The sequence below is a fragment of the Molossus molossus genome, unplaced genomic scaffold (genome assembly GCF_014108415.1).
Source record: "Molossus molossus isolate mMolMol1 unplaced genomic scaffold, mMolMol1.p scaffold_m16_p_17, whole genome shotgun sequence".
In the NCBI taxonomy this organism is placed as follows: domain Eukaryota; kingdom Metazoa; phylum Chordata; class Mammalia; order Chiroptera; family Molossidae; genus Molossus; species Molossus molossus.
In genome coordinates, this window is record NW_023425352.1 from 54,647,137 (window position 1) to 54,708,084 (window position 60,948).

General features: G+C 45.9%; 4 protein-coding genes across 6 annotated transcripts; 2 read left to right on the forward strand and 2 right to left on the reverse strand.

Moving 5' to 3' along the window:
- Nucleotides 1–3,039: 3,039 nt before the first annotated feature.
- MYOZ1 (myozenin 1) lies at nucleotides 3,040–10,839 on the reverse strand. Its single transcript, XM_036265380.1, has 6 exons — nucleotides 10,491–10,839; nucleotides 9,218–9,308; nucleotides 8,196–8,374; nucleotides 5,501–5,744; nucleotides 4,963–5,128; nucleotides 3,040–3,550 (listed from the first exon to the last, which is right to left on the reverse strand). The coding sequence occupies exons 2-6, from the start codon at nucleotides 9,288–9,290 to the stop codon at nucleotides 3,319–3,321; spliced, it is 894 nt and encodes a 297-aa protein (XP_036121273.1). The 5' UTR covers nucleotides 9,291–9,308; nucleotides 10,491–10,839; the 3' UTR covers nucleotides 3,040–3,318.
- Nucleotides 10,840–12,756: 1,917 nt separating this feature from the next.
- SYNPO2L (synaptopodin 2 like) lies at nucleotides 12,757–22,259 on the reverse strand. 2 transcript variants are annotated; one of them, XM_036265927.1, is made up of 4 exons: nucleotides 22,048–22,259; nucleotides 20,735–20,886; nucleotides 19,772–20,286; nucleotides 12,757–16,427 (listed from the first exon to the last, which is right to left on the reverse strand). In XM_036265927.1, exons 1-4 carry the CDS (start codon nucleotides 22,150–22,152, stop codon nucleotides 14,266–14,268), a joined length of 2,934 nt encoding a protein of 977 aa, XP_036121820.1. In that variant the 5' UTR covers nucleotides 22,153–22,259; the 3' UTR covers nucleotides 12,757–14,265. The 2 variants fall into 2 exon arrangements, with proteins under 2 accessions (XP_036121820.1, XP_036121821.1); XM_036265928.1 differs by lacking the exons at nucleotides 19,772–20,286; nucleotides 20,735–20,886; nucleotides 22,048–22,259 and adding an exon at nucleotides 18,315–18,428.
- Nucleotides 22,260–25,991: 3,732 nt separating this feature from the next.
- Nucleotides 25,992–55,693, forward strand: SEC24C (SEC24 homolog C, COPII coat complex component). 2 transcript variants are annotated; one of them, XM_036264971.1, is made up of 24 exons: nucleotides 25,992–26,052; nucleotides 28,105–28,304; nucleotides 31,408–31,543; nucleotides 43,516–43,691; nucleotides 43,905–44,276; nucleotides 44,521–44,657; nucleotides 46,142–46,210; nucleotides 47,509–47,620; nucleotides 47,831–47,958; nucleotides 49,609–49,747; nucleotides 49,960–50,075; nucleotides 50,239–50,363; nucleotides 50,510–50,701; nucleotides 50,902–50,995; nucleotides 51,201–51,317; nucleotides 51,670–51,840; nucleotides 52,328–52,424; nucleotides 52,527–52,672; nucleotides 52,898–53,036; nucleotides 53,183–53,301; nucleotides 53,399–53,578; nucleotides 53,824–54,015; nucleotides 54,227–54,316; nucleotides 54,460–55,688. In XM_036264971.1, the coding sequence occupies exons 2-24, from the start codon at nucleotides 28,133–28,135 to the stop codon at nucleotides 54,598–54,600; spliced, it is 3,360 nt and encodes a 1,119-aa protein (XP_036120864.1). In that variant the 5' UTR covers nucleotides 25,992–26,052; nucleotides 28,105–28,132; the 3' UTR covers nucleotides 54,601–55,688. The 2 variants fall into 2 exon arrangements, with proteins under 2 accessions (XP_036120864.1, XP_036120865.1); XM_036264972.1 differs by lacking the exon at nucleotides 46,142–46,210 and having other exon boundaries at nucleotides 54,460–55,693.
- Nucleotides 55,694–55,703: 10 nt separating this feature from the next.
- On the forward strand, nucleotides 55,704–60,028 carry FUT11 (fucosyltransferase 11). The gene is made up of 3 exons (XM_036264973.1): nucleotides 55,704–56,617; nucleotides 56,732–57,357; nucleotides 59,327–60,028. Exons 1-3 carry the CDS (start codon nucleotides 55,910–55,912, stop codon nucleotides 59,472–59,474), a joined length of 1,482 nt encoding a protein of 493 aa, XP_036120866.1. The 5' UTR covers nucleotides 55,704–55,909; the 3' UTR covers nucleotides 59,475–60,028.
- Nucleotides 60,029–60,948: the final 920 nt, after the last annotated feature.

The window sequence follows — 60,948 nt, forward strand, 5'->3', positions numbered from 1 at the left end:
TTGTATCATGATTTTGTGGTTGATGTTGTTATATTTAAGATTTCAAACATTCTGAGCTTGGAAAAATTAAGTTTGTAGGTTTTCAGGGCTGTTTACTAGCAGACCCTGGCTTTTTTTTTTTATCCCAACCTTAAGAGTAGGCATTTATGGTGTGGCTCTGTTAGAGTGTCAGCCTGTGCACTGGAGGGTTGCGGGTTTGATTCCCAGTCAAGGGTATGTATCTGGGTTGCAGGTTCAATCCCTGGCCCTGATCGGGATACATGCAGAAGCAACCAATCGCTGTGTCTCTCTCACATCAATGTTTCTCTCTCTCTCTCTCTCTCTCTCTCTCTCTCTCCCTCTCTCCCTCTCTCTCTCTCCCCCCCTTCCCTTTCACTCTCTAAAAATCAATAGAAAAAACGTCCTTAGTTGAAGATTAACAACAACAAAAAAAAGAGTAGACATTTAATAATTATTTTATGGTTGATTGTGAAATCTCTTTGTCGCATGAGTTATTTGTCTTTGTACCTCTAATGTCTGACCTAGTACCTGATATATAGAGGCACTCAATAAACATTTGTCCTTACTTTTTGGGCAGGCTCATAGACTTTTAAACATGAGAATCTGATGAAAGCTATGAATGACCCTTGTCCTGTGTTACCCATATTCCCTCAGTCCACCTCAGTATTCACTACAGCTATGGTAAACACCTTTTGTACAAGCCCACCGCTTCCTACCTTAAATACCTTTGTCTGGAATTGCCAGTAGAGATAGCATTCCGTATAGCTATCTGCAACTAACAAGAGAAGGGATTTAGAGACTGAACACTAGTTTCCTACCCCCTCACAGTATTTTTCTGAGTTCCCAGTGGGGTTCAGTACTAACTGTCCAAAGCACTTTTTTTGGCTTTCTACTCACTTCCTTACACTTATTGGATTCTGGGGTCACCACCCAAATTAGCTTCTTGAATCCAAATTTTTGTCTCAGGATCTATTTGGAGGGAAATCCAAACTATGACAACACTCTCCTTAGGAAAATGCACATAGAAATAGAGGTTTGCAGAAAGTATGAATCCCCTTAGAAGTTATTTAAGTTGTAAAGAAAAGTGACCAGGGCAAACGTCATGTGACCCAACGTCCATGAAAATTCAGTCAGTCTATGCAGTCTAGCAACTTAACATAGTCTTTAATGGTCTGAGAAGTTGGCTGACTTCAACCAGCTCTTAGAATTTATTTTCCCAGAACCTAGTAAGTCATCTCTCCATTCTTCCTGGTTTGCATCACTCTTACTTTGTAGAACATACCAGTAAGTCTTGGGGGTCTAAAGATGCTCCATGCTTGCCCTGGCTGGTTTGGCTCAGAAGTTACAGAGTTGGCCTGTGGACCAAAGAGTGTCAGGTTCAATTCTAGTCAAGTACATCTACCTCAGGGTGGTTCTATCCCTGGCCCCAATTGGAGTCCTGCGGGAGGCAACCAATTGATGTGTCTCTCTCACACCGATGTTTCTCTCTCTCTCTCTCCCTCCCTCCCTCCCACTCTATCTGAACATCAATGGGAAAATATCCTCAGGTGAGGATATTTTTTAGTGGGATCCGAACCCGTGACTCTCTGGTCCACAGGCCGATGCTCTAACCGCTGAGCCAAACTGGCCAGGGCAGGTGAGGATATTTTTTAAATAATAAATAATAAAAAGAAGAAACCCCAGTCCTAGCCGGTTTGGCTCAGTCGTTAGAGCAGTGGTTCTCAACCTGTGGGTCGTGACCCCTTTGGGGGTCGAATGACCTTTTCACAGGGGTCACCTACCATCAGAAAACACATATTTCCGATGGCAATTCATAACAGTAGCAAAATTACAGTTATGAAGTAGCAACAAAAATAATTTTATGGTTGGGGGTCACCACAACATGAGGAACTGTATTAAAGGGTTGCAGCATTAGGAAGGTTGAGAACCACTGGGTTAGAGCGTCAGCCTGCAGAGCAGAGAGTCCTGGGTTCAGTTCCCACTAAGGGCAATTTGTTCCCAGCCCCATGGGGTTTTGTGAGTAGCAGCCAGTCGATGTGTCTCTCTCTCACATTGATGTTTCTCTCTCTCTTCCTCCCTCTCTCCTTCCCGCTCTATCTGAAGATAAATTCAAAAATGTCCTTGGGTGAGGATGAAAAAAAGAAGAAACCCTATGCTTGAAATCAATCAAAAGAGTAATGTTAATAGTCACAGGGATGTAAGGTACAGTATAGGGAATGTAGTCAATAATATTGTAATAACTATGTATGGTACCAGGTGAGTACTAGAAATATCAGGGGGAAGACTTTGTGAAGTATATGAGTGTCTAACCACTATGTTGTACACCTGGAATACAAAATAATGTTGAATGTAACCTGTAATTGAAAAGAAAAGAAAAAAAAAAGCCACATAAAACCTGTCTAAATATGCCAACAAATAAGAGTAATGTTACTCATACCTATTGACTCTCATTGTTTCTTCCCAATCATAGTGTTTCTGGACACCACAGCCATGTCCCTGTGACCCTTAGATCTTTTCTTGCTGTGTTCATACAGAGCCAGGCATTCTATAACTGTAGCTGTTTTCTCACTTCTGGATTCCAACATAGCTCCCTATTCTATCTCATCCTTTTGAGAATCTATAACCTTTGACACATTCCTAAGCCCATTCTGGTATCATCTGGAAACTTTATGGCATGTTCTAGTTCTGTAATAATTGAGTAATCCTGATTATCCAAATTCCTAATAAGCTACATAAAGAGAACTAACAGCAAGGTCACCAACCCCTATATCCTAACCACAGCACAGAAAAGCTTCTTAGCTATACCCACATAGAGGCTAGCACATGTGTTTGTGCATGATTATTTGCCTTATGTACCATTGAATAAGTATGTCTTCATACACACCTATAAATGTGGTTTCGTGGGTGTGGGTGTGTAAGTAACCAGGGCTCGGGTTTGGTCTTGACATTTGAATAACGACTGTTTAGTATTTGACTTTAATTAGTCTCTGTGCATTGTTAGCCTCAGTTTTCATCTGCCCTCAAATATCAGAGGAAAAATGAGTTTATTTTCTTGAAATTTATTTACTGTTACCAGTGGCAGAGCAAATTCCATAAAAGAGCAGGTTCCATACAGAGCAAGTGGAAGAGTAGCTCTGAGTTGGTGAGGAAGGATGCTTGGAGTGAGGACCCAGAGTGAAGGATGGAAAGGCAGATTTCTCCCTCCTTTTTCCCTCCACTCCCAAAAGGAATGGAGGTAGAGGTATCCTGCTCAGTATTCCCTCTTCAAAATTGAAACAAAAGAGGGGAAACTTGATGCAAAGTAGAGGAGGAAACACCTCACAGCTCCTCTGTTTCTCCATCCAAGGGGATGCCAATATCCACACTGTAGTCTACAGGCTCCCCAGAGCTCAGCCAGGGAATAGGGGTTCGATTGAAAGAAGGCCGGTTGGTGAGGCTCTGGTTGTAGAGAACCAAGGGTTCACTCAGCAGGGGCCCCAGGTCAAACTTGGGCATCTGGAAGGTCATGCGTTTGGATGCCTTCTCATATCCACCATAAGGCATTGCTGTCCTGAAAAGAGGATACATTATTTTATTAAAAACCAGAACAGAAGGAAGAGAGCTTTATCAGTGAGATATTACTGTGTTGAAGATGGGGAAGTCTAGTTTGAGATTACTTCTGCACTCCTATTCTTCTCCATTAGCATTTCATTCCCCCTTCCTGGTTTCCCAAAGATAATAATGAGAAAATTAGTCTAATTGGTACCTGATAGTCTCATAAGTACTTGTGACCCAGACCAGCATTTTAGAGAAAGTAACCCCAAACACTATAGACCCAAGGATCTGAGGCCACCTTAAATTTCAACATAGAACCCCTACTCTACCTGAAGCGGTGGATAGTACATGGTCTAGATGAGAGGAATGAACATTTCCTGAAAAATCCAGGCTCTTCCCTATCGTACTTTGACACAGATCTACTATCCACAGTCTATAGAAGCCCAATTTCAAAAGTACAGATACTTAAGCCTAAGTATAAAGGACTAGAATCATACTGCAGGAACAGTAATGGAATCCTAAGCTAGAATAAAGGAGTCTCAAGAGGACTTTAAATGTGTAATATAGCCCTGGCCGGTTTGGCTCAGCAATTGGAGCGTCGGCCTGCGGTACAGAGAGACCAGGGTTCGGTTCCTGCTAAGGGCACGTACCTCGGTTGCAGTTTGTCCCCGGCCCTGGTTGGTCGTGAGGGTGGCAGCCACTCGATGTGTCCCTTCACATCGATGTTTCTCTCTCTCTCTCTCTTCCTCTCTCTCCCTCCCACTCTATCTGAACAAAAAATGGAAAAATGTCCTCGGGTGAGGATAAAAATAAATAAATAAATAAATAAATAAATAAATAAATAAATAAATAAATGTGTAATATAGCATTTAGAGTCAAAACAACCAAGGCACAGAGTAGGGTGACTTTCCCATGCCCACACAGCTATTAACTATGTGGTCTATGAACTAAAATTCAAATCCTGTCCTGGCCGGTTTGGTTCAGCGGTTAGAGCATCGGCCCACGGACCAATGAGTTGTGGGTTCGATTCTGGTCAAGGGCACGTACCTCAGTTGTGGTTTGTCCCTGGCCCTGGTTGGGTCATGTGACATGGAGGCAACCAGTCAATGTGGCTCTGTCATATCAATATTTCTCTCTGTCTCTGTCTCTCTCCCTCCTTCCTACTGTATCTGATGATACATAAAAAAAAAAAAAAATCCTCGGGTGAGGAATAAAAAAAAACAAAAACAAGTCCTGCCTCCCAGCAAATTTTTCTTTCATCATATTTTGCTGTTTCTCTGAACTAGAGTGAAAAGAGCAAAGGCCTTCAGTCAGGGCCCCCATATTCCTCCCATGCCTCCTGAAACATTTGAACCCAAGTCTTCATCCCAACTAAGAACACATTACCACACACTGGGATGCATCTGGTTTCTTCCCCATCACCCCTACCTGTTGAAGGATTTATACTGGGGGAGTTCAGCTTTGGCCCCATAGGCCAACAGGTCGATGCCAATTTCCACTTTTTGCTGAGGGTCAACCCCCATGGCTCTCTCCCATGGGGAAATATAGGTCTTGAACACAGTGATATGTTTTCCTTCTCCACCTGCCTGGTCTCCTAGCAGCCATGGGAGAGAAAAGTCAAATATTAACAGTTAGTAGCCAAGGGAAGTTAGTCTCACACCCCTGCACAAGGGAAAATGCTGGGGCCAGGGACAAAAGGTATAACATCCTCCTGGTAACTGTATAGGGTTTGTGGAATAATGACAGCCTGGGGTCAAATCTGTGACTTAAACTGAAAAGCCAGAAAGGTGACTGAGAAACAAGGCTTCTGGGTGAAATAGACACATCTCTCTATTCTTCTGGACCCAGAAAACCCGTTAAGATATCTCAGGCCACCCCTTGCCCTTGACACCCAATCTAGGCCTCATTTCTAGGGATATCACTGCCCTAGGGACCAGACGCATTACTCTTGGGTGAGGATACTTGCCAGTCCCTGTATCGCCAACCCCTGCTGTTCCAGCAGCTCCTCCTCTGCCAGTCTGGGCCCCCAGACCACTTGTACCCCCAGATCCAGATCCAGGGCCCTGATGGTGCTGTTGGTCGGAGCCGTAGTGTCCAGCAGAGCTACTTCCCATTGCCTCGCTTCCACCGACACCCTTGCTGTAGGATAATCCCTGACCAGGTGTGCCCAGCTGTCCCCCCACCGTAGGAAGGAACTTCTGGAAGTGATCCTGAAAGAAAAGGACAGAGTAAAGGGAAGGTTAGCATTGGGTATGGAAAATATATAAAGACACAGTTATGTATAGCAAGGAGGATGTGATCAGAGACAATGGCCAACCAGAAGACACTGAATCCTCTAATATTTTTCTCCTCCAATAAATGCATAATAGATAGCCTGACTATGAGGAATTAAACTTTCCATAAGGGGTAGGAACCCCTTGGCTCAGTTCCTCCGATTATGCTTAGGATGGTGACAACTCATTCTCCACACTCCTCTTTCCCATCCTTATCAAGGCAAAGAGGACCAAGACTTCTGCTCAACTAAAATGTGAGACATAGCTTTGGCATGAAGAACCCAGACTTAGTTTGAAGAACTACAGAGATCTCTGTCCCCTCCCCATCCTCATCTTGTCTAGCAGACAGAACTCTTTTCTCTCTCTTTCTCTCTCTCTCCCTTTCTCCTCTTGGTGCTTGTTGGACCAGGACTTCCTGACAGTGAAACTATAGTGGCGACAGGGAAGGGTGACCAAAAGGGCAACACTGAATTCAGCCCCAAAGCCTAAAAATAACCCACCAACTCCTTCAGGAGGCTCTCCTGGCCACCCACCATGAAGATACCCTTGCTCCACCCAGTGTAACCAGACCCAGGAAGGAAGGAGGGCTTTTGGTCTCCTAAAGTTAGATATAACTGGCTCAGCATTTTTACTCTGCTTCTACATAAAGGCCACTCACAGACATCTCTGCTCCTGGCCCCATGTAAGCATCTATTTCCACTATCCCCTGGCTGCCCAGGGAAGGTAGAGGGGGAAAAAAAGAAATGGAGGAGATGCCCTCCTTCTCAGCTGTAACATCTTGTACCTGGCCTCTCTCCAATCCCTACTTCTCTTTCTTTGAAGGATCCTGAGTAGGGAACATAGGCTCTTCAAAGATAGTGTCAGTCCTCACAACTGGGATCTTTAGATGAAAGAATGACTCAAAAAGGAGATGGCTATAAAAATTCACTTAACTTGCCCTGGCTGGTGTGGCTCAGTAGTTAGAGTGTCAACCCTCCCAGTGAAGTGTTATAGGTTTGATCCTCAGCCCCAGTTGGGTCTCGTATAGGAGGCAACCTATTGAGATGTGTTTCTTTCACATTGATGTTTCTCTCTCTCTCTCTCTCTCTCTCTCTCACCCTCTCTCCCTTCCTCCTCCCTCTCTGCCACTCCCTCTAAAAATCAAATCAATGGAAAATATATCCTCAGGTGAGGATTAAAAAAAATTCATTTAACTCTTTCTAGGGTTACCAGATTTAGCAAATAAGATTATAGGACACCAGTTAAAGTTGAATCTCAGACACACAACAAATACTTTTTTAGTATAAATATGGCAGAAATATTGCATGGGACATATTTATATATGAGAGTATCCAATGTATATCTGAAATTCAAATTTAACTGGGTGACCTATATTTTACAATTTAATTTAATTTTTATGTCTCAAATATTTTTTGTGAGAGAAACACATCTCAATATTTTTGGGGACATACTTATACTAAAAAACTATTTATTGTGTATCTAAATGTTAATTTAAGTGTCTTGGGATTTTTAAAATTTTATTTTTAAGTCCAAAATATTGAATGGGACATACTTTAAAAAATTATTTGTGTGGCCCTGGCCAGTTTTGCTTAGCAGTTAGCAGTGGTTCTCAACCTTCCTAATGCCACGACCCTTTAATACAGTTTCTCAAGTTGTGGTGACCCCCATCCGTAAAATTATTTTCGTTGCTACTTCATAACTACTTTTGCTACTGTTATGTCTTAGGTGACCCCTGTGAAAGGGTCGTTCGACCCCCCCAAAGGGATTGTGACCCCCAGGTTGAGAACCGCTGATTAGAGCATCGGCCCACAGACCAATGAGTCGCAGGTTCGATTCTGGTCAAGGGCACCGACAGCAGTTTCAGTTTGTCCCCAGCCCTGGTCAGATCCTGCGGGAGGCAACCAGTTGATGTGTCTCTCTCACTTCGATGTTTTCTCTCCCTCTCTCCCTCTCCCCCTCTCCCTCTCTCTTCCTCCCTCCCACTCTATCTGATAAATGGGAAAATATCCTCAGGTGAGGATTTAAAAAAGAATGTTTGTGTGTATCTCAACTTGAAAACACAGAGCTGGGCTTCCTGTGTTTTTTGTTTTGTTTTTGCTTCCTGTGTTTTATCTGGTAATCCTATCTTTAACACTTACCCATTCTGGGAAGGTATTTTCTCCTTGAGGGCATGGTACTCCCCACCCCCTTCACTAGCTCTAAGATAATGACTGAGTTTCAGAGGTGGACTGTACCTCACCCTGGAGTTCTCTATATCTGGGTGTTTTAATGGGCTGTTAACTTTGCAGGAAGGGGGGGGGGGTTGGTGGTATTTGGGAGATTTGGGGCCTACCAAAAAGCTGTCAGAAAGGGCACTAGGCTTTGAGAGTAGTAAAGTTCCGAACTCACCATTGAGCTGTCAGAGAAGACATCAGGGTGGTTTTCATAGATAAATTTCTCCACCCGCATCTGCCGCAGTTTGAACATCTTAGAGCCCCGGTTAGTGAGCAGTGACAGCTCCTCCAACATCACATCCCTGGGGACACTGATCTTCTTGCCCAGGTTCAGGCCCGAGCTCTCCTGTCCACCTTTTAGGGAGGTGGGGAGGAAGAGGCAAGGGAAAGAGGAAAGTAGGGTTTTCTGGGCTCAGACTGCAGATGCCATCCATAACTATATTTCCCAGCAGAGATTGCTAAGGGAAGCAGATGCTGTCTGTGATGTCTGATTAAATTCTGTCTAGTTTGTGAGGGATTTTGATTTCCTGGTTTTGAAGTTGGAGAGACTGCATGAGAACTGAGGTACAGAGTGGAGATAGTGGAAATACTAGAGTAGAGAGAATGAATGGGGTCAAAGGGACATGGGCATGGGCAAAAGAAGTAAAGTACATTATAGAATTGGAAGCCACTGGGGAAGCTGTAGCCTGGGGAAATGCCCAAAGGCCAACACAGTGTGGAGTTGGTCACCTCTTAGTATAGACTCCTGCCTTAACTCCTTTCCCTACTCTTCCCCTCAGTGAATTCTGGCTGCAAATAGCCTGTGCAATTTTACATTTTAGATACCTACACAGGCTCCCTAGTTTTGACGAAAGAAGCAAGGAGATTAACCATTTATTGAGACCTAACTCTATGCCACTCTTCATCATATATTTTCTTCCTTAAACACATTTCACTGACCTGTGGGTCCCATTGTCCTGGACCTACGCTGGGTAATAGGTCTCAGATTACAAGGTGAAAAGGGTGGAAGGGTGAATAGTCAGTGGTTGAATACTTTCTCCTGCCCCACCGCCACCATCCCTTACCCCACCCTACCCCTGAATTACTCTTGTCTCTTTACCCTAAGACATATATAACCTTATGATATTTCTGGGATTTTTGGACCAGAGATACTCTTAATAAGAAGCCCCATACTAAGCAGGTGCAAACATGCCATACCTCCAGTGAGTTCCATGATCAGCTTGCTGGATTTCCTCTTTTTATTGGGGGCTGGGGTTCCTGAGAGCGGCATTGTGGAGGTGGATTCAACCTGGATAGGGTGGGAAGGGGGAGTTGAAAGATGAACAGGGATTGGGAAGGGTGACTGTCTACAGTAAGGCAGTACTGCTTAACCTAGAGTTAAGGGCTTCAGGGAGCAAAATTTCATAGATTTTTCAAAGAAATATATATTCCCTCAAATGGTGAAAACTCATTGCTTTAGGGCCTCTCTTTTCTTGAGAGGCAGGGCAGAAACTATAGATGCACCCTCTGTCCCTACCTTCTCCCAACCTCTTTTCAGCTGTTTTACAAAGTACTGGTGCATGCATTAGGAACACAGTGTGTGTTGTGGGGCAGGAGCTAAAACAAACAACACACAGGCAGGACAATGCACCCAGGTTTTATTGGCATGATTTGAAAATTTTATTTGCATGGGGATCTCAAATTGGGGCTGCCATCTCAAGCTCTGGTCTCTCCCCAGTCTTCCCCAGTCCTCACGGGGGAAGAAAAATGTTCTGCCAGGGTTGAGTAGAGCCAGCCAAAAACATTCTCCATAGGAAGGAGAGGTTGTTGCTCCACCATTGGGCCAGCTGGAATGTGGCCTGGGAGGTCACAGCAGTGCTCCCTGCTTCTTTTCAGTCACTCCTACCCCAGACCCCAGAACTGGAGTACAGTGGGGGTGGGGTTGTCAGGAGACATTTGAACCTTGATGCATGTCAACTCAGCTGTATCATAGCAGTGGGAAATTGAGGGAGGACAGGAACATAATAATAGCGTCTGGCAGTGAAGGAGGACAAGCTGGGAAAGATACAGACTTCAGCTCCTCAACAGATGTTGGCAATCAGCAAAAATGCTGTCTTCTGCTGAGTCCTGTCTCACAACACATCTGCAATTCTACTAACATAGTGGGATCTACTGAGGTCAGGGTCCAGGAACTGCTAAATGGACTTTCCGTGTACCTCTCAGGCTCAACGAGGTTCTTTTCTTTCCTCCAGCCTGTTAGAACCCCTTCTCATTCCTCCAGTGCCCTCCCCCAATATCTCTATTTTCCCCACCCTCCTGGGCCCCTCTCCTTCCAACTCTGTGTGGCTCCCCTGAACTGGACAACTAGGAGCTGAGCATAGACGAGTGAGGGGGACAACTACCCCAGGATCAAGGGTCACTATTGCACACACAGACACAATAGTCAATAGAATGGGCTCCAGCCTCTCTGGTCATAGAGTTGGAGACTTACCAGTTATTTAGGTGGTGGTCAGCTCTCCCTGGGGTCCAGCAGCTTTGGAGGACTGAGCTGCTGTGACCGGAGAACCCGAGCTGGGCAGGCGTGGGGGCAGCACTGGCAGTGGGGGAGGGAGGGTGGTTATTAATAGAGATGATGAGTACAAGCAGCTCAAATGGCACAGGGGGTACTGAGACCCTGGAACCAAGATCCCGCCCTCCTTGCCCAGAGGCTCAGGAATGAAGGAAGGGCCTTTGGGATTCTCCCACTAAGCTGTCTGAGCCAGAGATCAATCTGCCCAAGGACTCCCTTTTGCTTGACAGACATCTAAAGTCTGAGATTCAAAGAAGCATTCAGGGAGAAATTGAAAACTGAGAAGGAGAGAGGAGGCAGGAAGCAAGTGGTAGATAGGAATTCAGAGTGGGAGAACAAGAACCTGGAGAACATGTCCAGAGAGCCACATGGAGCCAATCTAGACCACAGCTGGAAGGACATGTGGATGCATTTTGGGGGTGGGAAGGCTTAAGGTGCTATTTTGGGGAAAGACAAGTCTCTTAACAATGGAACTAGTCTTTGAAAGTTCCTGGATGGGTTGATCTTTCCTCTGGGAGGGCCAGATCTTAGCAAATTAAGGGACTGAATTAACCAAACCCAGTGTTTCCTAAGCTATAAGGGAAGATGTGGAGAAGACTTGACCAATTTCTGTTTTTCACCTCTATTTGCTGTTGGGGTGCTCAGTTCAGCCTACTCTGCAGGATAGATGTTGATGTCTCCCAGAGAAGTGCATGAAGGCTTCTGATCTGCCAAGGCCTTACTCTCTGAGATTCCTACCTGGGCTTTCTTCAAAGGAACACACCCCACCACAGGATCTGGACTGTCCCATTTGCATTGTTCCAGAGGAACCTCTGGGCAGGGGCACTAGCTGGAAAGCCCCTCGTGAGAAGCCTGTCATTTGCCCAGCCCTTTCCTCAGTAGCTCCATGAACACTCTGGATCCTCCTCTATTTTCTTCTTAGGTTCTGGAACCACTGTATTGTGGCTGCTTTAAGAAGTGGTTTTTGTAGCTCCCAGAATACCCCCCTGTGCCTCTGTGAGCTCTCTACTCTTCCTGACCATGCCCTTTTCCCATCCTAAACTTTTCAGTTTCAAGCTAGGGGCTGAAAGGGCTTCCAGCCCCTTGTAGTTAGCTTCTTCCCAGACCAGTTTAGCCTCTAGATCCCTCATCTTTTGTCATTCTTTTCCATTTCCTCCCAACCCAAAGAAGCAATTAGGAAAAAAATAAAATAAAAGCATCAATAGCAAACAGTGATTTCATCATCACTACCATCCTCCCCTCAAAAACAAAAACAGCTCTAGCTGGTTTGGCTCAGCGGTTAGAGCATCGGCATGTGGTCCAGAGAGACCCAGATTCGGTTCCCGTTAAGGGCATGTGCCACTGTTGTGGTTTGTCCCTGACCCTGGTTGGGTTGTGTGGGTGGCAGCCACTCGGTGTATCTCTCTCATGTCGATGTTTCTCTCTCTCTCTCTCCCTCCTACTCTATCTGAACAAAAAATGGAAAAATGTCTTCAGGTGAGTATTAAAAAAAAAATCAAAATTTTGGGTTCCTGTGATTGAGTATCTGAAACTACCAGGCAGGTGAAAATACACTATTTTGCCTATGTTCACTGGGCCCTTTGGAATTCTGAGACTGTACTACTATGTAGCATCTGGGTTATTGGCACAAATATGCCCCCTGCTGGCAAAATTGGAGCAATGGTATTTTCCTTCTCAGAAGTCTTTAATTCTAGTTTGCCTCTTGTACCTTCTCTTTATTAGTCTCAATACACACAATCCACTTTCTCTGTTGTTCTTCCCTCTCCCACCCCACCTTCACCTCCAGCTACTGTTTTCCCATGGAAACATAGTTGCTTCATCCAGGGAGCTAGGAAATGTTGATGGCAAAAAGGCTCAGAAGGCCTTTCCAACTTCTCTTAGTTCTGTAAACTGAGTCCTAGCTTGGGAGGTATGGAGCAGAAGATTGAAAGAGGGAGAATCTGTGTGGATGAGGAATGGAGGAAAGGGAACCAAGGGGAGTGGTGGAAGTGGCTAAATAGAAATGGGACAGAATTGGTAGAGAAGAGCAAGAGACCAAGGGTAAAGGGCAAAAGAGTGAAAAATAGGAGGGCAGGAATGGAGAAAGAGATCAGGAATCAAGAGATTAGAACAGGGAAATGAGTTAGAGATGATTAAGGGGAGATCAGGATTTTGGTATAAACCTAGAAAAAATGACAGCAACAGAAGGTGTGGGGTATAAGTTTATTCTTGTGCACAAACAGAAGTACTGTGACTCACACCCAATATGCAAAGGAAATGATCAATTTCCAGATCAAGCAGCAAATGTGACCATTGGTAGTCATGGTGAGAGGGGAGTCTACACTCCTCTAGGATGAGAGATCAGGACCTGAAGCTGGAAAGGAAGCTGGAAAGGAACAGGAGCTTGGGATTGAGGGATGGGTAGGACTGAAAAGCATGTTTCCTTGCCCTTTCCCAGGTAGTCAGGACAAGATGCAGAAGACAGAGAGACAGACTCAAAGGAGGTAGCACAGATATCAACTGTTTTTTCCCTCAACACTCAGCATATATTCTCACATCCCCCCACCATCATCCACTTCACTCTAACAAATACATTCTTCTCCATCACATTTCCCTCAAACCTCCTCTTGCACACAGTTGGTTTCTTGTTACCTAACCTTACTCTCTGCCAACACTGCATTCTAACTCTCTCTCACCATGCTCCTCTGTGACTCAATCAATTTCATTCATTTCTGCTCTGCTCCTGGTTCTGCCTCACTTTCCATACCATGGCTCTTTTCTTTCTGTCTTAGGTTTATGAGGAAATAAAGCCAATACTTTGTTCATTCTTAGAGCAAAATTTTCTTTTTGTTCATTTCTTGGGTGCTTGTTGATCAGCATGGACCCCTCAAGTTTCTAAGTGTCTGAAATCCTGAGGAATAGAATTCTTAGTTTGATTTCTGATCTAGCTGGTATAACTCAGCCCATACAAACTGCCTTGGTCCTTCAAGTCTTCTCATATTCCATAAATTTCACAATATGCTGTATATAACTCTAGTGAATCTCTTTCTCCGCACTAGACTATCCATGTGGGGTTATCTCACCCTACTTTCATTAGCGCAAGGGTGAGACCCACATTGGGTCTTTATTTAGATCTCTCTTATTCTTGCCTCGGACAGAAGAGCACATCTGTGCACAAGCACACACACTGGCACACGCACACACACTGGCACACACATACAGACACGCACACGCCTAGGTATATGCCAGCCAAGTTTGGGAAAGGTGAGAAGTAGAGAGTAACTTAGTGCAAACAAGGATCAATTTAGTTCCTTTGCTGCCTTCTTGCTTGAGCTCTCAGTGGTAGCTTCTCTGTGTAGCTTCTCAGTGACTGTTATGAGACCCACAAAGAAAAGAACAAAGAGAAATAAAGACCAGTAGGGAAATATGGGAGGAGAGACCTAGAGATAGAGACAGAGATCCAGGCAAGAGACTACAGACAAAAAGAAGCACAAATACCAAAGCAGAGATACCAGGTTGGAAAGCAGCAGGGAGGTTGGGAGCTGGGGGTGGGGTGGGGAAGTGTGTGTGTGGGGAGGGTGATACCAACTCCAAAATTATTTCTGGCAGGAGGGAATTTAGCTTCCAGATACTTGAGAGAAGGGGCGGATTGGGTAGGAGAAGCAACTTTAGGAACTGGATGTTCCACCTCTCCTTGGTCCTGGGAGCTGTGCCCTTCTCAGTGGTGGCCTGTCCCAGGCCTCCACACATGAGCCTGCAATCCCGTTCTGGTTGCTGAAAACCGGGGCCTGGCTACCTGGAAGCCACAGGAGCTGGGGGAGGCTTCAAGACCCCTGGGAGATCCTGGAGGAGGGGCTGGGCTAAGGACAGGGCCCGAGGCCAGTTCCGCCCTCCAGATGGGCTCATCCAATGTAGTGGCTGCTCGGGGGGCAAGCACAGTGGGGGCCAGGGGCTCTGCGGTGGGCTGGGGTACTGGAGTGGAAAATCGACGGATCTCCTGGATTCGCGCAGTTTTGGGGGGCCCTGCGGGGGTGGGGCCAGGAGTCTGGGGAACCTCATCAAAACAGAACATGGCAGTTTTAAGTTGGTAAGGCTGGTGCCGCATGAAATCCAGAGCCTTGATGCCCTGCTTGGGGGTTGCCCGCGGCCCCTGGGATTGGGCCTTATTAGGGAGAGTTCGGGCAGCTTGGGGGAAAAAGGGTGAGAGCAGTGGGTTGTAAGCAATAGGAGGCGGAGCACGGATGTTGGGTGAATATTTCCAGGAAGGGGGCAGTGAGGGAGTAGGAGAAGGGCTTCGGGGCTGATGGACAACGCCAGGATTAGGTGTAGCTTCCACTACGTACCTATCTGCTCGGCTTTGCCGCTTGGCAAATAGTTCCCCACCCCTGCCTTGAAGCCTTGGTGGCTCAGGGATTCCAGCAGAAGGGGTTGCCCCATTCACTAGCCCATCAGGGAACCCTCGAGATGGGGGTTTAGGAGCCACTGGGGGTGGAGTCTTAGGAGTCATAGGGGGCGGGGTCTTGGGAGCCATTGGAGGCGGGGTTTTAGGTGTCACGTGAGGAGGGGTCTTGTAACTCCTGCCCCCTGGTGGCTGCATGAAGTTGCAGGCTTCAGCCCCGAGGCTCAGAGCATCCTCTTCTGGACCAGATTCAGCACCCCCGGACCGGGGTTTTTCATCCAGATTCTGCACCAGCGATAGCAGCTCGGGGTTGGGCGAGTTCTTCGTCTCCTCGTTCCCCGGCCGGAACATCTGCTTTCGGGTCCCCCGACGCCGGGCCTCCTGGAGGATGCCAGTGCGAGCAGCTGGCACAGAGATGCGCTGCTCCCGAGCGCTGGGGGCTTCGGGGGCCGCGGGGCCTGGGGCCGGCGCCTCTAAGCGCGCAGCGGGTCGCAGAGGCGCCGAGAGGAAGATAGAAGCGGTGGAGGTCATGGCAGCTGTGCTAGAGGGAGCGGGGGGCTCTGGGGCCCCGCCTGGCGTAACAGGACGATTGGGGGCTGGGATATACAGGGAGCTGGTGGCCGTCACGGGGCCTGAAGAGCGTGGGGTGCTGGGGGAACTGGAGGCTGACAGGTGACTGAGAACCCCTGAGGTGAAACTGGGCAAAGGGGTGGGCCCCTGAGGAGAGGACTGGAATGGTGGTGGGGCGGGGCTGAGGCCTCCCACGCTTTCATTCACCCTCTTGGGGGCCAGGGGCCGGAAAATAACCGAGGTGGTACCTGGCCGCTGCCCCTGTAAGCCCGGGGTAAAGGGCCTGGCTGACCGGTTAAAGATGCTTGGAGCTGGGGTAGGGGCCCCACCGCCTGGGAGGAAGGGTGTGCGGCTGGCTAAAGGGCCTGGCGACTGGGGGAGCACTGCCGTCTCCGGCGGAGCACTCTGGGCCCGAGGTGGTGACTGCAGGCCCCCCTCGATGGGCATGGCTGCTGGACCATCCTGGGCCAGCTTCTGGGTGCTGGAGGCTGCGCGCTGGCGCTGCTGTTCAAAGAGCTGGACCCCTCTCCCCGAGGCCTCACTCAGCTGCCCTCCCGACCTCGAGCCCTGGCCCTCTGCTGCGCCTGAGCCCGGTCTGGCCAGCTCCATGTCCAGATAGGGGCTGTCCCAGTCGGACTGGTTGGTGAGGCTGCGGGCGTCGGAGAAGACCTCTTCGTCCAGCTCTGATTCGCTCGTTGGAGGGACCCCGTCTTCCTCCTCAGCGCCTGTCCCAGCCGCAGACCCAAAGCTCACGAGGGTGTATTTCTTGGCTCTCTGCCGTCTTTTCTTAAACATAAGCACCCCCTTGGAGTGGGGGTTGGGGGCTGCAGTTAGCAGGGATGCAATCGTCCGGCATTTGGTCTTGGCCTCCTTCACACTCTTCTCTTGAAGGCTCTCTGCCCGTTGCAGTTCTGAGGAGGCCAGGAGGGGAAAAGCTCAGTAAGCCTATTTCCCAAGGCTTTCACCCCCACCCCAACCTGTTCCCTCAGCCCTCCCACCTCTTTTCACTAGCCTGAGGCACAACGTCTCCTGCCTGTGTCAAAGTCCTCTGACTTGGGGGCAGATTGGAGGGTGAAAGGTGAAATCAAGGACAGTTAAAAGGAAGGCAGCTTCTAGTTGGCTGTCCCGACACCACTCTGACCACAGCTCTCCTATCCTCTCCTTCCTCTGCTCTGCTCCTATCTTCCCAGAGATGTGCTCTTACCCACCCCACACACATTCCTCCACTGCCTCCCTCCATTCCTGGCTGACAATGCAGGGGTAAGGTTAAGAGGGGTCACTTCCCAGGCAGAAAGATAAGGCAGGGCCCAGGGAGAGAAAAGATGAGAAGGAAGACTTCTCTCACCACAGAGACTACATCAGGGCACTTCTCAGAAAGTTTGGGGCTTTCTGATAAGGACACAAAGGACCCTTAGCAACAAGGATCTTCATTCCTAATTCCATCCTCATTGTGCAGTCCACAGCACATACATTCATAGAAATGACCCCCACCACACATTTCAACAAGAATATGGGGCTAGTAAAAGCCTGTAGTGGGCATTTTTCTCAGGTACTTTTCTTATATATACCCTCGTTCACACATGTATTTACACAAAAATACATAGAGTCACTTGAATATATTCACACACGTGCACACTCTAGGTAGCCCTTCTTCCCAGAGTTGCCCCTGCAGAGGTCCTTTTCCTAACAGTTTGAACAGTTTTAGAGCTGATATTGGCCTTCCAACTGCCAGGGCATTCTGTGCCTCACACCCCTGCTACTCACAGCCACGGATAGCATCAGATCCAAGATGTGGGAAAAGCAAAGTGCTGCTTTCCAAGGCAATCCTCCAAATCTTTAGGATATCTCAAGGTCACTGGTTAAATATATTCACCTTTCCCCCCAGCTGAGTGTGGGAGTGGGTTGTCTTCTTTAGGGGTCAGTCTTCTAGGTAGAGAGCCCAGGGAACCACTACCAGGCAGGCAAGATAGGATTATGTACTAAGGGGAGGCAGGGCAGGGCTTCCCATGCCATGTGGGACCTGGGAGGTGGGGCCAGGAAATGGGAGAGGCTGCCCTGCTGAAGGGACCCTGCCTTGGACTCTGAGCCATGATCCCCAGTTCCTCCTGTAAAATTCTTGAAATTCCATCTACTTTTACTCAAGATACCAAGCTGCTTTCTAATTAGGGCTCTCACTGTACCCATTCCAATGTTTATACGACGGAATAGAACTATGAATGAGAGATAGACATTGGAGTCAGAGTTCATCTTAGGGTTTTGGTTTTGGGGAGAGTTACTTCACTTCATTGAAGTTCAGTTTCCTCATCTGTAAATGAGAATGATAATAGTTACCTCATAGGGTTGCTATGAGGATTAAGTGAGCTAATGTAGATAAATTTAGCATTTAACAGTAGCCATAAGTTCCACTGTGAGTAACTATTACTATCAAAGCTTTTTTTGACACTAGCTACATCTGTATAGAGATATTTTCTTGTCCACACATATTTTCTCCCACAGACTCCCACATACAGGCCTTAATATATTCATAGATTATTCACACGTCTCTCTCATACACACACTCTCCCCTTGAGTTTTCTATAGCTCATGTGGTCACAAACCCCTTTGACATGTGACCATAGCATTAGCCTACTATGAGAAAGGGGTTGCGAAACTTTCCTTAGAAAAGAAGAAATAGGAAGGCAAAAAGGAGGAATAGAGAAGGGAGTAAGACCTTTCCCAAAGACCTCCCTTCCTAAACTGTTGATGTATTCCCCTGCATTCTAGATCCCAGAACTCTCTTAGCTATGGAAGGGTAGTACCTGCATAGAATGGGTCCTGGAGCTCAGGAACTGTGCCTGGGGCTTTGTTGGAGCTGGCTTGGCTGAGGGGCTCTTGGCTGAGGGGCTCAACGGTCTCCATGCTGAGAAAGGCAGTGTTGGCTGGAGCAGGACCAGCTTGAGCCACCCCCCATGCCTTTTAAAGCCCCTTTGTCTTGTCCCTAGAGCTGGCAGCTGAATGAGCTCACTATGCTATTTTTGGAGCCTGTCCCCCTCCCTTCTCTGGCCTGCTCCACAAGCCCTGGTGTGATAGACGTGGGCACCTGCCTACCCTTCCCCCCACTCCACCCCTCTGGACAATGATGGCTGCTTCACTAAAAATATCCCTAAGCCACTAACTACAGTCTTACCCAGCAAGATGAGAAGGGAGAGGGTGCTAAAATGAGGATTAGGGATAAGCATGGGATCCTGGGCATGCATCTGGAATTTCTTTGTGGTATATTGGACATTCTCAGGGATGTCAGACTCTAAACTGTCATGTCCTTAGCCTCTAATCCTGACTTAGAGACACAAAATTCTATGGATCAGGAATCAGAATGGTGGAAGGGAGGACTGAGAGAGATGAGAACTAGAGGGGTAATCCTGAGATTTCCAAGGTGACAAGGAAGGGCTCTGGGAGAGGCATGGGAGGCATAGAACAAGGAGAAATTTCACTCTTAGAACTTATTCTGTAGCTCACATCAAAAATAGAAGAAAGCTTGCCCAGCCAGTGTGGCTCAGTGGATTGAGCATCATCCCATGGACTGAGAGGTCCTGGTTCAATTCCTGGTCAGGGCACATGCCCAGGTTGCGGGCTTGATCGATGTCTCTCTCTCACATCAATGATTTTATCTCTCTCACCCTTCCTCTCTCTCTAGAAAAATAAATAAAAACATATTTTAAAAAATAGAAGAAAGCTTGAGATAAGTGGAATTGTTTTTTTCTGCCCAGGCCTACATTCTTGCCTGAGATAAAGAGCTGAAGATCCCTTCCTTTACCACTTCCTAGGGACTCATGACCATCCCGTAGGCTTACAGTCCCCAGGAATCCTAACTGAACTTACAAATGTCAAAGGTAGCTCTGATTCTATGCCTGCAATTACTGAAGAGCCCCAGGAGCTATGCCCTGCTTTAAAATACTTCCCTGCCCTGTATCTGGCACCTAGAAAAATTATAGCAATGACAACAAGCAAACCCTTCATTAATTCATGTCCCTTTCCAACTTCCCTACTTACCCTGTTCCTGGGTTGGGTTGAACCACTTGTACCTTTTTGCCACACTAGTTCAAACAGCACAAATAATGGGGACCATGCAAATAATTATTTTCCTCTCATCCTCATCACTCTTCTCCACTTATTCCCAAGACTATATCCAAGGGAAGCATAAGGTAGGTTATAAAGGGGTAGATTTAGGGCTCAGATTAAAAGATCCTGGCTAGGGAAAAAAGGTTCAGGCACTCACTGGCTTGCTTGGCCTTCTGGGTATAGGTGGTAGTAAGATCTTCTGCCACTGGGTGGGAAACAGGCCCCACCATAGGGATGAGATGAGGGCCAGGCCGGAGGGGACCATGGGGCAACAGCAGAGCCTCGGCCAGGGGTGGCTTAAGGGTTGCCCCATTCTCCCAAGATGGGGAGCTCACACGGCTGTCACCCTGGTTGGAAGGACCAGGGACAGCAGGTGCCGGCTCTGCAGGGCTGTCAGATAGGTAGACCTCATCAGGTGGGGCTCCTGGAGGGGTGGGCCTTGTGGGGCCACGGCGGCGGGGTCGGCGGGGCTTCTCCTGGGTGGCAGGGCCATCAGCATCACTGTCTGTTTCTCCGTAGTAAGCCTCACTGTCAGGGGGTGAGAGGAGGCTTCCAGGCTGAAGAGGCTGGGGAACTGGAGCACCAGGGGGCTCAGGACTCAGCGGAGATAAGGGTGACAGCACCTGAAGATCACCAGGGGATGAAGATCGCAAAGGCCCTTCATCCTCTACCCTGGGAAAGATGAAAGAACTTGAAAAATAGGCTGGATGACTGACAGCTAGAGAGATCTGGAGGGGATGGGAGAAGGAGGTAAGGGGAGAAAGGAGATAAAGGTGGAATGCGCTGGGAAGAGTAGAGATCTGAAGACAAATTGGGAGGCAAATGTGCTCGGAGGACTGTGAGTGGAAATGGGCTTTCAGGGAGATGTGATGATGAGATAGGCAAAAGGTTGAAGAAGGCCCACACACTCAGATACCCACTTGACATCCCATCCCTTAATTACAGATGCATTCAAGCTCTTTGGGAGATCTACGCTAACATCTATACTCCAGTACTAACTCACACACAGAAATAGGCACTTGTTAGTTGCTGAAGCCAGGCCAGTAAGATAGAGCTGAGTCAGGCAGTGGGAACCCTGGACCAGGGGGACAGGGTGGGTTGGATTGGCAGTGGTCCATACCTCCGCACAGTGAGGACAAGTTGATTCCCTGAGGCATCGATGAGGCTCATGGCACTGGCATGAGAGAGACTGATGCAGGAGACCCCATTGATGGCCAACAGCTGGTCTCTCTCTCGGAGTCCTGCTCTGCCAGCTTGGCTCCGTCTTCGGATCTGAGAAGGTGTTGGAGGAGAGACTGTAGGTGAGGTAGGGCTCCAAGGGGGAGGACAATGAAAGGAGTTAGGACAGGAAGGACCCATATGTGGGAGGGATTTTACTTTGCCAGGTTAGAAAGAGTGGAGAGGGGTATGGGACTGCAGTTAAGGGGGCCTATCTAGAGGGAAGAAGGTGCAGAGTGGAGGGAATAATACATTATATGAGGGGAAATAGGATAATCACCAAATGAGAGAATTAGAGGTGGGGGGCAGGAACTAGAAATGATGGTTTTCTAAGTTTTCCTCTAAGAGCAACAACTATCCTAGCCAATAGTTCTCTCCTAGGCCTTGGAATCCCAGGCATAATTATCTACATAGTCAAAATTTTAGAATAGTATTTCAGATTGGAGGGAGTCCTGCAGATTCTGGGAGACTGTGATTGTGTGTGTATATGTGTGCTATGGTGGCCATCATTTATTGAGTACTTACTAAATGTTAGGCATGGTGCTAAGCACTCTACATGCATTATTGCATTTAATCCTTAGAACAGTTCTATTAAGTAGGTATTATTATTATCCACATTTTACAGTTGAGAAAATTAAGCCTGTATGGTGAAACCAAAAGGGTAACAACGTCATCTGACAAGCCAGATCTTGAAATTACCCTCTTAGCACACACACTCAAAAAGGTCTTGCCTAGTGAGAAAGTGGCGTAGGAAAAGAGGAGCACTGAAGACATGGGCAGAGCAGGGCAGGGCAGGGCAGGGCTAGACTAAGCTGGGCAAGACAGCCTCAGCTCATCACATATCAGTTAGGGAGAAATTAGAACCTTTCCTACATTCCTGGAGTTTGGGGTAGAGGCACAGACCCAGGAGAGCAAAGACTGGATGGTCAGACCTGGGCCTCTGCTGCTATAATGTTGCAGAAAACTGAGACAGAGTCTTTCTTTTACTTTGCTACCAGAAACCAGGAATTCTCCTTTCTAATAGCCCCCATCCCCACAAGTAGCCTGTGCTCAGACACTATTCCCTACACCAAACTTTAGCATGCTTCCCTGCCCCCCCCACTCCTCTTCTTTACAGCCTCCCACTTCTCCCCCCAGAGACCACCACATGACTCTCCCCAGGTTCCCTTGGGTTCCCCCTTTCCCTGAAACCTCAGTATAGGGGCTCTCCCTTACCTTGGACACCTGTAAGGGTTTCCTCTGCTCGGCCCCCCCCTGAAGTCGGAAGCCCCAGGGGGCTCCCCCTGACAGTGTGACCAGCACCTCCTTCTCAGCACCCATTGCTCAGGTTGGCCTATGGCCCTTGAAGTTTGGACAGTGTCCCAAGGAAAGAAATCAAGGTGCTGGTACCCCGTCCGGCCTGTCTGTCTGGCTGTCCTGCTGCTGCTGCCCCAGCCTCCCCCCCACACACACACCACACACCACAGGCAGGCAACTTGGCCCTGGGATCAGTCCAGTCCAGCACACGTGTCCTGTCAATCGGAGTTGTGCTCAAAATAGTTGCCCGCTGTACTCCTCTCCCTCCCCCAGCTGTATTACTTCCACAGCTAATTATAGTAAAAACTTCTGCCCTCCCCTGTCCCCCATTCTCCTGCAGGAGCCTTTTACTCAGGACTCAGAGTACTAGCTTTATAACTCATGTACACGCTTTCAGGTACTGTGGCTTCCCTGATAGGATAATAGACTAATTCCAGCTGCTTTCTTCCAAAGCTCATTTCAAAGTAACAGCGCAGGGACTTCAGTTCTAGACCAAGGAATGGTTGGGTTTGTCCCACAAGTTCTCAAGCTCTCCAGAAAAGAATGCTTCTTCCTGCATGAATTTACTACTAATCAAAATGGAGATCTATATTCCAATGCAGTGCTGGGTGCAATTTAGAAAAATTATAATCAGCCTTGCCCCAGTTGAACTGTTGCCTGTTCCATAAAGCTTTTTCTGTTCATCTCCTGACTTCCTACTTATACAATAGGCCTTTCTTCCTCTGGGCTACCTATGTATTAACATTTCTATTGTTGTATTTCTCAGCCTGTATTATAGTTGTTTATATGCCTGTCTCCCTCTTAGATTGAGAGAAATTTGAAGGCAAGGACTGTATGCAACAGCCAATCAACAGCCCACAGAACAATGATGATGTAAATAGTGCTCAGCAAATGTTTGCTAAATTAAATTACCTCTTACAATAATACATAGGTGGGCCCTGGCCAGTTTGGCTCAGCGGTTAGAGCGTCGGCCTGCGGTCCGGAGAGACTCGGGTTCGGTTCCCGCTAAGGGCACGTACTTCGGTTGCAGTTTGTCCCCGGCCCTGGTTGGTCGTGCGGGTGGCAGCCACTCGATGTGTCCCTTCACGTCAATGTTTCTCACTCTCTCTCCCTTCCTCTCTCTCCCTCCCACTCTATCTGTACAAAAAATGAAAAAAAAAAAAAAATCCTTGGGTGAGGATAAAAAAAAAAAAATACATAGGTGGTCATGGAAAGGTGAATGGAATACAGGTAGGTGTGCATAAACATGCCAACCCATGTTAATAATAAAATTCCTACTTATTTTTAGGTTTCCATTACATGAATATGCCCTATGTTAAGAGATCTCTGTTATAAAACATAACATTATGGTGCTGTAATTATCAAAAGCTATAGTGTTCCCTGAATCACTATTCTCCTGGTGTGTTAAATACTGTTTGCCTTGGTATATGTAGTCATAGAAAACACTTGGGATACAGAATCAGATCTGGATTTGGATTCTTTTTCCATCACTTATTAGCTGAGTGACCTTGGGCAATTACTGGACCTCATCAATAAAAAGAGTATCTAAATATTCATTTAGTAGTCAGACATTTTTTAAGTGTTAGCTGCATGTAAGCCATTGTGCTATATCAGTGGCTTTCAGTCAACCCTCAGTGCACATTAGATTCACCTGGAAAACTTTTAAAGCTACTGCCTCCCTAAAATAAGACAGCATATAGAGCCCTGGCCGGTTTGGCTCGGCGGTTAGAGCATCCGCCTGCGGTCCGGAGAGACCCGGGTTCGGTTCCCGCTAAGGGCATGTACCTCGGTTGCGGTTTGTCCCCGGTCCTGGTTGGTCGTGCGGGTGGCAGCCACTCGATGTGTCCCTTTCACATCGATGTTTCCCTCTCTCTCTCTTCCTCTCTCTCCCTCCTACTCTGTCTGTACAAAAAATGGAAAAATGTCCTCGGATGAGGATTAAAAAAAAAAAAAAAAAAAAAAAAAGACAGCATATAGAATTAGATGATTGTATAATGAAATAATCTATCAGTGTGAATATATATATTTAATTCTTAGGCCTCAGCCTTAGGGATTCTGATTTTATTGGTCTGGTACCTGGTATTGCCATTTAAAAAAAGCACCATAGATGATTCCAATGTGCAGCCAAGATTGAGAACCAAAGTGGGGATACAGACAGCAATAAAATACAACACATCGGCCCCTAGCAGGAAACTGAATTTAGGCTCTACCACTTACTAGGAGTGCAACCTTAAGCAAGACAGAGGATACCAACTTTCCTGTGCTGATATGAGTTAAATGGGATAAATTATGTAAAAATGCTTAGCAAAGGTCCCAGTCTAGGGTGCCTTTGTGAAAGTTACTAACCTAGACTAGTGGGTCTCAATCTTCAGTGTGGGAGAGGAATCATCTGGAGAGATTGCTGAACCATAGCTTGCTGGGCCTACCTCCAGAATTTCTGATTCAGTATGTCTAGGGTGGATCTGAGATTTGTAGTTCTAACAGGTTCTCAGGTGATACTGATACCATTGATCCTAGGATCAAACTTTGAGCACCACTGACCTTGACTATAAACTCCTGAGGACAGGAACAATCTGCTCATTTACTAAAGCATGTTCAATGACTAACATAGCTTCCAGCACAGACTACAAGTGTGACTTTTTCCAATAAATGGACCACTCTGTGCCTCACAATAACTAATATTTGCTGTCAACAATATGAGAGAGCCCTGGCCGGTTTGGCTCAGCGGTTAGAGTGTTGGCCTGCGGTCCAGAGAGACCCGGGTTCGGTTCCCACTAAGGGCACGTATCTCGGTTGCAGTTTGTCCCCGGACCTGGTTGGGTTGTGTGGGTGGCAACCACTTGATGTGTCCCTTTCACGTTGATGTTTCTCTCTCTCTCTCTCCCCCCCTCCCACTCTATCTGAACAAAATATCGAAAAATGTCCTCGGGTGAGGATAAAAAAACAAACAAAAAAAACAATGCGAGAGAAAAAGTTTTGTGAACTACTGTGTTCCCAGAAACAAGAACATGGCTTGGCATACAGCAGTGCTCAAAGATAATTATTAAATGAATAAATATTATTGAAAGGATTAAATGAGGTCATGTATATTCGTAAAAATTGTACAAATATTAGCTACAATTATTGTTACTCATTAGGGGTAATAATAATTACTCCAGAAACTGTGGCTCTTCCACATGGTTGGGGCATTCTGAGAGCAGAGATCATCTGGCTTTCACATAGCTCTGCATCTAAACTAAGACGCTGTATAAAAGTGGTTAACTTAATAATGGCTGACTTTCACTGAGTGCTTATTATGGTGCCGGGCAATCTATATTACTATCAGAAGGGCAACAAGCTATTAGAAAGGCATTTAGTATTTTCTCCATTTTACAGATTAAAGAAACTGAGGCAGAGGTTAAATTGCCCAAAATAGCGAGTTGCAGAAGCAGAACTCAAACATTAAGTCCCGCAAAGGTCATGGGTGAGAACAACATCAAAGATAGAAATCAATGGGGTCAAGGGTCAGGAGGAAGTGGCTGGGGTACTCTAGGTCAAAGGTCACTAATATGTCATAGGTGATTGAGGGGTTGTTACTAAGGATAATTTGACCTAATCTCAATCGCGTCTCAGCTCGTGGCACTATAAAGCGACCAGGACATCTATAGTGGGGAAAGGCGGGGGGGGGGGGGGGGGGGGTAGCGCAAATGCATAAGAATCTGCAGAGCCACCGAAGGGGCGGCCTGATGGGAAAAGAAAGTGGCGCATGCGCGGCATCCGGGTTCCTGGGCGCGTGCCCACTGCAGACGTGGCAGAAGGAGTGCTACGGCCCTGGAGCGTGGGGGGTGGAACTTCCGGGGACGACACGACAGCTCCCTCGGAACCGGAAGTGGAGCCTGGGAGCCTTGACGTTAGGAACGAAGTCGAACCTGGATCTGGAGCCGGGTGAGGAGTGGCATCGGGAGGTTGGTGGGTAGGAAAGAAGAGAGGCCGGAGTATCACTGCCAGGTGGGGTTCGGTCTTAAAAGGAAGGGAGGAGCCCGGGGCCGGGGCCGGGTGAAAGACCCTCACCTCACGTATCCGCAATCCAAGATCAGTCTTAGACCCTACCCTCCCTTCTTTTCTCCCGGCTCAAATTCCGGCTCCCGCTTCCTGCCCCGAGCCTGTTGAAGGGCGCAAGACGCTCGATCTTCATGCTTAATGGATTAGCCCTCTTTCTCATCGTGGCCCGAGAAGCTGCCTTGACTTCTCAGTCTTGATCCCCGGCGCCCACAGCTTGACTACTTTCAGAGTTCTAGAAAGGTTGTCCCGCCCCCTGAGTTGTCACCCTCGACTGTCCACCCAGAATGGAGTGGAAACTTGAGCCTGCTCCAAACTCTTGGGTGTGTTTGAGGGAATTATTCCCTGGAGAAGAAGCTCCTTCCACTCCCAGACCCACACTGAGTTTAGGAAGATGAAGGGGAGGGGAACATCTGTTAAGATTAGTGTTGTGACCTGTGTAAGGTTTAGGATTTGGAAGAACAACGCCTGAGATGGCCCTGAGTTTAAAGAGGTCTAGTCCAGGAGCATCTTAGGTTTTCTATAGTCAAGACTAGCAAAGGGAAGAGGCCCATTGTTCCACTGCAGCAGCTATGAGCTGTCATGTTTTGTAGGCCCTTTTTGTCTGTAGGATAGTTGGAATAATAAGACTGTTTAGAGTAGATGTCGGATAGTTGTGTTCTTGGAAGGACCCAGGAAAGGGCTTCTAATTCATTCTTCTGTTGCTGGGCAAGATTGTACTAATTTTGGTGGTAGCCTGGATTCGTGACAACCATATAAAGAGAGCAGAAACAGAGTTGGAGGAGTGCATTGGGATTTGGAATACTCATAGTCCCTCTACTTGATGGATAAGGTGAATACTCTTTTTTCCGTGAAATCTAACATTGCTGCTGATCCTTGAACTGTTTCCCTAAGTTATTGTGAGGGTTTTTTTTTTTTTGTGTGTGTGTGCCTGACCTGCACTCAGTTCTAATCTGGTACCTTGCTGGAGTTTTCAGGTGTCCTTTACATTTAGTTATTCTAATGCTTCAGTTCTAAGGTACATCCACTCTTTTGGGAAGAAGACTGGAGATGGAGTAACATTTGGATTATTGTAGTTTAGCCAAAAATTATTATTTCTCTAATCAGTTGCTCTAAAATTTGCCTTTTGAAGGGCAGGGAACTGACCTGATCTGTTTTAGACATGTAGCCTGAGTGATTAAAAATGATTAGCACAGCCCTGGCTGGTTTGGCTCAGCAGTTACAGCATCAGCCCTCAGACCGAAGGGTTGTGGGTTTGATTCCTGGTCAAAGGCATGTACCTGGTTTGAAAGTCCCATCCTCAGACCTGGTCAGGGTCATGCAGAGGGCAACCAATCTATGACTCTCCCTCACATCAATGTCTCTCTCTCTCTCTCACTCTCTCTATCTTTCTCCCTTCTTCCCTTCCTCTCTACCTAAAAAAATCAATGGAAAAATGTCTTCAGGTGAGAATTAATAAAAAAAAAAAAAAATGACCAGCACACTGGAGGGTATTCAATGATTCAGTATTTGCTGAATGAATGGATGCTAGGGTGAATGTATGGAAAGTGTTTCATTGTTTCATTTACCTGATTTACCTGTAATATCATAGTAATTCATCAGTGGCAGGACTCCTTGTGTGTCTAGATACTAGAAATCATACCATCGGGGACTGGAGGCTGCTGTTCCATTCCAGTGGACCTATTTGAAGTTGAATTTATGCCCTCTTGGCAGTGACAAAGCATGGGGTTCAGAGTAACAAAATCCTTACTTTGGGGAGGTAATCTGGCTACTGGCTGGGACAGAAAATTACACAGATCCTGTGGAGTGTGCGAATTAGGCTATTCACTGCCTGATAAGGTCAGTCCTTTTATATGTCTGTACTTCCTACTCTGTATAGTTGCTCTCTTTTTAGAGAGTTGGTTTTGACTAATTTCTCTCTTCTCTCTTATCTTATAGGTGAGACCAAGTCGGGGATGCTTTCATAATGAACGTCAACCAGTCAGCTCCACCTGTGCCGCCATTTGGGCAGCCCCAGCCTGTCTATCCAGGATATCATCAATCCAGCTATGGTGGGCAACCAGGGTCCACAGCCCCTCCCACACCCTATGGAACCTACAATGGGCCAGTACAAGGCTATCAGCAAACACCTCCCCCAGGTATATTTCCAAGTTTCCTTTGAAAGAAGGAGGGGAATCAGTAGTCTTTAGGTTGGGTTGTATTGCCCTACCAAAGTTGCCTAGAGAGTTAGGGTGATTGGGATTGAGGAACATGAATCTGGCTCTTGGTCATTGAGAGCCCCTCCCTGGGTAGTCTGCCCCTCCCTGTTTTTACTTAAAGTGACTGTGTTTCTGCCTTAACACATGTAGTGGGAACATATCTTCCATGTTCAATGGTAGTTCATTTCCTGTGGGTGTAACCCTGTGCATCCTCACCTGGCTACATTGTCCACAGATGGATGGAAGGGTTGTGGTTACAGCTCCTCTTGAGCCACACCAGCTGGGCAATATATATATATATTTTTATTCTTTACCTGAGGACATGCTTAGAGAGAGAGAGAGAGAAACATCAATGTGAGAGAAACATTGATCAGTTGCCTTCCATACATGCCCACAACCCAGGTATGTGCCCTGACCAGGAATTGAAATGGCAACCTTTCAGTGCACAGGACAACACTCAATCAACTGAGCCACTCTGGCCAGGCATTTCTCTTTTATTTTTATTTTTATTTTGTTTTTTAGAGTGGGAGGGAGAGAGGAACAGAGAGAGAGAGAAACATCGATGTGAAAGGGACACATCGAGTGGTCGCCACTCGCACAACCAACCAGGGCCAGGGACAAACTGCAACCGAGGTACGTGCCCTTAGCGGGAACCAAACCTGGGTCTCTCCGGACCACAGGCCGATGCTCTAACTGCTGAGCCAAACCGGCCAGAGCTAGGCATTTCTCATGTATGTTGATAATGCCTCTCATTGGACAGACAGTTCTATCAATGAATGACTTCAGGACATGGGGAGCTAGTTCACGGATGAAAAGTGTGGTGTATGTGTGCCTCTCATATCTTTGTGTTGATATCATTCCTTTCCCTTTGCTTGAGTTTTCTCTGATTCTTAGAGCCTCTGTAATATCAGGGCAATAAGGGAAGACTATCTGGTGCTGCTTTAAAATCAGTGTTAGGCTTTTATATTCAAGAAGAACAGCTAATACTCTACAGATTATTCTTAAGGACTTTTAGAAAACAGTTAGCAGTATATCTTTGGTTAAGCTAGTTGAGGACTTAGGGTATGCCAAAAGCTTTATACATTAAGAGAGTAAATCCCAAGAAGGGAGATGAGACCAAGGAGGCATAGGTGAGATTTAGGAAAAGAAATATTACCATTTAAATTATAACTTTGAAAAAAAATTTGTGAACTGGTGACGTTAGGTCTCAGGTTTCTGAAAGACGCTTACTCTGGGTTGAAACCTTTGGCTGGACAGAGTCCACCTCTGATCTGTCAAATCCTGGCTTATCAAGATGGAATTTGGCATTGTGTCAAGAGGAAGTTTTGTTATTGAGAGGAAAACATATCTGGTTCTGTGATGGCTAGTGAGCAGGTTCTATAGTGTCTAATCTCTGCTGAGGGCAGAGCAAAAGAAAAACATGTTTGAACAGGGGTTAGCATCATTTCCAAAGTGATGAGCCAAGTAACTAATTGCTTTCTTCCTGCATTTCATGTGGAAAGAATGGTTGGGGACAGTGTGCAGAAAGGATGATTGGGGCTAGTAGAAGTAGCTTTAATGGCAGCTCTGATGAGCAGAAAGGATGGAGTCCAGCTTTTGTGAAGACGTAAGTGGCAGCACTAATGAGAGGGCAGGCCAACTGTCCTGGCTGAACTGTTGGGTGGAAACAGAGTCTCCAACCTATGGAAACACTCTTCTGAGCCATGTGCTATTGGGAGAGTCAACACTTAGAAGTGGATGAAAAGAAGATGGTTAGGATAAGTAAAATATACGAAGAAGAGGTTGGCAGAATAGTCTGCCCAAGAGGTGCCTTTCTTTATAATGTAGTTCAGTGTACTACTTGGTCGTTTTCTATGCTCGTATATGCTCTAAGTTTCTAATTTCTGGAGTATGATCCTTTTCCTTAAAAGAATTGACATTTAGTCTAGGATGAGAATACTAGGCTGTCCTGGATTGAATGAGAGTAAGTAATAGTGATCATAGGAAGTCCCTACCTTCTTGTAGCTCTGGCTACAGCTTCACTTGTAGTATACCTGTCTAGGAGAGTGGAGGCTTTCTGATTGGGCATCAGTGTTCAGAATTTGCTGTAGTTAGGTTTGCATGTTGATGGTGTCCTTTATTTTTTTTTAAATCCTCACCCGAGGATATTTGTCTTTAGATAAAGTGGGAGGGAGAGAGAAACATCAATGTGAGAGAGACACAATCAGCTGATTGCCTCCAGCAGGACCCCAACCAGGGCCAGGGATGAACCGCAACAAAGGTATATGGCCTTGGGCGGAATCATACCTGCGACTCTTTGGTCCACCGGCTGATGCTCTAACCACTGAGAAAAACCATCTATGGCTGATGGTTTCCTTTTATTTATTTATTTTTTTATCCTCACCCTAGGACATTTTTCTATTTTTTGTTCAGATAGAGTAGGAGGAGGAGAGAGAGAGAGAAACATCAACATGAAAGGGACACATCGAGTGGTTGCCACCCGCACAACCCAACCAGGGCCGGGGACAAACTGCATGCCCTTTTGTCCCCTTAGGTACATGCCCTTAGCAGGAACCGAACCCGGATCTCTCTGGACCACAGGCTGACGCTCTAACCGCTGAGTCAAACTGGCCAGGGCTGATGGTTTCCTTTTAATTACAAAGCTATGGTATTGGGCCAGTGAAGATCTGTGTTTATTGATTCTTTTTTTTTTTTTTTTTTTTTTTTTTTTTTTTATCCTCACCCGAGGACATTTTTCCATTTTTTTGTACAGACAGAGTGGGAGGGAGAGAGAGGAAGAGAGAGAGAGAGAAACATCGATGTGAAAGGGACACATCGAGTGGCTGCCACCCACACGACCAACCAGGGCCGGGGACAAACTGCAACCAAGGTACATGCCCTTAGCGGGAACCGAACCCGGGTCTCTCCGGACCGCAGTCGAGCGCTCTAACCGCTGAGCCAAACCGGCCAGGGCTGTGTTTATTGATTCTTGCTTTGCATTCCTTGCTCTGGGTAGAGGAGAAAGTTATTTCCCAATCACTTAGTTTCTATCCTTTGCCCTCAGGTGTGTCAAGAGTCCCACATTCTTCAGGGGCACCTCCAACCTCAACAGCACAGGTTTCTTGTGGCCAGGCTACATATGGCCAGTTTGGCCAAGGAGATGTACAGAATGGGCCTAGCTCCACTGTTCAGATGCAGAGGTATGTACTTGGGTCAACATAAAATTGGTCTGATGTAACTGGAAGGATTAGGCATATATGAGGGCCCATTTTCTTTGCTGTTTATTTACTTATTTATTCTGTGAATTTAACATAATATATATATATTTTTAATATGTTTTTATTGATTTCTTTTTTTAAGAGAGAGAGGAAGGCGGGGGAGAGAGAGAGAGAGAAAGAGATAGAGAAACATCGATGTGAGAGAGAAACAACCATTGGCTGCCTCCTACATGTCCCCTACTGGGGATGGAGCCTGCAACCTGGGCATGTGCCCTGACTGGGAATCAAACCAGTGACCTTGTGGTGCATGGGACCATGCTCAACCAACTGACCCACACTGGCCAGGGCTATTTTTTTCTTTTTTTTTTTTATCCTCACTCGAGGACATCTTTCCGTTTTTTGTTCAGATAGAGTGGGAGGGAGAGAGAGAGAGAAACATCGATGTGAAAGGGACACATCGAGTGGCCGCCACCCACATGACCAACCAGGGCCGGGGACAAATCGCAACTGAGGCACGTGCCCTTAGCGGGAACCGAACCCGGGTCTCTCTGGACCGCAGGCCAACGCTCTAACAGCTGAGCCAAACTGGCCAGGGCTATTTTTTTCTTTTTTAATTGAACTTATAGGAGTGACATTGGTTAATAAAACTATATAGGTTTCAGATGTACAATTCTATAATACATTATCTGTATATTGTATTGTGTGTGTTCACCACCCCAATTCAAGTCTCCTTCCATCACCATTTATCCTCCCTTTACCTTCTACCTTTCTCCCACCCCCCTTTCTCGCTGGTAATCACCATACTGTTGTCTGTGTTTATGAGTTATGAGTTGTTTTGTTTGTTTGTTTTTTGTTTAATCATTTACCTTTGCCTTTCTTTTAGATCCCTTTTTCTCTTCTCCACCTTTTTTTTTATCCTCACTCGAGGACATTTTTGCATTTATTTTGAGATAGAGCAGGAAGGAGAGAGGGAGGAAGAGAGAGAGAGAAACATTGATGCGAGAGAGACACATCAAGTGGTTGCCTCCCACACGACCCCAACCAAGGACAAACTGCAACCGAGGTACGTACCCTTAGCGGAAACTGAACTTGGGACTCTCCAGTCTGCAGGCCAACGCTCTAACCGCTGAGCAAAACTGGCCAGGGCCCAGTACCTGAGTTATTTTGCATATTCTTGTTTTTTCTTCGAACCTGAGTTTTTTCCTGACTAGACATATATCTTAAATAATTATTTCTATCCTACTTAGCCTATTCTAAGGGAGAAACAGGAAGAAGGGACCTCAAGATTATTTGTCTCCTGTGACTTCCCCCTTTCCTCTAGATCAGGCACTTAATAGGACTTAGTGGCTAAGTCCGGGTGTGACTAGTTATGAAAGAAAAGATACTCAAAGGAAAACCATATATGTCATTCTCCCCCCTTTTTCTTTAAGTTTTATTGATTTTTTTAGAGAGAGAGGAATGGAGAGTTAGAATCATCAATGTAAGAGAGAAACATCAATTGGCTGCCCCCTACTGGGAATGGAGCCCAGACCTGGGCATGTGCCCTGACCAGGAATTGAACTGGTACCTCTCAGTCCATGGGACAATGCTCAATCCACTGAGTCACACTGCCTGGGCTGTGTCATTCTTCAAAAGCTTTCACTATTCATCAAGGCCAATATATTGTTATTATAATCATAAAAAAAAAAAAAAAAAAGGAAAACCATGTAAATGATGAAAATTTTGGTGGTACATGGTCTGTATACCTGGGTAGAGTGTATAATAATGGAAGAGTCACTTTCTGACATTTTTATTGGGTGTCCAGAATGTACATTTTTAGCACTGAATGCAAGCCTGGAGAAAGGCCCTGGAAAGCTCTCCCTAACCCTTTGTGTTGGAATACTCTGGAATAAGTATAAGGAATTCATTCATTTTTTATTTTTATTTATTTTTTTATCCTCACTCGAGGACATTTTTCCATTTTTTGTTCAGGTAGAGTGGGAGGGAGAGAGAGGAACAGAGAGAGAGAGAGAAACATCGATGTGAAAGGAACACATCGAGTGGCTGCCACCCGCACAACTGACCAGGGCCGGGGACAAACTGCAACCGAGGTACATGCCCTTAGCGGGAACCGAACCCGGGTCTCTCAGGACCGCAGGCCGACGCTCTAACCGCTGAGCCAAACCGGCCAGGGCTCATTCATTCATTCATCCACTCAAAAATTACTTATTTTGTCGTGGAGTGGGGAGCAGGTTGTTAATGGGGAAAAAGGAGGGAAGGAGGGATATCTGTTGTACTTTCAACAATAAAGATTAAAAAATATTTATTATATGTCAGACATTATTCTAGAAGTTGGAGATAAAGCAGTAAGCAAAACAGACCAAGTCCCTGCCCTCATAGAATTTACAATTTAGTGGAGGACACAGAAGATAACAGATAGACAAATATAAATAAGAAATAAAACACGCCCTGGCCGGTTTGGCTCAGTGGTTAGAGCGTCCGCCTGTGGTCCGGAGAGGCCTGGGTTCGGTTCCCGCTAAGGGCATGTACCTCGGTTGCAGTTTGTCCCCGGCCCTGGTTAGTCGTGCGGGTGGCAGCCACTCGATGTGTCCCTTTCACATCGATGTTTCCCTCCCTCTCTCTTTCTCTCTCTCCCTCCCACTCTGTCTGTACAAAAAATGGAAAAATGTCCTCGGATGAGGATTAAAAAAAAAAAAGAAATAAAACAGAGTAAGGATATAGAGAATGACTGGTTAGAAGGTAGGAAGCTATTTTAAATACACTGGTCAAGGAAAGCTTCTCTGAAGTGATATTTGAAACCTCAGTGAAATAGTGAAGCGCTCTCCAAAGGTCTGGGGGAAGAGTGTCCTAGATACCACAGTTGAGTTTTGCCTATTTAAAAACAACAACTTGATGTGTCTTTTAAGTCTATAGGTTCCCTCTCTATCTTTCTTACTGTTTAGCATTGAAGAACCCAAGTCAATTGACCTGAAAAGTTTCCCACAGTCTGAATTCTCCTGGTTGCATATTCATGTTACTATTTATTTATTTATTTATTTATTTATTTATTTATTTTCATCCTCACCCGAGGACATTTTTCCATTTTTTGTTCAGATAGAGCAGGAGGGCCCTGGCCAGTTTGGCTCAGCGGTTAGAGCGTCGGCCTGCAGTACAGAGAGACCTTGGTTCGGTTCCCACTAAGGGCATGTACCTCGGTTGCAGTTTGTCCCCGGCCCTGGTTGGTCATGCGGGTGGCAGCCACTCGATGTGTCCCTTCACATCGATGTTTCTCTCTCTCTCTCTTCCTCTCTCTCCCTCCCGCTCTAATTTTTTTTTTATCCTCACCCGAGGATATTTTTCCATTTTTTGTACAGATAGAGTGGGAGGGAGAGAGAGAGAGAAACATCGATGTGAAGGGACACATCGAGTGGCTGCCACCCGCATGACCAACCAGGGCCGGGGACAAACTGCAACTGAGGTACATGCCCTTAGTGGGAACCGAACCCAGGTCTCTCTGTACTGCAGGCCGACGCTCTAACCGCTGAGCCAAACTGGCCAGGACTCATGTTACAATTTAATGTGTTCCTCTTTCCTCTGTATTTTCTCCAAATTGGCAGCTGATAGGGACCGGAACCAAGTTTTTGGTCCCTTTGGGCAGTGTGGGGCAAGACTATAGGAGGCACATAATCTCCTTTTGTGATGTTAGGAGTTGTTGGTGCTTAATGCATATGTGTTCTTTTGTCTAATTCTTATTAATTTATTTGCTTGACTACCATTATAGTCATCTGTTATTTGGTTACTAGCTGTGCAATTCATGTAGGATTAGTGCTTCTTTACTTTTTTTTTTATCCTCACTCGAGGACATTTTTCCACTTTTTGTTCAGAGTGGGAGGGAGAGAGAGGAAGAAAGAGAGAGAGAAACATCGACATGAAAGGGACACATCAAGTGGCTGCCACCCGCACGACCCAACCAGGGCCAGGGACAAACTGCAACCGAGGCACGTGCCCTTAGTGGGAACCGAACCCGGGTCTCTCTGGACCTCAGGCTGACGCTCTAACTGCTGAGACAAACCAGCCAGGGCTGATTCTTTACTTTTATTTACCAGTTTACAAGGGAATGAATTGGTCCTCTGTTATATACTTAAGGTGACCAATGTTTTGTTTTGTTTTGTTAATCCTCACTGGAGGATAGTTCTCCATTGATTTTTAGATAGAGTGGAAGGAAGGGAGGGACAGAGAGAGAGAAACATCAATTGGTTGCCTCCTGCCTGACCAGGGCCCGGGATCGAACCCACAACTCAGGTACATGCCTTTGACCAGGAATCAAATCCACGATTCTTTTGGTTTGTGGGCTGTGGCTGCCACCCGCACAACCCATTTGGGGCCGGGGACAAACCAAGGTACGTGGCCTTAGCGGGAACCTAACCCAGGTCTCACTGGACCACAGGCCAATGCTCTAACTGCTGAGCCAAGCCGGCCAGGGCAGAAATGATATTTTTTATTCTAATCTGGTCACTGGGAATGTTCATTGCTACTTGATTGGTCACTCTAGGTCTTTTCAGTGGACATAGCTAAGAAATACATATCTACATATATTAAAGGTAAAATACCAATTATTTTAAATTTGTACTTCCAATTCAAACTGAAGACTGCAGAGCCTTTACTTGACTTATATCTATATCTCTTTTCTTCCAGACCAGGAATCTTGGTTCTTAAGGCTATGGGAATGATGAAATTAGAATATTGGCATATGCCACAATTTCTTATTTATTTTATCCCTTATTATACACAACAGTCTCAGTACAACAATACTAACACTATCACAAATGTGATCACTAAAATATTACTTAAATTTTTTTTTGCATATGTTCTTCCCATTCTCTAATGATTTTTGAAAAATATTTATTTTAAAAAAGAGGTTAATTTGCTGGATTCAGGAGTAGAAGTAGAGAGTCCTGTTGGGATGTTGTTGCATTAGTTCAGGTAAGATATGATCTTGGTTTGGTTTAGGATGGTAGTGGTAGAGGTGTGAGAAATAGTCAGATTTGGGATACATTTTGAAAGTAGAGTCAGTAGGATTGGATGTGACTTAATAGATAAGAAGGAATTCTGGATGTCTTTTAACTTGTTGGCTTAAGAAACTGGGTGTTATTTACTGAGGTGAGAAATATTTGCGATGGAGCAGATTTAGGGGAGGGGAATGAAGATTTATTTTTTTATTTCTCACTTGAGGATATTTTTCTACTTACTACCAGATAGAGTGGGACAGGGGTAGAGAGAGAGACAGAGAGAAACATCGATGTGATAGAGCCACGTTTACTGGTTGCTTCCTGCATGACCCTGACCAGGGTCAGGGACAAACTGGTCCACAGGCTGATGCTCTAACCACTGAGCAAAACCAGCCAGGGCGAAATGAAGGGTTTTATTTTGTACATTATAGATTTAAGAAAGCTACTAGCTCGGAGATTTCCAGTGAAGATGGTGGAGTAGATTTTGAAATGTATAGAAATAAAAAGAAAAAACTACTAGCTACCAAGTAGAGATGTTGAGTGGGCAGTTGTATACATGGTAGCTCAGGAATGATACCAGGACTACAGATAATACATTGGAAGTCTTCAGTATAGAGCTATTATTTAAAGCCATGGGACTAGATTAAATCAGTTAGAAAATGAGCATTGAGAGTAAAGGATACTGTTAAATACTGAACCTTGGAATTTAACAACATTTAAAAAGAAGTCAGGCCCTGGCCAGTTTGGGTCAGTGGTTAGATCGTCGACCCGTAGATCACAGAGGCCTGGGTTTGGTTCCCGCTAAGGGCACGTACCTCGGTTGCAGTTTGTCCCTGGCCCCAGTTGTGTCCTGTGGGTGGCAACCACTCAATGTGTCTCTCTCACATCGATGTCTCTCTCTCTCTTTCTCTCTTCCTCTCTCCCTCCTACTCTATCTCAAGATAAATGCAAAAATGTTCTCAGGTAAGGATAAAAAAAAAATTAATTAAAAAAAAAAAAAGAAGTCAGAGGAGGAACCATAAGAAAACAAATACACTATATCTCTGAGTTGGAAATTAAAAAAAATAAAAGACAATGAGAAAGAGCAGTAGTGTGGTAGGAGATTAGCTAGGAGAGTTTGGCATCCTGAAACTAGATGAAGAAAGAATTTCAGGGAAGCAAGAGTAATTAGCTGTGTCATTTGCTGCTGAAAGGTAAGATGCAGACTGCGGACTGACTATTGGGTTTGGCAAGGTTTGGCATCGTTGCAAGTGTAGTTTCATTGGAGAAATGAAGATAGCTATTTAGTTGGAGTGGGTCAAAGAGTTTCAGCTGGTTAGTAGATTGATATAACCTGAAAAGCCATTGGCTACAAACATCTAGAAAGGAGAAAGGAAATAAAAACAACAATTTTTTCAAGTCCATAATCAAGCTTAAAAGAAAGAAAGTGAAATCCTCAAGTGCTAGAGACACCAAGTGGGAACTGAAAATGAGAGTGGTAAGCTGACACTGTGGTGGCCTGTAGTGAGGGTGGGAATTATCATCTTGAAATCTGGGGACTTAAATTTAAGCAGGTAGTGGGGATGGGGATGAATCTTTTGGCTTTTCTGAGCTGAGAAACATTGATGTTTCTCTGTATCTCTTCCTCCCACTCTATCTGAAGATAAATACAAAAATGTCCTTGGATGAGGATTAAAAAAGAAAGGGAAAAAAAAAAGAAATATCGATGTGAGAGACACATCGATTGGTTGCCTCCTGCACGATCCTGACCAGTACCAGGGACCAAACCACAACTGAGGTACGTGCCCTTGACTGGAATCGAACCCATGACTCCTTGGTCCATGGGCCGATGCTCTAACCACTGAACAAACCCAGCCAGGGCTCTCAAAGCTTTTTTTTTAAATCCTCATCGGAGGGGATTTTTCCATTTTTTGTTCAGATAGAATGGGAGGGAGAGAGAGGAAGAGAGAGAAACATTGATGTGAAAGGGACACATCGAGTAGCTGCCTCCTGCACGACCCAACCAGGGCCAGGGAAAAACTGCAGCCGAGGTACATGCCCTTAGCGGGAACTGAACCCAGGACTCTCTGGACCATGGGCTGACACTGTAACCGCTGAGCCAAACTGGCCAGGTCTCAGAGCTTTTTTAAAAAAAATTGATCTTGATGGAAATATCATTGGAATGTCTTCTAGAAGCAAATGCAAAACAACCACACCCCCTCAACCCAGTCCATAAGAGACTCTCAGGGGAAACAATATTGATTAGAATAAATAGAGACTATTAGAGGAGAGCAGATAGTAGAATAGTACCTTGAAAGCATTAAGGGAATATAATTGTAAACATGGAATTATGGAATTAAGAGAGAGGGCAAATACAGACATTTTCAGACAAAGGCTCAGAGTTTAAAATGTGTAGACTGAGGTTGAGAAAACTACTAAGCGAAAAAAAGAAAATGAACCCAGAAAATAAGGAGCTTTAAAGAGACAGAGAAATAGTAGTTAAAGTAGAGACAGATCCAGAGCATAGACCAATTCTTTTGTAATGTTTAGCTATAAAGAGATGCAAAAACTTGAAGGAGTGTGAGGTTTTAGGGCAATTTTATTTGATTGGATTTAAAAAACAACTTCATTAAGATAAAATTTACATATCATGTGAATTTAAAGTGTACAATTCAGCCCAGCCAGTGTGGCTTAGTGGTTGAACATCAACCCATGCACCAAGAGGTCGCCGGTTTGGTTCCCGGTCGAGACGCATGCCCAGGTTGTGGGCCAGATCCCCAGTGGGGGGCATGCAGGAGGCGGCCAGTTGATGTTCTCTCTCATCGATGTTTCTATCTATCTCTCCTGCTCCCTTCCTCTCTAAAATCAATAAAGAAAAAATAAAATAAAATAAGATAAAGTATACAATTCAGTATTTTTTAAATTGTATTTACAGTTATGTGCCAACCATCATCACAGTTAATTTTAGAACATTTTGTCACCTCAAGAAGAAACACCATATCCTTTAGCTAAGTAGCTACCCCTATGTAGCTATTCTTTAATCCCCCATACCCCCAACTTGAAGCAACCACTATTTTCTGTTGCTATAGATTTCCCTATTGTAGATATTCATAGGAGTGGAATCATATACTATATGATATTTTGTAACAGCTTTCTTTTATTTAGCATAACATTTTCAATGTTTATATTGTAGCATGTATCAATACTTCTTTCCTTTTTATGGCCAAGTAATATTTTATTATGTGCATATAGTACCACATTTTATTTATCCATTTATCCCCTGATGGACATTTGGGTTGTTTTCACTATAGATGGTTATTTTTTGAGATGTTTGCATGTTTTTGTTTTGATAGGAATAATCATAGAGACAGACAATGAATGGAAAGTACATTTGAAAGACAAGTTCCAGAATGGAAAAAGATATTTACTCATAAAATAGACATAAACACATAAAATAGCATCCAGACTATGTAAAGAACTCCTACTTCTTATTCAAAAAGTCAATCCAGTTGAAAAGATAATAGGCAAAAACCAGAATAGGTATTTTACAAAAGAAGAGATACTAGTGGCCAAAGAACATATTAAAAAGCTGTTCAGCTCTAGCTGGTTTGGCTCAGCAGTTAGTGTCGGCCCTTGGACCAAAGAGTCACCAGTTCGATTCTGGTCAAGGGCGCATACCTTGGTTGCGGTTTGGTCCCCGGCCCTGGTCGGGGTCATGTGGGAGGCAACCAGTTGATGTGTCTCTCTCACATTGATGTTTCTCTCTCTCTCCCTCTCTTTTCCCTGCTTCCCTCCCACTCTATTTGAAGATGAATGGAAAAATATCCTTGGGTGAGGATTTAAAAAAAGCTGTTCATTGCCTAGCTGGTGTGATTCAGTTGGTTGAGCGTTATCCCATGCACCAAGAGGTCGTTGGTTCAATTTCTGGTCAGGGTACATGCCCGGGTTTCGGGTTCAATCTGCAGTAGGAGGTGTGCAGGAGGCAGCCAACATATGTTTCTCTCTCATCAATGTTTCTATCTCTTTCTCCCTCTCCCTTTCTCTCTCTTAAAAATAAATACATAAATAAATAAATAAAGCTGTTCATTGATGATCGCCAGATGAGAGAGGTGGGTTAAAAGGATGGGTCAAGAGGATGGGTGAAAAAGATGAAAAGGATTAAGAATTACAAATTGCCAGTTATAAAAAAATGTGACAGGATATAAAGTACAGCATAGGGAATATAGTGAATAATATTGTAATGCCTGTGTATGACAACACCCTTATTGGGGTGTATGACAATAGACTTATTAAACTTATTAGGATCATTTTATAAGGTAAATAAATCTGAAAAAAAGCTCAACCTCATAAATAATGAAAAAAAATTTAAAAACTACAACAGGATTCAAAGTCTGACAATTCTAATTTTGCAGAGGATGTGAGGTAACAGGAACTCTTATCCACTGGTGTTCAGATGCAAATTAGTACAGCTACTTTGGGGAAATAATTTGGAATTATTTGTTAAAATTGAAGATATGCACACCCTATAATCCAGTAATTTCATAGTTATATGCCTTAGAAAAACTCATGTATGTAAACAAGCTAATTGTATGTTTGTTCATAGCAACATGGTTTATAATATCCCAAAAATTTAAAAAACCCAAATATCCATCTACATTAAAATGTTTAAGTAAATCACAGCATGTTTATTTAGTGGAATAACTTTTAGTGATGAATACAGCATAGATGAATTTCATAAACATGGATGAACAAAAGAAGCAAAACCCAGAGTATGTATGATGTGATTCAGTTTACAAAAGTTTAAAAAACTGACAAAACTAAACTATATTGTTTTAAGGACAAGGGAATGGTTATTAGGAATTTAGGAAAGTAGTTATCTCTGGGATAAGGGAGAGGGCTATGATGGAGGAGAGGCATAGAGGGCCTTTGGGTGCTAGTATATTCTATTTTTTGACTTGGTTTTGGTTACATGGGTGTTTGAATTATAGTTATTCAACGGTACATATATGTTTTATGTTTTTTTTATGTTATATTTCACAATTTAAAAGTAAAGTACTTTGGACTAAGAATCATGTCTGGACTCTAGTTTATCTTGGTCTGCCACTTACACTCTTAGTTTTTTATTTGCTCTGTCTCTTTCATTATTTTACTGTGAGGATTATGGTAAAGCACTTAGAAATGCTCTATAAGTTGTAAAGCTATATACAGATGGTGGTTTATTATTACTAGGGCATGTGAGAGAATAACATTGGGTAGTTAATAGTATTATCCATATTAATGGAGTAGGACTGTGGAACACAATTATTCTGACAAGGATTTATGAGCATCTGCCATTGGGTTCACAGTATGTTTGGTGCTATGGAAGACAAAAACTGCAAAGACCTTAAGGAGGGTAAGGTTCAGTAATATAACACTTAGAAAATACTAGTTGAATGAATGAATTAAAAGTGTTAAACTATAGGACTAATAGAGGCTGACCAAATATAATAAAGTACCAGTTATTCAGTAGAGTCAAACAAGAAGGATAAATTAGAATTTTAATATAATAAACTGTTTTGAAGAATTTGATTACTTCTTGAAATCCCAGAAGGACCTTATTGTGTATAATAATCTATTGTACATTTCTGTAGTAATAATACCATAAAACACCAGTGCAAGTTGCTAGTTGCTATGCCATGATATTGGAATGATTTTGTATTTATATTTTAAAAACTTTTAAAATTGATTTTAGAAAGAGAGGGAGGAAGAGGGAGAGAGAGAGAGACATCCATTGGTTGCCTCTGTACACACCCCGATTGGGGATCGAACCCTCAACCTGGGGATCTGCAACCCAGGGATGTGCCCTGACCAGGAATCAAACCTGAGACCCTTCAGTGTACAGGATGACACTCCAGCCAACTGAGCCACACCAGCCAGGGCCTGTATTTATATTTTAACGTGCTATTTGATACCATGGGACTGTCCAACAGAGCTATCTGAGTAATGAAGCTTTGCAAGATAGACCCAGCTAGAAGGCTACCTGGTTTATGTCCTGTTTCTCTAGTCCTTCTCTGTAAGTTTGCACGTCTTTATGATAAGTACAGAATGCCAAACTCAGCTGACCTGCTCCTCTGATCTTACAAACCTTTCTGACATCTTTCCCAGAATAAAGTAATAAATACTTTTGTTTTGTTTTGTTTCTAAATTCTTACCCAAGGATATTTTACCATTTATCTTCAGATAGCGTGGGAGGGAGGAGCGAAGGAGGGAGAGAGAAACATCGATGTGAGAGAGACACATTGATTGGTTGCCTCCCACATGACCCCCGACCAGGGCCAGGGACCAAATTGCAACTGAGGTATATGCCCTTGACCAGAATCGAACAAGCTACTCTTTAGTTTGAGGGCCGGTGCTCCAATCACTGAGTCAAACTGGCCAGGGCAAATACTTTAGTTTAAAAGTTAAACAATCAACCCTGGCCGGTTTGGCTCAGCAGTTAGAGTGTCAGCCCTCAGTTTCCATACCCTGTCCCAGTCAAAAAATATTGTCAGATGAGGGTTACAAAAAAAGAAAAGTTAAACCATCAAACTTCATTTGTTTGACCCCACATTTATTAAGTGCCTGCTGTGTTAATACTTCTGTGCTCCTTCCCTTTCAGCTCCTTCAGGGCTTCTGATTACAAAACTGAGGTGGTTGGTTAACAAAGCATTGAGGCAGAGAAGGTGATAATCTAAGTAGCAGAGTAAATAACATTTGATCTGAGGGTGCTTGGTATATGTTTGTGGAGTGAATCTAATGGAAAACGAGAATTGTCTTGAATAATCACGGTGTAGATGATCAAGAATATAATTTATCTGCAAATATACAAAAGTATGAAGCCATAAAAAAGCCCAGGATGAGAGTAAGATACTGTAAAACAATATAGCTTCCTATATGATGTGGAGTTCCTGACAACTTTGAAGGGTGTCCCAGCCCATTAGTCCTTAACTACCTGCTTTCTCCCCACAGGCTTCCTGGGTCTCAGCCATTTGGGTCAGCCCCATTGGGCCCTGTGGTCAGCCAGCCAACTGTGCTTCAGCCCTATGGCCCTCCCCCGACAAGTGCACAGGTGACTGCTCATCTGGCTGGAATGCAGATCAGTGGTGCTGTGACCCCAGCCCCTCCCCCTTCAGGGTTGGGCTATGGTGAGTAGCTGTGACAATAGGAATGTTACTGTTTCCCCTTTTCTTAGAAGCATCAGGCTGGGAGGTATACGTTAATCCCTTTTATTTCTTGTGCCTCTGAACTGAAGCAGCTGGGACAGGCACTCCTCCCCCTTTTATGTGGAAAGGGAAGGGATTTGCTGAACAGGGAAGCAGAATGATGGGGTTTCTGATTCTACCTCTTCTACTTCTCAGGCCCACCAACATCGATGGCCTCAGCCTCAGGAAGTTTCCCTAACTCTGGTCTGTATGGCTCCTATCCTCAAGGCCAGGCTCCTCCCCTTAGCCAGGCCCAGGGTCATTCTGGGGCCCAGCCTCCCCAGCGAACTGCCCCACAGCAGGCCTCCAGCTTCACACCCCCAACTTCAGGGGGTCCTCGGATGCCTTCGATGACTGGTCCACTCCTGCCTGGACAGAGTTTTGGGGGACCCCCAGTGAGCCAGTCCAACCATGTGTCCTCACCGCCTCCTCAAGCTCTGCACCCTGGTAGCCAGATGGCTGGGCCCCCAGCACCGCCACCCCCTATGCACTCCTCCCAGCAGCCAAGCTATCAGCTGCAACAAAATGGTGAGTTTTGTTTGCTTTTAGTATTGCTTGCTAAGTGGTGAACTAAATGGATAGCTTCAGGGTATTATTACTAGGATGTAAGGATTATAAGACATTCTTTATTCTCATAGTTCAGATAGTGTGGTCTTTGAATGTTCATTACTCTACCTCATAATTTTACATTTATAGGAGTCTAGTCATTTCCATGAGGCCTTGAGAAGAGAGGGGATTTTGAGTTCATCCACCTTGTGTCCTTGTCTTTCAGGTTCCTTTGGACCAGCCCGGGGTCCTCAGCCCAATTATGGAAGTCCCTACCCAGGAGCACCCACTTTTGGCAGTCAGCCCGGGCCTCCTCAGCCACTGCCTCCTAAGCGCCTGGATCCTGATGCCATCCCGAGCCCTGTAAGTAGATACGTAAGTGGTCCTGGGGAAGGAGTTTGTGGCTGCCAGATAAGTGACTCAGCCTAGATGAGATATTTGCCAGCATTTTATGTTCATTAATCTTATAAGTGTAGAAACTAGATGTAATTTTTTACTTAACTGCAACTTGAGGCCCCAGAAGTCTTTTGGGGGCACTTTTACTACATAGCTGGGCAGGAAAGGAAGGGAAGCCACGAGTGATAAGCAGTGTCAGTAGAGCTCTGAGTTGAGGGCTGCATCCTGTCAATTATTGGACATAGCATGGTAACCTTTGCCCCTTCTGTGTAGTAGTGGCTGTGTCCAGGTCTTGTCCTTTTAGATCTAGTAGGACAGCAGCCTTCTTAATAGGTAGAGCTAGTGGGAATTATCTGGTGTTAGATGTTGAGAAGGAAAGCCTCACTATTTTCTCTCTGCCCCTACTTGGATAGTTTTAGAAGAAAGCCTTTAATACTTTTGTTTGCTAGGCTCCTGTATGGATGGAGAAAAGTGATCTACAGTTCACAAGGGCAGTTTGGGGAAGCTGCTTCTCCAGGAAGAGGGTGAATCTCACCCTTAGAGTCATCAGAATCCTCATGTTTTATTTATTATACTCAGGATAGAGGCTGGGACTGTACTCGCAAGTGGGGGCCACTTTATAGTGCTGTCTGCAACATTTGCTATGTCAGTTACCTCACCATGCTTAGCCATTGTCATATTCCATTCTGTTCTCTTCCCTCTTCCTTTGGGGAACTACCAGGGTAAGGGACATTATTGGCTAAGGGAAACCTGAAGGGATTAAGCATCCCTTCCTTCCTTTCCCCTCCTTCAGTGAGGAGAGTCTGGTGTAGGTGAGGGGAGATTTCTTTCAGCATAAGAATAGTCCTTAGATGGGAGGTTTGGCCTTTTGGCGGGAATATTCCTCTTCTCCCTTAAGATTTCTCCCATTCAACCCTGGCCAGTTGCTTAGTGGTTAAGACTGTCAGCCCACAGACCAAAGGGTTGCAGGTTTGATTTTTGGTCAAGGGCACAGAGCCAGGTTGCATGTTCGATCCCTGGCCCTGGTGGGGGTTGTGCAGGAGGCAGTCAATCGATGTGTCTCTCTCACATCGATGTTTCTCTCTCTTTCTTTCTCTCTCTCCTTCCCTCCCTTCCACTGGATCTAAAAATCAATGGAAAATATCCTTGGGTGAGGATTAACAGAAAAAGAGAAAGATTTCTCCCGTTCAGCCCCTCTCTGTATAACCCCTGCTTACCTCTTGTATGCCCTTCTCCTTATTTTTCTACCTCATAGTCTAAGCCATTAAAGCCTCTGCGTTGGGCCAGAAAGTCTTGGAATTTCTGATCTAGAAAGCCAGATTTCAGGAATATGAGCTGGGCTCCAGCTGTTCATGTCTAACTCATCAGGGTTGAGAGAAGTAACATCTGCTTCTTGTTTTGTCTCCCTCCCTGTATTCCCCTTCTGCCTTTATTATTAAAACACTAAAAAGCAACTCAATGAGCTGCCTCCTCCGCAGAAAACCAGGCACAGAATAGACCCTGATGCCATTCCTAGTCCAGTAAGTGCAGGGGATGTTGTGTGTGTGCGTGTCATCCCTGTGTTAGTGCCACCCATGCATGCCTGTGACCTCATCTTCACCTCATCCACCATGTCCATCCCTCTCCATCCTTTTCCCTTAGTCCTTCTAGACCTCACTTTTATAAACTAGAAGGATGTGCATGCCTCAAGTCACAATGTAATGAAGAAGTAGCAAGCTGTTACCAGTGTGCCTTCAGTATGGGGTGGAAGGACAGGTGGCATGTTAAGCTTTGGTGTTAGTCCTGCTGGCTCCTTCAGGAGCCTGCATGTGGCATTTGATGGAACAGGACAAAGATGAGCGGTAAATCCTTCCCCTTTGGGTTTGAATTGTCTACAGCTTGTTGTGGAGAAACATTTGTGTAGGTGGCTACAAATGTACAGGTTTGGGATATTTGTATTTCTTACAGGGGAAGGGCTGCTGGTTTGGGAAAGTTTGAGCCACTTCTCATCTGGAGAGTCTGTTTGACTCTGATATATTTCTAAGCTTCAACTCCTTTGGCTGTGGGATATGGATTGTTATTCTCCCTTTACTTTTTCTGGTTTTACCAAACTCATCTGGAAGTAACTGACCAAAGGTCATCAGCCTGCACAAAGATCTGATTACCAGCTTTGCAAAATATATTTTTTTTCTTTGCTGGGTTGTCAAAATATGGGAGACTGAGGATTGGGCTATAAGGAATGGGTACTTATCCTCTTCTCCCATATTTATGCACTGATGCTTACCTGAACACAAGGCAGCATCTGCTTCCTCACCTTACCTGATCATTTTTGGCTGTTTATTCCTCTCCTCACTCTGTCCTTTATATTTTCATTGAATGTAGAGTCATTCCAGGTAGATTCATTTTTACATGGTTACTGTTGTCTGTTTTCCCCCTCTGACTCAGACTGTGTCTTGGGGGATGGGGGGCAATGGGGTAGGCTTGATGGGGGAGGGAAGTGAAATCTGATCATGTTTGAAGGTTTCTGATAAGAGCTGGAGCTGTCCTGGAGTTAGGGGAATAAAAGGGTGATTATTATTGATTGAGAGTCTGGGCGATTCATAAAGAAGCCCATTCTTGGTATTGCCTGTCCAGCATTTTGCTGCTAATTATAGAACAGAAGACTGGCATTGTAGCATTTTATATGGTCTCCAGAAGGAGAGCAGGCCTGGTGCATGAGGTGTTCCTTGGCAAATTATTTGTTTCTGTGCTGCAGCTTCAGCCTTTCTTTCTCCTGGCTCTCTGGGACCTGGTACTCCCTTTCCTTCTGTCATCTCACTCATTACACTTTTCCCTACAGATTCAGGTTATTGAGGATGACAGGAACAACCGGGGTTCAGAGCCATTTATTACTGGAGTACGGGGCCTGGTGCCACCCTTAGTTACCACCAACTTCCTAGTCAAAGACCAAGGTGAGAAGGGTATTAACTTCTTCCTTTGGGGACTTTTCCTTAAAGATTATCAGATGGGGCTTTTAGTAGTCTTTAATCAAAGACCAGGGTTGGACAAAAGCCACCATCAGCTCTAGCATTTGTGGGGGTGATGGGGTGGATCAGCAATGGAGAGATGGTTAGCTAGAGGGATTCTGTGATCTGACTCAGGTTTTCTACCTCCTCCTTTAGGGAATGCAAGTCCCCGATACATTCGATGCACATCCTATAATATCCCTTGCACATCTGACATGGCTAAGCAGGCTCAGGTGCCCCTGGCAGCTGTCATCAAGCCACTGGCAAGGCTGCCCCCAGAAGAGGTAAGTCAGGGTATAATGAAAGGGAGGAAGGGAAGGGGGATAAGACGTCTTCCTACATACGATTCTGGCAGTCACAATGGAAGAAGTCTTGTTTGGGCAGGAGGGAAGAGTATCTTCAATAGATTTTTTTTTTTTTTAATTTTTTTTTCTTTATTGATTTTAGAGAGAGAGAGAGAGGGATGGAAACATCGATGAGAGAGAACATCGACTGGCCACCTCCCGTATGCCCCCCACTGGGGATTGGGCCCACAACCTGGGCATGTTCCCTGACTGGGAACCGAACTGGTGACCTCTTGGTGCATGGGTCGAAGCTCAACTACTGAGCCATACCAGCCAGGCGTCAATAGCTTTTTATCCCAGGGCTCATGCTTTAAGTGGGTGGTAGGAATGAGAGCAAAAGCTCAAGAAATTGCTAAATGGGAGCAGATCCATAGGGGAAACAAACAACATGAAAAGAGTCAGGGCTGCCTTGGCCTGTTTGGCTCAGCGGTTAGAGCGTCGACCTGAGGTCCAGAGAGATCCGGGTTTGGTTCCGCTAAGGGTGCGTACCTCGGTTGCAGTTTGTCCCTGGCCCTGGTTGGTCGTGTGGGTGGCAGCTACTCAATGTGTCCCTTTCATGTCGATGTTTCTCTCTCTTTCTCCCTTCCACTCTATCTGAACAAAAAATGTCCTTGGGTGAGGATAAGAAAAAAAAAAGAGGCAGGGCCAACTTGTAGGGGAAGAGATATCTGGATCGAGGAGACAGGTGGATACAGGAGTCTCTGATAGTATGGTCATTTCTAGATGATTAGAAGCACATCATTCTGTTTTTTCTTATATGCTATCCTATCATCCCTGGTAGGTTAGGGATGTTAGGATAGCACATAAGGAAAAAAGGTAAATTAGGATCCAGTAGTCCTTCTTTTACCTGGCTTGGGACCTGATCTGTCACCCCAGCACTTGAAATTGGCATGAAAAGAGAAAGGGTTTGGCAATTGCTCTGCCAGGCCTTGGTAGGAAACCCTCATATTCATGCCTAGTTTATGAAATTTAGGGTGGATTTCTCTATAACTGGAAACTTAAGGCTCACTTTACATCCTGCTTCTCTGTCTTGCTGTGTTTTTCTTTTTCTCTTTTTGGGTCTCAGTGGGGATGCTTGGATTCTTGGCTGCTGGCTGGTCTTTTATCTGTAGGGTGATATTTGCCTGGGGCATCCCTAGGTGTCATATAAACTCAGGGATAGGGAGGACAAGTGTCATAGATACTTGGTTGGGGAAGGAAGCAGGAGTCAAAATTTCTAGGGCAAGAGTGAAGGGGACTGAAGGTAGGGCCAGACATGAGAATCCTGAGTAACTTTTGGCTTTCTCCTCATATGCTTATGGCAGCTCCTCGCTTAGTAGGGCCAGTTTTACAGTCCCTTTTCTCTTTCAAGAAGTGACATTCTGGAGATGGGGAGTAAGGAGGGGGAATTTTAGAATTTAGACTCCTAGGAATATTTCTGTGACCAGCACCCTCATCATTTGTCTTCATTCCCCTTCACTGGACTCTTCCCAGGCAAAAATATCTGAGCCATGGCTTTTCTCTCCAGGTTGTTGTTTCTCATCTATTGCCACATGTCTCAACCCACTGCAGCTTCCCTATATGTGTAAGCCCTTCCCCTTTGCTCCTTAGGCTTCACCATATGTCGTCGACCATGGGGAATCTGGCCCTTTGCGCTGCAATCGCTGCAAAGCATACATGTGCCCTTTCATGCAGTTCATTGAGGGAGGGAGGCGTTTCCAGTGCTGCTTTTGCAGCTGTATCAATGATGGTATGTTCACAGTGGCTGGGACTGGGGGGAAGATCTGGATTGAATCTTTCTAGTGTTCTCTTTCTAGTTAGATAGATGAGGGTCCATTATCTAGGAACTGGGGAAGTAGGATCCATATGGGGATGTGGGGCAGTAAAGTGAGCTCAGTCAGGGCCAGACTTATCAAGATTGAGAGCGGACCTTTGAATAATACTCTGCCATATTCCCCACAGTTCCCCCCCAGTATTTTCAACATCTGGATCATACTGGCAAACGTGTGGATGCTTTTGACCGTCCTGAGCTATCCTTGGGCTCTTACGAATTCTTGGCCACTGTAGATTATTGCAAGGTGAGAGAAGATAACATGGGGAGGAGCATTGGGTGGAGGACAGTGAGACAGCTAAGAATTGCTGTGATCATTTCCCTCACCCCTTCTTTGTCCCCTTTGATGGATAAATCAACTGGCCTACTTACCAATACCCCTCTCCCTCCAACATTTCCTTCCTTTTCAGAATAATAAGTTCCCCAGCCCTCCTGCCTTCATCTTCATGATTGATGTCTCCTACAATGCCATCAGGAGTGGTCTTGTTAGGCTCCTCTGTGAGGAGCTCAAGTCACTGTTAGATTATCTACCTAGGTGAGAGTTAAGGGGCTGAAGTTTTTCCTTTGCATAATGATGTGGATGGGGGGTGGTGTCTGAGTTGACAGCAGATAGAGCCTGATGTCATGAAGCTTGCTTGTGGTGAAGGTGACAAATCTGGGTAACAGTGTCACCTTCAACAGGGAGGGTGGAGCAGAAGAGTCAGCAATCCGCGTTGGCTTTGTCACCTATAATAAGGTGCTCCACTTCTACAATGTGAAGAGCTCATTGGCCCAGCCACAGATGATGGTTGTATCTGATGTGGCTGACATGTTTGTGCCACTGCTGGATGGCTTCCTGGTCAATGTCAGTGAGTCTCGGGCAGTCATTACCAGGTAAGAGCCAGACTGTGAGTAAAGTGTGGGTGGGATGGATACAGCCATAGAAAGCCGGAGAGTTGAGCCAGAGAGTCAGTGGAAGGACAGAAGCTGTGCTTCAGTTTTCAGAGTCAGAGGACCAGATGACTTTTCAGGGAATTGAGGACTCTGTAATTTGGATAGTAATTTTGATTGCCTCCCATCACCCATCTTTTTAGCTTATTGGATCAGATTCCAGAAATGTTTGCAGACACAAGAGAGACAGAGACAGTATTTGCCCCAGTTATCCAGGCTGGGATGGAAGCACTGAAGGTAAGGCTAGAGTCCCCTTTGCCTCACTTTCCTCTGGCTATTGAACCTCGTGGGATACAACCCCTATTTCTTCAGTGATTGATGACTGTCCAGTGAGTCAGCCTATCTGACATAGCTGGCAGTGAGTAAATGACAAGGTAAGGGATGAATGAATAATAAACAAATAAAGGAAAGAATGAACAAGTAGTCCTCTATTCTTTCCTAGGCTGCCGAATGTGCAGGGAAGCTGTTTCTATTCCACACCTCCCTGCCCATTGCAGAGGCCCCAGGGAAACTGAAGAACAGAGATGACAGGAAGTTGATCAACACAGACAAGGAGAAGGTGTGGGACTGGGAGATAGGGGGAGGATTTTCAATTATAGAGGAGGGTGGTGACTCTTCATAATGCAATACAGTGTTCTTAATTTTCTTGAGCAGGACTGGGACTAGGTACTCTACCCTTACACATGTCACATCCATGACTGCCAACCTTCTCCACTGCTCCCCACCTTTCCCATCTTATCACAAAGCCCTGGGTAAATTTTTTTTTTCTAAAAAAGAAAGTTCTGCTACGATTACAAACTCCTATGACTAGATCTAAAGTTTATATATATTTGAACATTCCATATTACATAAACAGTTCTCAAATAGGGTGGAGCTGAGGTATTTGAAGATTTTCTTCTATTCCTCCCCAGACTCTGTTCCAGCCTCAGACAGGTGCTTATCAGACCCTGGCCAAAGACTGTGTGGCCCAAGGTTGCTGTGTAGACCTCTTCCTCTTCCCTAACCAGTATGTGGATGTGGCCACGCTCTCTGTTGTACCCCAGCTCACTGGTGGTTCTGTCTACAAATATGCTTGCTTTCAGGTACGGCATGGGACTCTGGATGGCATGTGGAAACAGGACTGGGAATATCTGCCTATATGTCTTTAACTACTGACTCATCTATGGGAATAGTGTTAGAGGAGAAGACTGCATAGTGTAAAGAAGAGAGCCATGAGTGTGGTGGGAGTGTGGGACTTAGAATCAGTCCTGGGTTGATATTCTGGCCCTATCACTTACTACCTATATGACCTCGGGAAAATTACTTAGTTATTGTCTGTTTCTTCATCTGTAAAATGGGATTTTAATACCTATTAGGATTTATCATCAGGGTTAAGTAATTATATATAAAGCATTTGATGTGGTACCTGGCATATAATATGCTTAAAAGCTATCATTTTCACCATCAACACCGTATCATTATTTTCACTGTTACTGTTACTATGATTCAGTAGCCTGTAGAGTGGAAGGGGTGCAGGGAGATTGTCTGCAGGATGTTTTGTGATGTGACTTTGGGCCTGGGGTGCTGCAGGTGGAGAATGACCAGGAACGGTTCATGAGTGATCTGCGTCGGGATGTGCAGAAGGTTGTTGGCTTTGATGCTGTGATGCGAGTCCGGACAAGCACTGGTTAGTCCTGGTTGGAGAAGAGCAGGTGGGGGGCTAAATCTGGGAGGGAGGCAAGTAGCACCTGTTATACCTTTAGCCCTGACCCTGTCCATGTGGCCTCAGGTATCCGTGCAGTAGATTTCTTTGGGGCTTTCTACATGAGCAATACCACAGATGTGGAGCTGGCTGGACTGGATGGGGACAAGACAGTGACTGTGGAATTCAAGCATGATGATCGGCTCAATGAAGAGAGTGGAGCTCTCCTGCAGGTGGCCGGAGGGAGGCAGGGGCTTGGGAGGAAGTCTCAGGTTTCATTTCACTGGATATAAAAAGGCTGCAGGGATGAGCGTGAGGGGTGGGTAAAGAGGACTAGAAAAGGCTGGGGAAGGGATGGCTCATGTCTTTCCTCTAGTTTAATAACATAGCAAAGGGGCAGTTTTTTCCGGGCTTTGTTGAGGTAGAGGTGTGAGCTCCCCTTTTCTCCTTTCTCCTAGTGTGCCCTGCTCTACACCAGCTGTGCAGGGCAGCGACGGCTCCGCATACACAACCTGGCCCTGAACTGCTGTACTCAGCTAGCTGATCTGTATCGAAACTGTGAGACCGACACGCTCATCAACTACATGGCCAAGTTTGGTGAGGATAGCGGGAAGGCAGGGTGGGATTTGGGCTGAAAAAGGTGACAGTCAATGATTTAGCATTCCCAGGTAGATGTGGTGGTGGGAAGGCACATGTGATGAAGTGGCTGACCAGTGACTGTGCTATTTCTATTTCCCATCCAGCATACCGGGGTGTCCTGAACAGCCCTGTGAAGACTGTTCGTGACTCTCTTATCACCCAGTGTGCCCAGATCCTGGCCTGTTACAGAAAAAACTGTGCCAGCCCCTCCTCTGCAGGACAGGTGGGACAAGCATGTTGGTGGAGGAGTTGTTGGGGCAAATGTTTGCATTTGGAAGGGATTTCTCATGATTATTGACTCTCTTGATAACTGTCTTCAGTTGATCCTTCCTGAGTGCATGAAGCTACTCCCAGTTTACCTGAACTGTGTGTTGAAGAGTGATGTCCTGCAGCCTGGAGCTGAAGTCACTACTGATGACCGTGCCTATGTCCGACAGCTGGTTACCTCCATGGACGTGGCTGAGACCAATGTCTTCTTCTATCCTCGGCTCCTACCATTGGTGTGACTGAGGGCTGGAGTGTGAGACATTGCACTGAGAAAGGGGCACCATAGAAGGGGGATGGGAAAGATCAATATTATCTCTCTGACATTAATGAATTAGTTCTTACCTATGTTATGTGATATAATTTTCAGAGAATTACCGAGAGACTTAGCTTTCTGAAATTTGTGTGTGTTGAGGAGGCGGGGGTTGGTAAACATGTCTTCTGGTCCTCAGTAACATTTTTCCTCTTTCTTTTTGTCTAGACTAAATCTCCCATTGAGAGTACCACTGAACCACCAGCAATTCGAGCATCTGAAGAGCGTCTAAGCAACGGAGATATATATTTGCTGGAGAATGGACTCAACCTTTTCATCTGGGTGGGAGCAGGTGTCCAGCAGGGTGTTGTCCAGAGCCTCTTCAGTGTCTCCTCCTTCAGTCAGATCACCAGTGGTTTGGTGAGGGCAGGGCATCAAGGAGAATATGTGTGTAGAACCGATAAAGTTACTGTGCGGGTCCCCTTAAATAGCAGGGAACACTTGGAGGGCAGGGAAGGTGCTGTCATTTTTCCCAGGCTTCCTTGTTTCAAATGATGCATAAATCTGTGCTGCCTAATCTTGATTGGACACAGAGTACCTTACCATAAGGATAAATGAATTTGTGTTCCAGAGTATTTTGCCAGTTCTGGATAATCCGCTGTCCAAGAAGGTGCGAGGCCTCATTGATAACTTAAGGGCACAGAGATCGCGGTATATGAAGGTAACACTGATTTAAATCTTGGATTTTTTTTATCTCATCAAGTTCTTTCCTGGAAGGGGGGTGGAGACTGACTGAATAATTGGATTTCAGGGCATGTTTCATTCCTATTGGCTCTGCCTCATTATCCTGTGTTCTGGCCATAGCTTATCGTGGTGAAACAGGAGGACAAGCTGGAGATGCTGTTCAAGCACTTCCTAGTGGAAGACAAGAGCCTGAGTGGGGGAGCATCCTATGTGGACTTTCTCTGTCACATGCACAAGGAGATTCGACAGCTACTGAGCTAGAGCAAGAGGGTAAATGGCATAGGGTCCCAGGCCAGCTTCCAGAAAGTACCCCAGGGTCGCAGGGAAACCAGGACAGTTCCATATCTTATAAGTCATGTAAGCTGACCTCAGTCTTTTTGGGGGGTGGTAGGGGGAGGGAGAGGTTAAGGAGACACCTTTCTGGGCTCAAGTATCCTCCCACTCTGTCATGTCCTGCTGATGGAAGGTGCCCCTATCCCCTCACTTTGCCCTTCTTTTCCTGCTAATCCTGTTGTAATGAATGTAGTTCTCAGTTCACTGTATATGATTCGGTGTTGGGGGATGTGGAGGCATCCAGACCCTGGTGATATCCTGTCCCTTTGGACCAACCTCCAAGAAGAGGGAACAGGCAGGAAGGAGTGGGGATCCCAGGGTTACTATGGGGGGAGGGGTTAATTCAGCTCAGTGCCATCAACAACTTCCTATATTAGGGATAAAACATACAGATGCACAGGAGCTGGGGTATAGATCTTAGGTGGTAGAGAGAAAAGTGGTTGGCTCTTGGGCCTGAAAGTCAGCAGCCAAGCCAGAATTACTGAGGGTGGTTGATTAGCGCCCTCTGCTTCCACTGCTTTTTTTCTCTCCTGCAATGATTGCTGATCACTCCGTGGATTAAGGCACATTGTCAGAGATATGAGCCTGGAAACTGAGTTGCAAAGTATATTAAGACCTGGGAGAGGTACCAGACTTTCCAGCTGGAGAGGCCCCAACACTGGATGGTTCTGTAGGAAGCCTGGTCATCAACTTGTAATACCTCACAGAGCCAGCCCACATCCCTCTCTGAGTTCCCACTGGAAACACTGCTTCTCCAAGCTGGGGGTTGTTGGGGAGAGGCAGAGGTGGCCAGAGCTCTGTTCTCTCCTCCCGGGACACCACTTGGGCTTTGGTGTTGATAAAGTGGCTGACAGTATCTTCCAACCCCAACTGGCTGGAGCAGGGTAAGGGCTAGGCTTGAAGGTGGCCAGGCACGCCTGCTCCCAGCCTGGGAAGCCCCTGCTCTGGACCTCTCATTTCTCTTCACTGGTTTATTTTTCAATGCATCTTTAATTTGTAAAGAAATAAAATAAATTAAGATATAACTAACAGCCTCACTTTTACCGGCGACGTATCACTTGCCTTCCATAACTTCCTGCCGGGCCTAATAGCTCCTGGGAAGTGGACGGCTGAGGAGCTGCGCATGCGCCACATGCCCCGCCACTTGCCCCGGCTGCGTAGGGCCTCGTTCCTGTATTGGATTCAGGACAGGGCGGGGTCTGGTGCTGTCTGAGGAGGGCTGGCTGCCAGAGTGGACATGGCGGCTAGCCGCACCCGGGCTGTGCTTGCCACCCTGGGAGTGCTTAGTGTCTGTGCTGCCAGTCGCTCTGGGCCCGTAACTGAGGGGGAGACTGGTGGGGAGGCAGAGTGGGCGGAGCCATGGGATGGTGCGGTTTTCCGGGCGCCGTCAGCCCTGGGCGCAGTAGGGGTGGCGCGGAGTCCGGAGACCCTGTGGCCAGGGAGGGAGGAAGCAGTGGACTTGCCGGTGCTGCTGTGGTGGAGCCCAGGGCTGTTTCCCCACTTCCCGGGTGATTCCGAGCGCATCGAGTGTGCGCGTGGCGCGTGCGTGGCGTCCCGAGACCGCCGGGTACGGAGGGACTCTCGCACACGCGCGCTGCTCTTTTACGGCACCGACTTTCGTGCGTCTGAGGCGCCACTGCCCCGTCTGGCCCATCAAAGCTGGGCGCTGCTGCACGAGGAGTCGCCCCTCAACAACTTCTTGCTGAGCCATGGTCCGGGCATCCGCCTCTTCAATCTTACTGCTACCTTCAGCCGCCACTCGGACTACCCGCTTCCGCTGCAGTGGCTACCGGGGACTGCCTACCTACGCCACGCGGCTCCTTCGCTCCAGGAACGTGCGGAGTGGCGCCGTCGCGGCTACGCGCCGCTGCTCTATCTGCAGTCTCACTGCGACGTGCCTGCGGACCGGGACCGCTACGTGCGCGAGCTCATGCGCTACATCCCGGTGGGTGCTCGCGTGGTCAGGCCAGGAGGGGTGGGGGCGCGGGGCCAAGGCCAGGACCCCTGGTGTCCAGGTCGACAAGATGTATCCTCTTGACCTGTATTCTATCCCGCTCAGGTGGATTCATATGGGAAATGCCTGCAAAATCGGGAGCTGCCCACTCCACGGTTACAGGACACAGCCACAGCCACCACCGAGGATCCAGAGCTCCTGGCCTTCTTGTCCCGTTATAAGTTCCATTTGGCCCTCGAAAATGCAATCTGCGATGACTACATGACAGAAAAACTGTGGCGCCCCATGCATCTCGGTTCTGTACCCGTGTATCGCGGCTCTCCTTCTGTGAGCGACTGGATGCCCAACAATCACTCTATCATCCTCATTGATGACTTTGAGTCACCTCAGAAGCTGGCAGAGTTTATTGACTTTCTGGACAAGAATGATGAGGAATATATGAAATATCTGGCATACAAACAACCTGGGGGCATCACCAACCAGTTCCTTCTGGATAGCCTGAAGCATCGGGAGTGGGGAGTGAATGATCCTTCATTGCCGAACTATCTCAATGGCTTCGAGTGTTTCGTTTGTGATCATGAACTGGCTAGGCTGGATGCAGAGAAAGCCCACGCAGCCTCTCCAGGGGACATTCCTGTCCCCGAGCCTCACATCGCCCAGCCCTCACACATGGACTGTCCAGTGCCAACACCTGGTTTTGGTAGTGTGGAAGAGATTCCCGAGAGTGACAGGTAAGGGTAGCTGGGGTCCCCTGCAGTTATCAAATCAAATGGTTTACTTAACTTGCTTACTGTGGGCAATGAATTAGCACCAGGTGCTGAGGGGCTGTTGTATAAGGAAATTATCAGATGGGCTCACTCTGCCTTTAGGTGTCGAGTTTAGTTGGGGATATAAGACAAATAAAAAGCTCAGTAAAGGTGTAAAATATAATTCAAGGCAACAACATATAAAAATCAGCTTATGTGGACAGTGTTTGCAATGGTAACTCAAAACAAGGTTTCAGCCAGAGCAGAGGGCCTGTTCAGGAAGTGATGAGGGAAAGACAAAGTTGGACAGATAACGTGGTGCCAGATTATACATAGCTTGAATACCAGGCTCAGGAGTTGGACTGTCCTGAAAATCAATTCAGCTATTTATCGAACACCTTTTGTATATATGGTAGAGGTGGGGATGAGAGATATAAAGATGAGTATTTGGAGGGAATTTGTCTGCATGAGTCAGGGTTCATACCTGTTAACCTGGCATAATTATTATTTTTAATCCGCACCCAAGGATATTTTTACATTTATCTTTAGACAGAGTGGGAGTTGAGGGGGAGAGAAAGAGAGAAAGAGAAACATCGATGTGAGACACATCAATTGGTTGCTACCTGCATGATGCCAACCAGGGTCGGGACAAATTGCAGCTGAGGTACGTGCCCTTGGCCGGAACCGAACCCAGGACTCTCTGATCTGCAGGCTGATGCTTGAACCGCTGAGCCAAACCGGCCAGGTCTGGCATAATTATTAATAACATCTTTCACTCTTAAAAGTACCCTGATTTGCTGGGCTGGTGTGGCTCAGTGGTTGAGCATCAACCCATGCACCAGGAGGTTGCCAATTCAATTCTGGGTCAGGGCACCTGCCCGGGTTGTGGGCTCGATCCCCAGAGTGGGGCTGTAGGAGATGGCCAATTGATGTTCTCTCTCATCAGTGTTTCTATCTCCCTCTCCCTTCTTGTCTCTCTAAAAATCAATAAAGAAAATAAAAAATTAAGCCCTGGCTGGTTTGGCTCAGCGATAGAGCATCAGCCTGCGGACCAATGAGTCCTGGGTTTGATTCCAGCCAAGGGCACGTACCTCGGTTGTGGTTCATTTCTAGCTCCGGTCGGGGTCATGCAGGAGGCAACCAGTTGATGTGTCGCTCTCATTTTTCTTTCCCTTTTTCTCCCTCGCTCTCTACCTGAAGATAAATAGAAAAATAACCTTGGGTAAGGATTTTAAAAAAGATTACCATTATACAAATTTTTTAAAAGTACTCTGATTTGGATAAATTTTAGGTTCACTATAGACAGAACAGAGGGAATTCTTTTTTTTTTTTTAATCCTCACCCGAGGACATTTTCTTTCCATTTTTTGTTCAGATAGAGTGGGAGGGAGAGAGAGGAAGAGAGGGAGAGAGAGAGAAACATCGACGTGAAAGGGACACATCGAGTGGCTGCCACCCGCACAACCCAACCAGGGCAGGGGACAAACTGCAACTGAGGTATGTACCCTTAGTGGGAACCGAACCCGGGTCTCTCTGGGCCGCAGGCTGATGCTCTAACTGCTGAGCCAAAGCGGCCAGGGCAAACAGGCTAATTTTTAAGTTGATAATTTTGTATGGCCTGAGAATGGTATTATAAATATCCAAATGGCCCTTGGCAGAAAAAAGGTTCCCCACCCGTTAGGGAGACAACTGCTTCCCTAATCTGGCCCTGCCTTGCCTGCCTTTGAACTCCCTCCACATTTGGGAACCAGGAGCAGGCAAGTTAGGAAGTTTAACTCATTGGTTGGGCTGTGTTTGTGGCTTACTGCCTGCCACCTGGACTAGTACTGGATTCACTTTACATCTCTTCCCTTTGAAGCAGAGCCCTGTGCTAGACCATAGTATATGCTTAAGATTTTGTTGGCTTCATAGCTGTGCTGAGGTTCCATAATTCAACACCCATTTTGATATTTCAGCTGGAAGGAGATGTGGCTGCAAGATTATTGGCAAGGTCTGGACCAGGGGGAAGCTCTCACTGCCATGATCCACAACAATGAGACACAACAGAGGAAATTTTGGGATTACCTACATGCGATCTTCCTGAAAAGAAATCAAAATCTCTAACTACCCTGTGAGAACTTTTAACTTGGTAGAGCTAAGGAGATGGAAGTCATTCTACCACAGAACATGAGGGGTATCCGTTGCACAAACCCTTAATGAACACTAGTTTATTATGAATTCAAGGGATTCCAATTATACCCACTGATATTTTGTCCTAATGATGTGTAGCCAGCGTCTCAGCCTGTGGTAATAGGGCCTCTCCTCAAGGAGAGATGAAGTGGAAGACTGAAGCCTAAAACACCCATTTTACTCAAGGTGCTGATCCAACAGAACTTTTAAAGAAAAGTCTGCTTATTTCTCTAGCCATTTCATCCCCTCTATTATGATTAGAAGACCTTAGTACTTGGCTACAAATAAGGCAAGACTGACCAGGTTTAGGGTCTTAAAACTTCTCATGTGGTATTTCTCAAACTCCTTATTATTTAGTACCTTTCCTAATCTTTTTTCCATATCTTATGCTTTATAAACGGTTATATTGATGGTAAAGCAAAACTCTTGGTGGGTTGTATTCTGGTTGTCTGGAGTTGTATTTTTTTTTTTTATCCTCACTCGAGGACATTTTTCCATTTTTTGTTCAGATAGAGTGGGAGGGAGAGAGAGGAAGAGAGAGAGAGAGAGAAACATCGATGTGAAGGGACACATCGAGTGGCTGCCACCCGCACGACCAGCCAGGGCCGGGGACAAACTGCAACCGAGGTACATGCCCTTAGCGGGAACCGAACCTGGGTCTCTCTGTACCGCAGGTCGACGCTCCAACCGCTGAGCCAAACCGGCCAGGGCTGGAGTTGTATTTTTTTATATCATTTACTTTGACTTTCATGTCAAACATTAAAATTTTTTTTTTCTTTATTGATTCTAGAGAGAGAGGAAGGGAGTGAGAGATAGAAACACCAATGAAAGAGAACATCGACTGGCCCCTCTTCTGCATGCCCCACACTGGGGATTGGGCCCACAACCTAGGCATGTGCTATGGCCAGGAATCGAACCGGCGACCTCTTGATGCATGGGTTGATGCTCAACCACTGAGCCACACCGGCCGGGTTTAAAAATGTATCTTTATTGTTGAAAGCATTATAGAGCCCCCCTCCCATTGACCCCCTTCCACTCGGCGTCCCTCCCCCCAATAAGGCCTTCACTGAACTATGTCTGTCCATGGGTTATGCATTCAAGCCTTTTATTTTAAATGTTTTTTTTTTTTTCTTTCCTAGTTTTCCACAATTTCTGATGAAGATGCAGTGGCCTTGCCACCATTCCCACATTCCTTCTTCCCTGTTTTTTTTTTTTTTTTTTTTGGTATGTGCCCCTAGTGGGAACCGAACCCGGGACTCTCTGGTCTGCAGGCCGACGCTTCAACTGCTGAGCCAAACTGGCCAGGGCCCTTCTTCCCTGTTTTAAACTGGCTATAGATTTGACAGATATATATAGATGTATGTGTAGATATATCTATATCTATCTCTATCTAAATGATTTTTAAATA

Bases quoted from the DNA above. Each gene is read 5' to 3' on its own strand.
- MYOZ1 (XM_036265380.1), bottom strand. From the start codon at position 9,290: ATGCCGCTCTCAGGAACCCCAGCCCCCAATAAAAAGAGGAAATCCAGC. The intron at 5,745-8,195 runs GTGAGTTCGGAA...CTTTTCTTTCAG, and splicing joins TCTTCTCTGACAGCTCAATG to GATCACTTCCAGAAGTTCCT. The intron at 3,551-4,962 runs GTAGGGGTGATG...TCCTCTTTTCAG, and splicing joins CAGTATAAATCCTTCAACAG to GACAGCAATGCCTTATGGTG.
- SYNPO2L (XM_036265927.1), bottom strand. From the start codon at position 22,152: ATGGGTGCTGAGAAGGAGGTGCTGGTCACACTGTCAGGGGGAGCCCCC. The intron at 20,887-22,047 runs GTAAGGGAGAGC...ACACCTTCTCAG, and splicing joins AACCCTTACAGGTGTCCAAG to ATCCGAAGACGGAGCCAAGC. The intron at 16,428-19,771 runs GTGAGTGCCTGA...TGGCCTCCTCAG, and splicing joins CCAGAAGGCCAAGCAAGCCA to AACTGCAACGGGCAGAGAGC.
- SEC24C (XM_036264971.1), top strand. From the start codon at position 28,133: ATGAACGTCAACCAGTCAGCTCCACCTGTGCCGCCATTTGGGCAGCCC. The intron at 44,277-44,520 runs GTGAGTTTTGTT...CTTGTCTTTCAG, and splicing joins CTATCAGCTGCAACAAAATG to GTTCCTTTGGACCAGCCCGG. The intron at 47,959-49,608 runs GTAAGTCAGGGT...TTTGCTCCTTAG, and splicing joins CAAGGCTGCCCCCAGAAGAG to GCTTCACCATATGTCGTCGA.
- FUT11 (XM_036264973.1), top strand. From the start codon at position 55,910: ATGGCGGCTAGCCGCACCCGGGCTGTGCTTGCCACCCTGGGAGTGCTT. The intron at 56,618-56,731 runs GTGGGTGCTCGC...TATCCCGCTCAG, and splicing joins AGCTCATGCGCTACATCCCG to GTGGATTCATATGGGAAATG. The intron at 57,358-59,326 runs GTAAGGGTAGCT...TTGATATTTCAG, and splicing joins GAGATTCCCGAGAGTGACAG to CTGGAAGGAGATGTGGCTGC.